Here is a 71,259-nt window from a genome sequence, read left to right as displayed (position 1 = left end):
TAAAGGTATCTAAAAGCTTGCGTGGTTGAAAATTTCAGAAATCATTGAAGAACGACAATAAAGGTTGAGATGTTGTACGATAGGAATATCAAAGTTTGAATGTGGAATTCTTTAAAACTCACTCGGAACTTTTACTGTAAGTCAAAATTTAGAAATATTAGTCGGAGTCTTTACAAGCTGACGATAATTTTGCCTCTGTTATAACAGATAAATCTTTAATACGATAGAGATAAAAGATAAAAGTAAGAGCAATAGAGACTTTTGTCGAAGTTTGACGCTGACAGTAAGTTATTTCCCCGGGAGGGGGGGTTCTTAGGCAAATGGAGGGTACAGTATGTGCTGCCCTTAAGGGTACCTTTTTTGAATTTCCAAAGTCCCGCCAATAAGGGTCGGAAAAATCAGAAATCAAATTTCAGTCCCACCAAGGGTCGGAAAAATAGGAAAATTTCAACTTTTCACCCCCTGAAAGATCGAGACTTGGTCAAAATTGGTCAAATTTGTCCCGCTAAGGGTTGTAAAATTCCCAAAATTTCCTTTGTTTTCTCATATTTGGTCCCGGTAAGGGTCCAAAGTTCGAAAGTCGGGCGGCACTCCCCGTCAGCTCGCAACCCTAGTACCCCCCGGGGTTATTTCCAGGAGGTATATCATTAAAATTTATTGTTTCATTATATTATTTTAACGTGGTGGCAATGAAGCTAGCACTTACCCTGAGTAACAGAGGTTAAGTTTTCAAAGAATATATTAACCTCTGAAGACCAATAATAGAGATTTTATCGTGCATGTGTCAATCTAATCACTGTAGAAAGAATCAAAGATGAAGAGCAAATATTACCTTATTAATGTCTAGCAGACTGTATCAGTATGCAGTTTACTATCTACGAATTCCCCAGAAACCTCCAAGTGTAATCGAAGTGAGTTTCTTTCGAAAGAAATCTTTTACATGATCATCCCCAAATGTATAACAGTAATTACTAAACTATTAATTATGGAAATGTCACTTTTAATTGAATCGAAATAATGGACAGACTTTATGTTATGATTCTCTATCACTGACTCTTTTGAAAAAGCATTGATGATATTTTTTTGTTGTGTTTTCAACGACGGGAATAAAAATATCAACTTTGAACTTCATCCAAGATCTTGGATGGTCGTCATGGTTACTTTTGTCTTCGTTGATTGCACGATGAATAGAATCTCGATTCGTCGGCACAGCGTCAATATATGATTTTGACGTGTGCTTTTCACGGTAGCTAGCACTGGTTTCAAAAAAATTTAGCGCCCACGCTCTAGGCGGGCGGCCTAGATTCGCTTTCGTTTTGTATAATTTTATAATGACGTATAAGGTAGTGTAATTCATGCAAAAATAATATGATAATCTTCTTGTTTTTATTTTCAGGTATGCCGCCAAACATTGACGTCATCGTGTATGGATTTAGCATGAACAATAGAACCAACAGACTCGACAAAAGGAACAAACAATAAGACGACCTGAGAATCTTACGATGAGGGCGTTTTGTCTTCGCCTGATATCACGCCCACAGAAGACGCTGTTTAAAAAGCGGGGGTAAAAATAGTAAGTAATAGCTTTTGTAAGTGTTTATTTTGCGAAATATATAACCATTTTCTAATATGGTCTACAAACTAGCATTTCTAGAATTTTGATAATGGAAACTTAAATATATAATGAAGTAAAAAAACAAACCATTTCAATTTTATTTATACGTTTGACCCCCGGAAAAATTATGTATTACATATTACGTAACTTTACATTTTCCGACTCGCTAACTCCCAGAGGAATTCTGATTGTAAACCCAATTGGTTAATTTCGGAACATCTTCATAAGGGCAGATAATTTAGAAGTGTCTAGTGGGAAGGTCGTGTGAATTTTTTCATGTCAATTAATTTTGTTGGTTGATGGCTTGTTGAATCTGGCAAGAAAAAAGTAAACAGGTATAGCTTTTTCTAACCAAGGATCTGAGGGATTCGAGCAACACTGCCATAACTCACTGACCTCCTAGGACGAAGTCCACTTAACAATAACTCATCAGAAGCATTTTAAAGAAGAAGAAATTGAAGAAGAAGTAATTGTTTTTTTTAATTTATGGTTGTGGTTACTTTTCCTGTCAAGAACTCAAAAGAAGAGGAGGACATCAAGAAGGGCACTAAAGCAACACAGAATTGTTCTTTACAGAGGACTGGAGTTCGGTGAAGAAGGAGTGGCACGGGAAACTCTGGTGTGGTTTCATTGAATACTGGGACCTGGTTTCTGTTCTGTGAAAACGTTTGACCCGTCTGTTGATAAACCGAGTCTCTGTCCTGTCTGGCTCTTAACGTCTGACCATAACCATTTGAAGCGTTTGACCTGATCCGGACGGAGCTATCCGACCGCTATTTGGCCTGGCTTCCGCTTCTGACCAGCTTGAATAACATCGTAACGTCTGACCGTTTGAACTGTCTGACCTGAACCGCACGGAGCTAACCGACCGCTATTTGGCCTGGTTTCCACCTCTGATAAGTTTGAATAATTGTCTTAAACCACCCTCCCGCCCGCTGCAAACGCCGTCCTCATTCACACCCGCTCCTCCTATTCCGCAAATACTCCAACTATTGTCGCCCGCCACCCACATACACCCCTGCATGTGCATCACCGCCCAGGGGCCTTAACAAACATCGACATACTAAAAATCACACCTGATCGCAGATCACACCAATACACTTGATACAACGTTTACCTATCAAACATACGCATGGGTTGCACAGATCCCCTATCAAATCATACTGAACACATCCAAACTGTTACCGAGAAATATTAGAATATCGTCAAGAATATCCTCATATCTACCATTATGGCGTCTAGTATCGAGCGTCAAATCTCCCAAGCGAAACGCAAGAGAAACGGGAAAAATATTCCATCGGGAAAATGATTCAAGAAATATAAACCCATGTCGCGTCGCGCGGAAGTCGAACAAAGCTGCGATTTCTGAAAGACACCTTGCAGCAAGAGAAACTGACCGCTATCGAAAGACATGAGGACTTCATGCTACTCTTGACCGAAGGACACCCGGAATTTAATGACCGATGGATAAATGACCTATCCATAAGGGTGAACGACTCTTTGGCGAACATTGAGCAATACTTCGTAGACAGAGAAAATGATACTCCTTATTCATCACTATGTTCTGCTGAAACTCAAAAGGCGAGAATCGAATCTTGGAGACAAAGTATTCAATTTTATGAGGATGCAGAAAAGCCCGAAGGATCAGAAGCAGACAACAATAGTGTCATTGAAGCATTCTCGAAATTATATATTGATCCGGCCCACTCCAATAACACTGAAAACCGATCCCGGAACCTGGAAAGGGAATTTTACTTGAAGTGAACCTAACACGACTTCAAAATACCGAAACTAAACTTCATGTATCCGGAGAACACGAAGTAACAAATCCGGACGATACGTCCAAAAGATTAGTCGTAGCCGAAGCAGCAGACGTGTCTGAAGGAACAAGATATCAACCATATGACAGGACGAGGAGGCAAATCCGTTATCTTGAGTCAACATCAAGAGAAGTAAAGTTCAAAAGGAGCCCTCAGGAATGGAAGGACCCCCTTCCTAATCGTTTCCTACAAAGTACTTATATTATTGATAAGTACCCTCCCAAGGATAGACTCAACCCAGATGCTACTCCTTTCCCAGCCACAATCAATAAGTCCAATCGATCTCGGGTCAACCAAACCAACGAAAGACATCGAGATGAGCGTTGTCAGACGAACGATAATCGGGGATCAGTTCGGCAATCACTTATCCAAGAAGGGAAGAGATCCATCGATTCATGGATAGATGGGCTGAACCTCGAGAACTTGAGCGTCCAACCATTGTCCCAAAGCTGTGATATCCAGATACAAATGTTAATACAACAAAGACTGCCTACTCAGATCATACCACAGTTTGATGGCAGTGCAGACCAGTGGGTGACCTTCATCTCGAGTTTCTACGACATGGTGCATCGTCAACCCTACCTTGACAGCTTTCAGAAGAGAACTTACCTTGTACAACATCTCACTGGGGAACTCTCAGGGCGGTAGGAGGTTACCCTAACGATTCACAAGGGTACATCGACTCACTCCAAAGACTCAAATATACTCGGGTGAGTTAGGGCGTGTCTAGATTTTTAAAAATCACAAATCCCGAATCCGCGACCAATAGCACCCATTCTCAGGGATTTACTTATGGATATTTAGATGACCTATACCATAAGGTTTCAGGACCTGGTTGTTACGTAATTTTTAAATATCAACCTAAAAATTAATTATTAAAGAAAGTGTGAATTGTGACGTCATCAAATTATGACGTCATAAATCGTAAATTAGCTCTAACTCTTTAAGTACATGTCGAATTTTTGTCAAATGTGGACCAAAGATGCATCTTAATGGTGCCGAACTTTTCAATGAAAAATTTTTGGAAAATTTTGATGACGTCAGCAAAAAATGCAAAAAATCGAAAAATACAATCTTTTCAAATTATTTTTTCAAAAAGTTACATTTCAGTTAGATGCATCTTTGGTTCAAATTTGGGAAAGATTAGAGATGTATTTTTAATATTACACAGTCAGGAACTATTGCAAATTAGGCTATGTTCACCGATTCTGGCCTAACCTGGATACGATGGCTTAATTAAGCCAGAAATTGTAGCCTAATTATCTAATTATGCTGGAAGGAACAAAATTCTAATTTTTTACTTGGATTTCAAAATCCGCTTCAATATTTAGCTTAAAATGTCAAATTCTTATTTATTTGAATAAGTTCCGAATGTTTTTTGCGTAAAATTTGAGCGGACTGAGAAAATATTCAGTTTTTAAATATTATGCTGTTTCAGCAAAATTATGTTTACATATATACAGCAGTGCAGTCGAAATTATTTCAAGGTTAATGTAAACAAACGTAATCCGAACTTTGCTTTAGAAACATGTTTTATCTATCTATTTGTTATCTTCATAATAAACTTGTTTTGCACACTTTTAGATTTTATAAACAACCTTGTCAGCTATAATATATAAAAAAACGTAAAAAAGACCTTCCTCAATTTAAATATTTAATCAATCTATCAAGTGTAAACTTAATATCTTAATAAAATATCTTTAAGATCAGCAAAACAAAAAAACTATACTTAAAGCCCACGATAACAACAATATATTATGATACTAAGATTTTTCATTTTTTCAGACAAAAAATGGCGCGCTGCATGTAGAACTTAAATCGGCTTAATTTGGCTATCATGGCCAAATTAGATTAATTTTAATAAGATAATCACATCTTTTCACTCCGCTCTAAAAAGAGAAAAGTTTTTCGCTTTAAATACTCTTCTTAGTACAAGTAACAAGTCCATGTAGTAAGATTGACGCGGATTTTACTTGTTCTCAAGATATTTAGGTTTGAATATTTCATATATCCAAATTAAGCCATTAATATCCTAACTAGGATATAAATTCTGGCCTAATTAGGCGAACATCCTAGTTTGGTCATCATAACCTAATTTGCAATAGTTCCTGACTGTTCAATATTATAGCGTTTATACGATTCATGACGTCACAAAATTCCATCAAAATATGATGTCATGATTACAATTCCTTTAATTATAGATTTTTGGGGTGATATTTAATTACGTAACAACCTGGTTCATAAACTTCAAGGTATAGAGGTACTTTAGAGCCCTAAGTGGATCTCTGAATCTGGCTGCTATTGGTAGCGAAAACTTAGGGTAAACTGTTAGGTTTTTGAGACTTGCCCTAAGTCACTCGAGTATGTTTGGCAATCCCTCCATAGTTGCACAAGCAACCATCAAGAAGGTGACAAACGGTTCCCAACTATCTGACGACACAGAGACTATGAGCGACTTTTACTATTCGCTGTCAGAATGTGTCAATACACTGAAGAAGATGAGCTACATTGCAGACATCCACAGTACTTTGGTGTTACGTCAAACGCTCCGGCGCCTTCCTGGTCGTTACTTGCTTAAATGGGCGAAGCATTCTTTCAGGATAAGAAAGAAGGAGGAGCCAAATCTATGTCATGTCGAAAAATGGCTTCAAGACAGAATCATGGCAGCCAAAGACCCATACTTGCCTTCACCTAAGAAGTCAAAGTTCAATGGCCATGTTGGAGGGAACAATAGAGATGATGAGAGGAAAATTGTCTGATCGCCCTGTGGCGAGAACCACAAGATATACCAATGTGAGGAATTCAAAAGGAAATCGCCGTAAGGGAAACTCGAGACAGTCAAGTCGAAACTCTTGTGCTTCAACTGTCTACAGAAAGGACATGGTGTTAGGGATTGCATGGTAAGAAGGAATTGTTCTGCGCCCGATTGCGACAGAAGACATCACACTTGGCTCCACAAAGCCTTGTCCAAGAACTCAGACCAAGTTCCGAAGAGAGGGAATGGAGAACAAACGCAGTCTCAGGTTCACACAGACCCAGACCAAGCTTCAAAGGAAGAAGTCAGAGAGCAGGGGCAGCCTCCGGACTCCCATTCAGAGGGGAAACTTTTTCTCCAGATCGTTCCTGTGATGATACTGAACAAGCATCGACAATGGGTCACCACATATGCTCTCTTAGATAGTGGCAACCAGTGTACGCTGATCAAAAAGAGTCTTTGTAACAAGTTGGGGCTCAGGAGACGTATGGAGACGATCAAGATCAGTACTATAAAGGATCACGAAGGCATCAGGGTCAAGACTCTGAGTATATCAATATCTTCGGAGGACAAAGGGTTCAGAGCAGAAGTGGAGAGCGTCCATTCCATCGAAGATTCGAAGTTCCGCATGCCAAGCCAAGCAATACCAAATGACATAGCAGAGAGCAGAAAATGGCAGTATATCAAAGGACTGAACATAGCAAATGTGACGTCAGGCCAAGTGGAGATGTTGATCGGAGCTGATGTTCCAAAGGCTCTAATATCATCTGAAGTGAAGTTTGGAGGTCACGGTTTGCCACTCAAAGACAAGCGACGACAAGGGAGGAGCCAAAACCAAAAGGGTTTTGACAGCACATCTTCAAATAGATGTGGAAGATTCACTCGACAGACTTGTGAGAGACTTCTGGGAAGCAGAATCTTTCGGCACCAAGATACAAGAAACTAGACCATTGTCGATCCAAGACCGTCAAGCCATAGAGAGATTGGATGAAGAGACTGTTGTAAAGGATGGTCATTACGTAGTTCCAATGTTATGGAAGAGATCGGTCACACTTCCGAACAGCTATGTACAAGCTTAACGACACCTCAATAGTTTGTCCAAACGCCTGAGAAATGACTCTGATTTCTTCAGAATGTACCAGAACAACATCACAAGTTACCTAGAGAAGGCTATGCCCGAAGATTCGACGTTTCCGAAGTAGAGGAACACACGGACAGAACATGGTATCTCCCACATCATGGCGTTATTGAAACTCATAAACCGGGAAAGATACGAACCGTCTTTAATGCTGCGGCAGAAGTTGCGGGTACCAGCCTCAATAAGAGTCTGTTCACAGGTCCGGACCTCCTAAACCGTTTGATAGGTATTCTTTTGCGATTCCGAAGATATAAGGTCGCTTTCACGGCTGACATCGAAGCCATGTTCCACAGAGTCTACTTAAACGAGGAAGATACAGATGATGTTCGCTTCCTTTGGAGGGATGATCCTAGCTCAAAATCACCACCTGAACACTACAAGATGTTAGTTTATATCTTTGGAGCAACTGATTCCACTTGCTGCTCCGCCTATGCCTTGAGAAGAGCCGCTCTCGATCAACAACAAGATTTCTCAGATAGAGTGATAGAGACGGTGCTTAAATCGTTTTACGTCGACGATCTATTGAAGTCAGTACAAACAACAGAAGAGACAAACAAAACATTTCTCCCCTGATCCGGCTTCTAGACAATAGAGGCTTCAGAGTTACGAAGTTCAATAGCAACTCAGTCGAGTTCCTGAAGAATATCCCTGAAGAAAGAAGGGCAAAGGAAAACATCACCTCGCTTAAGATCGACGATAAGCCAGCGGTCTCACGTGCTCTTGGCGTCCGCTGGAACCTGACCAAAGATTGTTTCTACTTCCATTCGGTCGAACCTTCTGCTAATAACACCAAAAGAGGGATACTAAAGACAACCTCAACCGTCTACGACCCTTTGGGCCTACTAACGCCATTCACCTTGAAGGCAAGATTGATACTACAAGAACTCTGGAGAGCAAAGTAATCCTGGGATGATCCAATCGATGATAATCTCGCAAAGGAGTGGAATCGATGGCTCGAGGAACTGCGGCAGATCGGTACTATCGAGGTAACTCGCTCTCTCGACATCAATGGTTACAAGCTTCGACTCCACACTTTCTGTCATGGTTCCGAAAAGGCTTTCTCGGCTTGACGTGAGAGTCAATCGAGGAGGAGGAGTGACGTGTAACTTACTGATGACGAAGTCTCGTGTTGCCCCACTTAAGAAGATTACCTTGCCAAGGCTTGAGCTCCAAGGTGCAGTGATGGCTGTACGTTTGCATCAAACAATCGTTGATGAAGCTGAGATGACTTTCAGTGCCATCCACTTTTGGACGGATTCCATCCTTAACCTCCAGTATATTTCAAATGTTTTCGTAAGCAACAGGGTCTTCGAAATAAGAGAGAAGTCAGAACCCGATCAGTGGCACCACATCCAAGGGAAGCAAAACCCATCTGACTTGGGAACAAGAGAAACAAATATTCACCGGTTGACATCAGATCCCATCTGGTTCAAGGGACCAGAGATCCTCTACAGGCCAGAAGAATCTTGGGGAGAGACAACGATCCCTGATATCGACCCAGATGATGAGGAAATCAGAAGGGAGACAATGAATCTAAACATCAAAACTCACACGATTTTCAAAGTGGACGAGGTTGACCAGGACAATTGCCTGGATAATTCGACTTCAACTCAAGAAGAAAGCACAAGGAGAAGCATCCCAAGACACATTGACCCCTGCAAAGGAGCTGGATAAGAAACCCCAGCAAGAGAGAAGCTTAACAACAGACGAAGAGAGACGAGGACGGAACGAAGTTATGAAACTAATCCAGCAAGAGATATTTCAAGAAAACTACAAGGTAGCTTCTTCAACCACAACAACAACAGAGTCGAAGGAAGTGCTCGACGAAGTCTGCCACCCAGCCTCACCAAAAACAGCAGAGATGAAGGAAGCACCCAAGGAAGGCTGTCATGCAGCTTCCCCAACACCAACAAAGACGAAGGATGAACTCCAAGAAGCATCCGTAACAAAAACAAGCCACTTTGCAAAGAATAAAAGGGGTCCACTTGTGAGGCTCGACCCTTTCCTAGATAATGAAGGTATTCTCAGGGTCGGTGGAAGATTGAAGAATAGCACACTCCCGTTTGCATCGAAACATCAAATCATCCTTCCTGGGATAAATCCAGCTGTGAAGCTTCCCGTGCGTCACTATCACGAAATCAATCAGCACCCAGGGAAACAGTACCTCCTATCCCTCTTGAGGCAGGAATTCTGGATAACTAAAGGAAAATCAATCGTCAATGCTGTGACTCGTCAGTGCGTTACTTGTCAACGACACAAATCATAACAAATGGAAGTTAAGATGGCTGACCTACCAATCGATAGAATCAAGACGTCAACGCCACCATTTTTCCAGACGGGGGTCGACTTTTTTGGTCCAATTGAAGTCAAGATCCTGGGAAGTCGCATCAAACGATGGGGATGTATCTTCACCTGCTTGACGACAAGGGCAGTTCACCTTGAAGTTGCACCGTCATTGAGCACGGACGATTTCATCAATGTACTTGAAAGGTTCATAAATCGTAGATGCAACCCAGATTTCATTCTTTCCGATTGCGGGACAAACTTTCAAGGCACCACCAACGAGCTCAAACGAGAGCTTGAGCGAATGGATCAAATGAAGATTGATCAGTCAATGAGGAGGAGGTCAATCACCTGGAAGTTCAATCCTCCAAACGCACCCTACATGGGTGGAGCGTGGGAAAGATTAGTTCGGAGTGTGAAGACGAGCCTTAAAGTGATACTTGCGGACCAATCGGTAAGCGATTTTACTCCGATTACTGTATTCACCGAAGTCGAAGCTCTTGCTACCAGTCGTCGTCTTACAAACCTTAGTGACGATGTTAACGATCTTGAACCTCTTACACAAAGTCATTTTCTGATTGGACGAGCGAGCAACAACCTTCAACCTTGTGTCATTTACGAAAAGGAGATGACATTCAGGAAACGTTGAAGACAAGTACAAGCGATCACAAACCAATTCTGGGGACGTTGGCAGAGGGAGTACCTAACAACACTTACGACGAGGAACAAATGGACTACGGACGTACATGACAAGCTGAAGATGGGGCAGCTTGTGCTTTATTCGGACGAGCAACTAATGACGAGAGGCACGTGGCAGTCAGCGAGGATCGAACTACTTGTGACGAGCGACGACGGTAGAACCAGAACGGTCGAGATTCGCACCAAGGACGGGACGTATGTTCGGCCAATACGAAAGCTGGCTCCGTTGGAACTCTCCGATTGATAAACGTTTATGCACTTTGAGGGTAATGGTGAACCTTGTGTTAACGTAGAACTGACACTTTAAACATGGATTGTTTGGCTGAGGTTGCTTGATTGGATGCCATATTGTTGAAAGATATGTCCTTTCAAGGAGGGGAGTGTTACGCAACTCAGCTCCCAATAAATTCTTAATTGGTTTATTTCATTGATCAACTTGGGGAATGACGTAATTCCCGTGAAATTATAATTGTAGCTTTTCTATTGTTACGCAGTTTTATACATAATGACCCTAGAGAATATCATTTGCTATATATTCGTAGATTTTTTAGAGATCATTCTGCTTGTCAGGATGAGTTTTGATTTACATTAATAGAGAGAGGACATGTATGTAAAGGAAAGGAGTTGACTTTGAGCTGACTTATGAGATGTCACCTTATACAAAGTAAATACTTATCTTACTATACTAAATGAGTTTATGAAAAATGTCTGTAACGCTAGCCCAGTAACATATGTTAAGGTTTCTAAAATTTGAACGCCGCGGCTGGAAAACCTATCCACCTTCGATACAAAAAGTCTCGCGCTAAGTTTGACAAGCGTAGAAAACTCGGATTAGAGAAGACTCTACACTGCTATTTGTAAATTTTTTTTTATTATTTGTAAATTTTATAGAATAAAGCTATTTGTAAACCAAGAGATAAACATTAGAATAAATATAAATATTATAAGACTAAATTAGTTAAAAACGAATAATAAGAGGCAAACAAATCAAGTATCACAAATCCACATCATAAGGATAGTGGCATAACCTTGCGGTCACGCCGGGCGGTTAACGAGAATGCAAAAGTCTTAAAAAAAAAAAAAATCTCAAAATCGACGAATAATAAGAGAGATTGACTAAAAATTTCTCCTAGTAGATTCATGAATTTCAATCTCATTCATATCAATGTTCAATTTCCTAACAGTTCTCGATCCACGTAAGCATAGGATAGCTGATCGTAGCAAGCAATATGAGAGCTTAGTTCTCAACCAATTCAACATGATACCAAATTCAATGTCTTTTTTGTCTGAGAGCTTCTTTGCAAGGGTCGTGATGATCATTTCCGTTTCTCTTCCTTGTCCTCCGTACGGAGACATAACGAACGGGCTGAACGAACCATGCTCGACTGTGATGATTCGGTTGTTGTACTTCCGCTTTTTCTCTTGTTCGTTCGATCGGAATGTGTTTTGAAGTTTCTGGTTAAGGTGACTTTTTGCGAATGGATTTGTGATCCTTACGTCAAAGAATGCAAGTTGTCCCCTTTGCCAAAAACTTCTGGCTGACACGTCAAGTCGGGCTTCGTCTGTTTTGTTGGAGCTGTTTGGTAGTGATTCTCCAGTTAGAGGTTGTAGGTGAGGTTCGATGGAGACGTCAGTGTGTACTTGTGAAAGGAGGTTGGCCAAGAGGTTTCTCATCTCGTCATGGCGTTGGTGGATGAAACCTCCTTTCGGACACGAAAGGGCATGGTCGACATCGAATCGAAGGCCACATGCACAATTGATCGGAAGGTATTTCGGTGTCCATCTGTACCTCAAGCAAAGGGCATCAACATATTCTCTTTTGTTCAGACAGAAACCTTCGCTTTCAACCGGTATGATCGTCAACCAGCTTGAAGCACCTTTGCAAGAAGCGAGTTCGTTTGCTTTTCGCTGCTCAACGCTCATCCTCTCCCTAAGTACATTCAACGTATCGTTTTCTCGATCTTCCTTCGACTTGGTGATTTCTCTCTTGACTTTAGCGTCGTCAGGTATGTCGACGTTGCTTGCGTTTTGGTTCTTTATTCGGCTGGACAGGTTGGAAGTTACTTTCTGTGAGCTGGAGAATTCTGTTATTGACCACGTGGTAAAGATAGGGATTGAAAAACCGCCTTTTCTTGGTGGCAGTGATAGTAAAAGGCGCTCATCGGCGGAGCAATGGTGACCATCGGTGATAGCTGGAATGAATATCGTGTCGAGGATAAGGTCGAAAGGTGCAAGGTATTGGTGCATATCAGGGATTGTTCGGATGTGGTATGTGAGTTTGTGCTTGAAGCCAGCGATGAAAGCTACGTGGGCGGATTGCGGTTCGGACTTGGCAATATCACACAGTACTTTTAGCTGAGAGCACCACTGTTGGACAAGCCCGTTCACGTATTCATCTTTTCCTTCTGCTCTTCCAATGAAGCCACCAAGGTATTTTCGTCCAGAGGTTGTCAGTTTGATGTCGGTACCTTCAAAAGTTTCACGGGCCTTCTCAAGCTTGCTTTCTTTGACGATGAGCCACGATTTCGAAGGCTCCGGGTAGTAGCCAAAGGATGGACCAAAAGAAACGACTTTTTCCCACCAATCTCGGACGCGATCGAGTTTACCTGCACCACCCAAATCGTCAGCAAAGGCTACCTGCTGCACCGACTCGTTGTTGTTGATAGCATCCATAAGTGGTAATATACCAATGGCGTACGATGGCATTGACATTGGGTCGCCTTGCGTGGTTCCTTCAGTTGATGAGATTTCTAGTCCTCCCTGTACAAATAAGCGCGAAGGAGCTTTGTAACAGTTCGAAACATATGTTGCCAAGACGGGACAAAGATACGGTATATTGTGAAGAAGGACCTTTCGATTGATTAAATTGAATGCATTCCTGGCGTCAACAAGAAGAAGTGCATCGGTCTCTTCTTCTTCGAAGATCTCCCTCATGGCGTTTGTAAACGAAAAAAGTTCTGACGTCAATTTCATAAAAAGTACTGCGACGTCACAAAGTTTCAAATAAAAACGTGTGGCATTTTTGTTACACTGTTTCGAATTATTTTATATCAACAAGCGCAACAAAATCCAATATTGTTGTTTGATGATTAAACTTCGTCTAACATTATTTAAAAAGGTTTCAATGTTGGTTGCATTGCATATGCGCCGGTTTTGAGCTGTCTGCATGTGAAGCCAACAAACGGGAAAACCTTCAGTGCTCAATCGCAAAGCGCGAGCCTCTCATTCACAACTAAGGCTTTTTCGTTCCTAAAAGCAACCCTCTCACCACCTCAGACACCTTTGGGCGTCTGCAACGACGGGTACCCTCGATAATTTTGACAGGGTCACTATGGAATTTCATTGAACACAAACTTCCGTTATCTTAAAAAGTCATACCATCGAGGCTTACAGACACAAAATTTTGACTAATGTAGAAAGTCTAGAAGTATAATTTTTATTATTATATTCGGCATTTTAAGCCAAAACGATGTCAGGCATTAACCCACATTATAGTATTTTAAAGGCTTTGGATGTGCAAGCAAAACCGTTAACCGGCGTTTGCGACGACGGGAACCGTCTAGTATAAATACTGAATTGATTGATACTTTACAGAGCTACTTTACAGAGATACTTTACTACCAATTATATTCACCTATGAGATTATGAATTGTTACTAATTTATCGACTGCATAGAGAAGATATTATACAATAAAGATAGCTATTAATATTGTCCATAACTCACTGACCTCCTAGGACGAGGTCCACTTAACAAAGCTTATTTCCTCGTTTTTCGAAATTTGGAGTTCGGGCGAGAAATTCGGCTTTGGACGATGTCTTAAATTTAATCGAATATTTCAATTTGACTCGGGTTTATAGATTTCCAGGCTATATTATGAGCCTTATTGAACCATTTTTGAACTTTTTGATCCTCAGATCCTAAGGTCCTAAAGTTTTAAGTATTATGTGAAAACTCAGAGTTAAAACTCTACCTTCCAACCTTCTCAAATATTACGACCATGATGTACATAAGATCTTAAGGAGCTGCATACGATATCTTCAATATTCGTCTTTGAGAAGAAACTGGTGAAACCTTGAAGAAGAAAGTATACATGGTCGGCTGGCTGTCACAAAGATACCTTTTGTGCCACACACCCATGATTTTCTTTCAAAGTTTCCTCTTCAGAATGGAAGTGATATTTGACTTTTTTCAGGGATAAAAAGCTAAAGGATGTTGCACCATATCAACACCAGTGAGAACGGATGCTTCGTGCAGTGTTTGTTTGTTTGCGATTTCTATAAAGGCTCGTTTCAATGAAAAAGGTAAAATCAGCAAGACACTCCAACATTGAAATGTACAAATCACCATGAGTACAGAATGTAAAGAGGGAAAGTTTACACAAGACTAATTAGTTATTTTAATGATGCTATTACCTTGTTAATTGAATGTTTGCTGACAATCGGATTATCCTTTCTATTGTGTTTGAGGTAGTTTACGACTATAGGGGGTCCTACTGGGGCAGGATTAATGATTTTGTTTGTTTGTTTTAAGCAAATGATCCCGATAATTCGGATTTATAAACAAAGAAGTTAAGTTGATCATCCATATACTTAGAGCTAATCTCAGCCCCTTTAAGTGAGAAAATTTAAACTAAGGAATTTGAGTATCTTTAGCATGGGTATGTACTTAAAGAAAATGATCCTTTCTCAAAGAAGTTTATTTAATGTTTGATGATTTGAGCTTAATAGTCTTTTGGTAAGGTCAATTTTATTTCATACATTAATCTCATTTGATTCGTTATTCAAATTCTCGTCTCCGTATCACTGCAGGAGGCCTCTGTACAATGTCAAACTCGTCGCTCATCGCGATACCCATTTATCTCAGAAATAGTAGGATTGTTTATGATTCTAATGCCACTTCCTAGCAAGAACAAAGATCAAGGCTCTGGCTTGCTTCAGAAACCCAATTTTCTTACTCAGCATAAGTTAAACGGTTTTTTATAAGAGTAAACTTTACAAAAATATTCACGATGAAGATGGCTAAAAAATGAATGTGCCAAGAATACCACCATCATTGAAATTTGCAGCTGAATCTTAAAATGCCATTTTCAGAGCATTTTACCTGTTAATTGCAAAATTATCTCCCAGCAAATCTAAAAAAGTTTCATATACCTTATTACACGAATATTAATTACTAGGCAAGTACTCAACGGCCTTGAAATTAACACTCCAAAGGTTAACACGAATTTACTTGCTTTTTCAAGGACACCATGGCTGGTTTTTACTAGCACGAAATTTTTCAATTCGTGTTAATAAAATGACTAGTAATATTCGTGTAGTAAGGTAAATGTGGTATGAGGTATGCTAGATTTGGATCCTGACCTAAGAATACCGTAAGAAAATGCTAGGTTAATTTTTCGCAAAAATTTAAGAATATTCCGTTGCAAATATCACGACAATTTTCTCAATTTCCTTTCCATAGGTTCTGACTTATGTCCCGGGGGAGGAGTTACTTAGGTAAAAATGGGCGATTGGGATGTACGGACGATAAGGGTCGATTTTTCACCTTCCAAGTCTCGCTAAGGGTTAGAAAAACCAGAAAATGTAAAAATAATCCCTCTAAGGAACGGAAATTCAAGTTCGTTCAAAAATTGTAAAAAATTCTTTTGTAGGGGCATTTTTCCTTAAAAATTTGGTCTCTCTCTAAGGGTCAATCCGCACATACCCCTCATCCGCAAACTCTAGTACCCCCAGGCTTTGTTGAGAACAGTCACTTATATTCTTTAGATCTAAAAATTCAGTTGGATTTGCAAAATTATATGCTGCTCTTCCATGGGACACCCCTCCTCGATTAATAGTTTTGGAAAAAAATTTTTGCAAGTAGGAAAAATTTGAAGAAAAAAATGTACATTAACAAGCTTTCCTCAAAAAATGGATCACATCAAAAATGATATCAATTAATTATTTCGTAATGTAATAATCCTTCTAATGGACTCGAACATCGCATTAATTTCATATGGAATCCCGCTATGCATTTGGTTTGTTTCCTACTGTTCGATGCTCACTTATATCCAATTACCATTTAAATGAACTCTTAGTATCTATATCCCAGTGTTAGCATAAACAGATTAACAAGGCAATACCTTTAAAATAATGCCATTTTTAAATCTGTGCAAACGTCAGTCAAATATATCTCTTACTGACGTTAGCTTTAAATGAAGTACCCCACTTTACTGTTTGGTATAATTACCCGGGGCACTCAATTTCTAAATGACGGCAAGTGCCGCCAAAAAAAATTGGCTTACAAATGCAGCTCTTCAGCAGTAAAAAGGTACCCTTACAGTGCATTTTACCAAATGTTTCTCACCCTTACATTGTAGTTTGATTGCATATCTTACTTTGCTGAAGCCACCTGAAAATTAGCCTGAGATGTCAGCATAATGTGCAAAACAAATCAATATGGGTGCGAGTCAAAACTATAAAGATACATCAGATTTTTACTGTCAGACTTGTGATTCAACAGTCCCCAAGCACACCCTTACAGTGTATCCAGCAAAAAGAAGACCCTTCACAGTGCACTCTATCAAAATTACACCCTTACAGCTCATTTTGAAGGTCTCGAAAAACTTACCTTTAAGGTCGACACATGTCGTGGGTTGGATAATATGAGTGCCCTCCCCATGGGTATAGCATAGGGTATAGCTAGTAAAGAAGAAATAAGAACCTACAGAATCATTCTTTATCACACAATTACAACCAATTAGTCTGTCTGTGAAGCTTAGGAAACCAATTGGATTGCTATTCTTGGATAGGAGATATACCTTCCTAAAAAAGATGGAAATGGTACCTTTCTTTTTGTCCGTCAAAAACTATTTCATGCATGATTGCACAAAAAAAGAAAATAGGGAAATTATTTCCTCACAGATTGTCCTTTTGGGAACGAATTGGTGAAATTTTGAAACTTTGTATACGACGATTTTGGGATTTCAAATTTTCTATATTTTTTTATATGTTTTTATATAATAAAGTTGTTTCTTCTTTTACCTTGAATTTTTAAAATTGTGAATTTCAAACTCCAATGAAACACCCCTGTCAATCCACAAAATTAAACCATTTGCCAATATGTACACGTTTGCTTTTTGTAAGAACAAACTACATAAGACTTCGGTGGCTAAAATCTTAAGAGCAAGTTAAGAACATTTTAAGGTTTTGCGGTAGTGTGGGCTTTTCTAAAACACTTGTTATCTTAGGAAAATTGACAAAAAGACTCGAAAAATGCTGAAAAAAAGAACATGTTAAGAACATTTTTAGGCTTTGAAACTAGAAAAGTTATTAAGAACATTTAAAGGCTTCAAAATTTTTGAATATTCTTATAAAAAAACGTGTATTGAAGCTGGTAAAGAAACATTGGATAAACCACAGTTACAAAAATGTTATCTTTAAGAGTTATAGCAATATCATCATCACTAAGACATTTGAATTTGATTAACAACTATAAGAAAAATTATTACTTAATCCGAACCAGATGGGTCAATGGTTAAGCGTGACAACTAAATTTTCCCATGGTTGCAAATATTATTAATTTGAAAAGTATACAAATGGTTTTGTTGTTTCCATAGAAAACCAAGTTACATGATTGCCTTTAACTATTTATTTGCTTAGAATTTGAATTGTAATTTTGCAATTTGTTTATTTATTCATCACAGAAGATTTGGGTGAAAACTTAACTTCTCTCCAAAACTTGCATCGACTTTGAAGGAAATGCTTTGAGATTTCAACAGACCTCGTCAACCGTAAATTACAGTCTAAATCTTTGGAAGCACACAACTCGCGATGTCAATTACAAGTTTTAATGGTCATTCTTTCAGATTTTGCTATAATGATTATTTGCAACTGCACCCCAAATTCTGCCACGTGAACCATGAGTGGCTGAGTTATTTTAAGCGAGTGGAAAATTGAAGATAGAAATATCATGCATTTACTGTCTAATTAACATCACACTTTTCAAATTAATCAACTCAAAAAAATGAGCCCTCAGTGGTTTGCGTGAATCCGTGAAAATCGAAAAGAATTTCCCGTGGATACACGGATTTAAACGGTTGCCTGAAAATGAAATCCCCCAAAACTCTCAATTCAATCACATGAACGCATGAATCTTCCCTTTAAGAAAAGTGTGTGTAGATTTTTACAAGTTTACCCGATTTTCATTTAAAAGTTTGGTTTGCGTGAGTTTCAAAAGTGACGATGCATGAATACGTTGAAAATTATGGACACTGGGACCTCTTTATAAGTGGTTTGATGACTAACACGACTCCTGGCTTTCACAGCTTCATAGGAAGATTACCCGAAAATAAATTGTTTAACAGGACCTTTTTAGAAACCAAATATTTTGGTTCCAAATAGGAATTATTTTTTGATAGTTTCAACAGATTTTAATCAAATGACAAACCTTAGTAAAGAAAATTAATTCAGAAACTTTGTATTTACCTAATAAAAATACCAAAAGAAAAGTTCAAATAGAAAACTTGATTTTTGTTTTCGTTTTTCATTTTTTCTAAGCCCATTCTAAGACCCCTTTGACGGTATATTGATTTTTAAGTCCTAATATTCTAAGTTGTTGTCATAAGTTTTCTTTTGTTCAAATCATTTTGAGTTTTATCAGCTCTGTATACTATTGACATTCATAAACCAGCGAATCTTCAACTTTTATTAAAACCTGCGTAAATTTTGTTAGCTAATTCTACAAAAATCAAGCAATTAGTTTATGAAAAACTAAAATTATGCTATAAGTTTTTACCTTTTCGGTAACAAATATTGGCTTAAAAGTGGTTCATTTACGTTTGAAATTGTGTCAAATTACTTTACTTTATCAATGAACGCCCCTTAGGTAGTTGTTTTAAAAGTCTAAATAAAACTACGTGAAATTTATTCTTGTATATTGAAGGTGTGAATCTACCCCCGTTGTCGCTTTAAATATGGTCATTAAATTTCAACACACAAGAACAGGCACACATGTGACCCACCTATTTTTTCATTCACTGAAATTTGTTTAAAGAAAACTTGGCTGGACCGAAAAGCTGCAAAAGTTTGTCAATTATTAGTCATTTAGTCATTTGGTCATTAGTTATTTTTTCAAGTTAGTCATTTTAAAAATTCAAGCAAAAAAATTGATAATAAACCAAAACCAAAATCAGGTCAACGTGGTGTAGATTCAGTACTCTTACATTTTGATAAAGAAATCTATATCTGTCCTGACGATTTAACTTTAACTTAATTTCAAAAATGGAGCAGATTGAACCTTAGTGGAAAATATTTCACCCAGTGAGACAGGGGTATACAGATGTCTCTCTGATGCCAAAACAGGTCATCCACCCACTCTGCTCTAAAAGGAACGTAGCAAATGTGATGATCTGACTTGGATGTTCGGTCAAAATATTCAAAACCATTGGCTTTTGCTTAAGAATGAAAGCGAAAAAGACTTGGTTGTAATGTTTTTGTCATATGAAAAAAGTTATGTTCTCATGCAATTGTTTTGATTTAGCAAATCAATCACAAATCTGGATGAAAATGATCAAAGCGATCCGCCAACCTGACTAATTCTCTTCAACGGACCATGCCATCTCGGAGTAATCACAATCTTTTTGGAGATTTAATGTAATTCCCAACCTCGTTCCCTGCGTATTATCAGCTTTTTGATGCTTATCGATAGCGTCAGATAATATCTGGCGTTCATCAGTAACGTAAATAAAGCCTGGTATACATAGGGATGGGTTGTGTAATTGAGAAATGTTCTTGTTTTTAACCTAACCTTTCAGCTTAATTTCCGAGGTTAACATGGCCTCGTCTTTATCAGACAATCAATGAAAATGCTGACTGAATGTAATTTAAAATAACAAATTTTCAAAAAGGAGCGCAAATTCTTTTTAGATTAATCGCACCTTTATAAAGATTAAGTAGAACGACAACTCTTCAAGAAAGCTTTGATAGAGTAAAACCACCAGGCTTATTAAAAATAACCTTTAATTTGGATCGAACTGAAAAGTTCCCACGATAGCATGTCATTTGTAAGCAAAATATTATTTTAAGTAATTTCCTTTCGATACTAAGCTTATTACGGAATCGCGACCCGTTGCTTTTTAGTTTCTGCCGCGACGGGTTTTATGATATGTAACTATTTCCTTTACTTTCACAAACAGGACCATCTGTACGTAAATAGAAGCCAATAGGGTCCACTAAAATTTATGAGATGTTAAGAAAATATTTTGAATCTAATACAAAGTCTCTGAAAACACCCAAAGGTCACTTGATAGATGACTTGCTACAAGGGAATCACCAATTCAATAAGACATATTAAAATCCTCTTTAATTTCTTTTTATATTTTGGACAAGCACCTTAATTCGCAAAAGCCTAAAGGTCTTAAGATCTTAAAAGAACCTAGAAAGGTAAGAATTTTTCAAATGTAGAAAATTGACCTAAAAACTAATGGGTATCGAAGTTTAAGCCTAATTTTTTCAGCGAAACCGTTAGTCAAAATCTTTCTTTAGAAAAGGGAGAGAATTTCTCTACCTAGAAAATAATATAAAAAGTGCAATATGCAACCTAAAATACACCCCCTTCTCACAGACCCACTGAGACCCCTTCCCACTGGAAAAATTAGCCAAAATATCGTCTCCGGTGGAAGATTATCCTCCAATTTTGCCCCCACTGAGAATAAATAAATAAACCAATCCCCACTGCAAAATATTATGCTATTTTCCCATCACCATTGAACTGTGTGACTTGAAAACAAAAAAAATCAAATCTATAGAAAATATGGGAATATCAATCCCCATCGAGTTTCAGTTCGTTATTTTTATCCCCACTGACTGAAAAAATCTAGGGTCACTAGATAAAAATCTAGGGTCGGCTAATGCTCGATATAATCCACCTGAGAGGACTCCCTCTTTGAAATGAAGGTCAAAGTGACAAATCTTCTAATCACCCCCTATTCAATGAAACATAAAAAATTCGTTAGCTTGAAAAGCTATCAGCCAGGGGGTGTAGATTAAGAGAACCTATTGTTAGACAAATTTCTATTGTTCTTAAAGAAAGAAAAAAAACTCCCCTTTTGTCCATACACTCAAAATTTTGTTTTTAAGAAAGAAATGATGAACGGGGTTAAAAGTAAACCAGACTTTAAACGAATTACGTTGTATAATGCTTAACAAAAGTAGATCAATATTAACCCCCTGACGTGATGTAGATAAATAGAGCCTAATGTATACATACATCGTATTAATAACGGAATATTTTTTCATGCTTTGTTTTAACAAACTGGTTTAAAAGAATGTCGCTTGTTCCCATTGAACCGTAAGACCTTCATTTGCAAGGAAAAGGTGGACAAGAGAAGAGCTCAATAAGTCAATGAGTCTTAGCAACGGATATTCTAGCCGAGCACCGTTCTACTCTAAGCAACGTGTAAATTTTCATAGAGTTATCTTTAATGGGGTTTTTAAAGAAAATCTTCGTGAATAAGTAACCGTTGGATTAATTCAATCTAGTTTTGGTACTGGAACATCCCATAGTTACCGAATTGTATAGAAAAAATCGAAATATTGCAGAACTTTGGTTAAAATTTATGTAATTCAATTCAAATGAATTTATAAATAAACTTTGTGGATGAAATTACACTCACAAATTATTCATTTGATTTTTTCTAAATATTGACTATTGTAAAAATTGGGAGTATTTGAACACTCCTTGTGGGTTAAATTGATTAGACTTTAAACTAACTTGATCGACGACGGACACGCTCAGAGTATATATCATGATGACGACCGGTACAGATATTGGACTTTCAGCTCATGGTCTAGAGGCAGGAGACAAAACACTTCTCGATGATGCTGACGATTTATATGATGATGAAGAAGTAATGACGCATTTGCCTGCAGATCCCAAATTATCACTTGAATCAAACAGTAAGAACTTAAAAGCGGTCAAACCACCGTATAGTTATATCGCTTTAATTACAATGGCAGTTCTTCACTCTCCACACAAGAAACTGACTTTAAGCGGTATTTGTGAGTTCATAATGCAGAAATTCCCATACTACCGCGAACGTTTTCCAGCCTGGCAAAACTCTATCAGGCACAATTTATCTTTGAATGACTGTTTCGTTAAAATTCCACGCGAGCCAGGAAACCCTGGCAAAGGACATTACTGGACACTCGATCCTGCTTCATCAGATATGTTTGACCACGGAAGTTTTCTTCGTCGCAGAAAACGCTTCAAGAGAAATGGAACATACGGTAATTCACAAGGGTCCGTGGACTCACGCCGAACTCATTATTCAAGTCACTCAATTTATGAAAACCGTAGATGCATGCCTCCAATGAATCTCCAATATTACCAACAAGTGTCTAGATCTCCATATCATCGTCATCAACAACAACATCACCACTCACACCCAGACAAATACCTTTCTATGTATCTCTCACAAAAGAAACCATCTTCAAGTCCATCATTAAGTGATTCAACATCTAAAGACCAAGATTCGATCTGCAAAATCCAAAGAACAGACTTCTCAATCAGTAATTTAATTGGTCAACAAAAATCAACTGACATTCTGAAAATGCAACATTCAGGTAAAACTCAAAAGACGAATGATTTATCAGAATACAAAGACATTTACCGTAATAATTCACCATCTCCTCGAAGACCACCAGAGTTGGTTTGCTCGCCAATCAAAGGCTATAGCAAGTTCCCTTATCTCACAACAACGTCCAGTGGTAGCAGACCTTATTCACCAATTATAGCACCAACACCACGGATTTTGAGTGCTCCGTATATGACTCCTTCGTCATATTATGGTGGTCAGCACTCACATCGAATCTGTAGTTGCAGTGGATGCCGTTAATTACCAAAAGAACTAGTAACTCATGTTCTTTAAAAATCGAAAATTCTGTCGCTTTTCTCGTAAATTGCAAGTTGAAAATTTACCTCTCTATCTTTTTTAGTTTCTTTGGGTTTCGGAAGTATTATAAAAGGTTGGCTTGTAAAATATGACCCATTTTAAACAAAACGTCTTTAACTCTGGGCATACTTACTAAGATCAAAATCTGGCCACCTGCTTGAGTTTAAGCATAGAGATTCTAAAGCTTGAACCCGTTTAGTTGAGTCATTTTACTTCATCCGATCTTATTAGCATCATTAGAGTTAGACCTTGTTTGAAGCTAACAGATCTTTTCCTTTTTAAAATTATCTAATTAACAAGATAATTAGCTTGAAAAAACGAAGCATCAACTTTGGGATTAGCCTAATAAAGGGTGCTTATTAGAGACAATTTACTGAATTTTAGCATTGGTTTCTAGATTTAGACTATTAGATTTTTCTATTCTAAAATTTACTGACGATGTCTTTTTAAACTTGAGACTTTATGTAGAACTACACACTTTTTTTATAAGAATAGTGAATTTTGGCTGAGGGTGAGCATTATTCTTATTTTTCTATTTTTTCTAAACAATAGGTCCATTGGAACTCTGAAATCTCACCCTGCTATTCTTATAGAAGTTATTCTTATAAAAAAAGCGTGTATATATTGAATGATTATTTTTTCAAATGTAAATTTTTGTTCAAAACTGACTTTCTTTTTGTTACATATATGTAAATATATCTTTTGTAAATTTTATCTCCATGACAATATTTGTAACAAGAGAATAAAAGAATTAAGAAATGTTATTAATGATATTTAAATTTTCTGGATTTTAAAATCTATACAACCTTTTGAAATTCTAAAAATAATAGCCTATATTCAAATTCGAAAAGTGCTAATGTCATATTTTACTGTAAAAAAAACTCCCCTCTGTTTCACAGGAGTTGGAGTTTCTTCTCACAACGGAGACTAACATTTTTACACCCCCTTCTCACAGACCCGGTAGGATTTTCAGCCGTGGGGGTAAAACGAACTGAAACTCGATGGGGATTGATATTTCCATATTTTTGATGGCTTTTGTTTTCCCTAGTCTGAAAATTTAGTGGGAATGGGAAAAATATCAAAACTATTTGCAGTGAAGATTGGTTTATTTAATTATTTTCAATAAAAATTGGCGTATAATTTTCCACTACTCTAAGGTCCCGAATAGACGTCCCCCTCCCGCTTATTAATTTTCGAAAATATTTCGGACCCCCCCCCCGTTCTTATTAGGACCCCCCCCCCCCCCCGTTTATTAGTTTTTAAGAATATTTTCAGCAGTCAAAGAGAAGGACCGTTATTTTGCTCTAAATAGCCTGATTTTAGCCTTTATTTACTTAAGGGCTCTGACCATAGTGAATTTTTCATAATTGCCGTGTTTAAAATGTGTTTTCTGATTGATGTAACCAACAAAACTATGGCATGTTATACATTTTCTGTTAGACAAACTATTCCTGAATCTGAAAATTCAAAAATTGCATTGAAAAAATTTGATGAAGAAGAAAATGAAGACTTTTGCGAGGAAGAGTATTTCAACTTTGAAGAGCTTAGTTTCGGCGAAGAAAAAACATTTTGAAAATTTTTTCGCAGTAGATGGTGTATCTTTTACCGAACAATAAAAATTTTTGCGGAAAATTTTTGTAAATGCTTCTTTGTCTCGAAATCTTCAAAATAGTGGTTTTTCATCAACTTTTCATCTGGATTTTGCTTAAAAAAACAGTCATAACTTTTGACACATCTTTTTAGAAAAATTTTCCGCAAAATTTAAAATAGTTCAATTCTTTGCGGACAGTGTAAAGAAATTTTGAAACAAAAAAGTTAATTACCCATTAAAACTAAGCACTTTTTGTAAAAGAGGCTGATGCAACATATTATTAACATCTTTTTAAAGTTCATAACGTCGTTTTTGTAATTAAATTCTTAATTACTCTTAAGGGATTCGATTTAAAAACAATTTATAAAGGCAATACTTTGTTAAAAGTGTTAAGGAACCTGAAATATAACTTTTATGTTCAAATACCAAAATCAATTTTTGGACTATGGTCAGAGCCCTTAAATATTTTCAGACTTTCCCGTTTATTCAGACCCCCCCCCCCCGTTTATTATATTTTGCGAAAATTTCGGATCCCACCCTTTTATTCAGACCCCCCTACTATTCGGGACCTTAGAGTAGGGATGATATTCGGTCAATTTTCCACTTGGGAGGGATCCCGGTGGGTCTCTGAGAAAGGGGTGTATTTTCATAAAAATCCAGATCGGATTAAAATTCTAATGTTCGCAGGTCAGAAATCCAGTTGGGATGGTTTTGGGGTGCAATTTGTCCATTAAATTTCAATTTTGGATAAAAACAGAGTGAATTTTCCAATTTTCAGCCGATTTTCCAGAAAGGCGGAAGTCCTACTGGGTTTGTGACACAAGGGTGTAAAAATCAATTGAGAACCTTTCTACCAAATTGCTATGCTGTCAAATTTCGATCAAATCAAAGAAAGAGTTTACCAAATGTTTGATTCTTTGAACCTGATGCTCTCTTTAAAAAAAGTCCCATCGGGACATGGGAAAAGGGTGATTCTAAGAGTGATTCTTTAAAAATATATGAGTCGTAAGTGATATAAAATGGAAACTTTTGGCTATTAGCATTTCTTGCTGGACAAAGCAGCATCGGGGTAAATGATTTCAATGCAGGTCCTCTAAGAAGTAATGTTTGAATGGTAAAAATGACACACGTGGTAGAAAATCACTTATCCGGATTTATTTTATCTTTGTAAAAAGCTTCCCTTACAAATAAGATTCAATAACTTCGATAATAGGTTTTGACAAGAAAATGATTGACTCCTTTATTTTTTCATTCACATATCACATCAACTAATATCTAAACCACATCATTTAGAGAAGGAATCTTGATTAGCTAAATGGATATTATACTTGATAATGTTGCCACATTGTAAGATCTACACTCGGAATCAATTACAATACGCCCATCAGCCCCATAAATTTGTAAAGCCTGAAGGGCTAGATGTAATGCTTTGGCTGAAAAGTGTGCCGATGTTAGGTAGGAAATCCTACCTAGGTCACGTGACATTACAATAGAATTTCAACGCTTGACCAATCAGAAGCTTCGCGAGTTTTCAAAAACAATAGCAGCGCAATATCTTTTGCGATATTCACTTTTTTTGCTTGGAAGAGCTTAAAGCACGCCATCTAGCCCTTCGTGCTTTATAAATCTATGATCAGACCTGAACGTTTGAGGAGACTGCGTTCAAGTTTACCAGAAAGAAATGACTTCACCCCTGTCTCACAGACCCGGTAAAACCTTCTGTTCCCGTAGTGGAAGATGAAAATTTCTATCGAAATCCCAACGGGGGATGATGAAAACAAAGTGGATTTTTCAGTGGGGCTTGAATTGTAGGGTATATTTTCCACCAGGGAGTGGCCAAGTTTTCTAGTGGAGCAGGAACCATGCTGGTCTGTGACACAGAGGTGTTCAAAACCCAGCATGGCACACAACGTTGTTTCAACGTTCATCTAACGTTATATGGACGTTGTGAACGTTAAATAAACGTTGAAACAACGTTGTATGCCGGCTGAGAACGCGTCAAAGTCTGAAGTCCTTGCATTAATTCACTTGATTTCACAGCCAAAAGTTATTCATGGGTAATTAGTACCACCAAACTCTTATAAAGACTTTCTGCTGGTCTAAAATTTTTGTTTCATCTAACCAGACGAGAGGCTGTTACTGGGCTACTATTTGTAGTCATCTAAATATCTGCAAAGTATTTTTACGACACAAGGTTTAAATAACGTAGTGTCAATGGGCTAAGTATAACCCAAAATTTTAAGGGTAGCCTTTTTATCTTAGGCTAATAGAAGCTTCTGGAAAATCAGAGTTACACAACGAGGGGTCGCTTCTGTTGTCAACTCAGTATCAACAAACGATTTTGATTGTGTTTTTAAAACCCGGGAGACTCGAGTTGACCGTACGTGCGGCCCAAAATTAGGCCTTTGAAATCGGACCCTTACAGTACAAAGTAAATTCTGTCGAATTACCGTGAACTTTTTCTTGAAAATGTTTGACCATTTTAAGGCAAAATATGGTCAGATTTACAAATTATACAACCTTTTGAGTACAATTTTTTTCACCGTTGCTTATTTCGACCTTACAGTGCATTTTGCAAGCTTGACCCTTAAGGACTAAACGTGCGGTCGGTCGTTTACCTTGAATGCCCCCCCCCCGGTTTTTAAAACAATAAAACTCACACTGATTGGTTAATATTTGAATTTGAAAATCTTCCAATCATTGAAATTTTTATAGAAAAAAAAACGGCTTGTTGGTACAAGAGTCTGTTATATTAGGAAGTCATCGTAGAATCAGCTGATCCTAAGCCGCAAGAACAGCAGTTGGACTACATTATCAATGATAAGAATACTTATGGTATAACCTCTTCAGAATGAAGCACCTTAAAATCTCTTAAAATTGAATTTCAATAAATTTTAATCCGTAATAAATATACAGGACTTGTTCAAGATTTAAAACTAAATTTCAATACTTTTGATATATGAAAATATCAAATCTTATAGTCAAAAGATTTTTAAGAAATCTTATTAAAATTGGATTGGTTCTAGATTAGGAATTAATTTCAAGAAGAGATCTTGACTTCAACCACAGGCTAAATACATGATCTTGTTAGATATTTAAATTTTAATAGGAAGCGCTGTCTTAGCCTGAGTGAACAGTTGTTCACCTAAATCCACCTTCGTTTTTAAAATAATCCTGTACTTCATAAATTCAATAGTATTTACTAATCTTGTCCTTGATAGTTCAAGAGCTCTCTATTATAAATCTATAAATCATTTATATGAAATAATATTTTGGGAGTGGATTAAAAACTTTCTTATATTTATTGTATTGATAAATTAAAAAGTGATAGATTTTTCGTTTAAATATGTTACTTTTTCCTATATACTTTATTGAAGAAAAACTTCGGATCGGATTTCGGGTCAAGGACGCGTGACAAGGGTAAACTTGTGTTCTAACTGACTACTCTTTTCGCTTCCTTTGATGCAGATATTTTCGTTATTCTTTTTTGTAACCGAAAATCAAGAAACGGTAAAAAGAAACTTGGCTCTATTATCAACCGGCTCATCAGCTATCTATGGATCTATGAACTTTAGAATGAGTGGGGATTCGCACCACAAATGAGTTGTTGAAGCCTTGGATGTTTTTATGTAATTTGCTACGATTAAGTTCAAGTTCATCCCTGAAGCAATTGCAAAGACCCAGATTGAAACTTGAGCACCATCCCCGTTTTAGACCAAATAGGAACCCATCGCTCCCTCCTCCCAACTCACTGGAAAAATTCGACCAAAAATTAATCCTCGCAAAAAACATACCCCAAAAACACTAAATTTGAAATGACATTAACCCGACTTTAAAAACACGCTAAAGCTCGGAAATATTTCAACATCTGGGTTCCATCACGGAATTTTACGTCACGGATTTCGAAATGAGAGAACTGAACCTGAGCCCTTATTAGTGGAATAAATATTTTCAGGCTTCAGTACGACATGGTTGAGCCTCTGACCCGGGATATATGGCACAATTAAAGTCGTCTATCCTCTCTGATAGTAAATTGATTCACTCTTTTGGAGCTTTTAGCGTGGCTGGCCACAAACCCCGGATCGAAATATAAGATTAAGAGGTTTCATGAATCCCGTGGATTGCGAACTCGAATTCAATCCCTTAGTTCGCTTTTTTCATTCTGATGGTGCTCTACTCGAGAAAGTTTGTATAATGTCCATCAGTAAAATGAAAAGTTGGTGGCTTTTGGTACGAGATCGGTGGATATATATGATGGAGATCAGAGATATGACTTCAAGGAGAGCAAGTGTGTTGAAAATAAAGATGAAACATAAAAAGGGACTAATATTTTTATAATTTGTACGTTTTTTTTCTGTTTTTTTTTTATCTTTGAATTTTTCTAAATATATAAATCAAACCAATGAAACATTCTGTCAAGAAATTGATAGTACCAGAAAATTGATAGTACCACCTCAGTTTTGACCTTGATTACCGCTTCTTGGCTTCAGTATTTTTTTCGGGGGTTCGAAACTTGTAATCTTACTATATGGCACTTTTTCTAAGATTAATTTAAAATAATTATTTTCAGAGGGCGTGCGCCGACAAATTTATTCAGCAAAATTTTGACAAAAGATTATTTCTCAATTTAAAAAAAGAGTCTCTCAAACATCTATAAACCAAAATATTTAGATAAATTTTTCATTCTTCAAACATTGAAAATCAGGATTATCGTAATAGAGAAAAAATTAAAACGCGACAGAAAAAAATAAAACAAACTATTACTAGTGTCTTACTTAATCGTATTAAGGACTAAAATATGTTTCTCTTGACATACTAAAGTTGTTATTTATGTAAACTGTCTACTCCAGAGAACATTGAAATACTAAATCGTGAGGTCATAGCCGACGATTACTGTTTAGACTTCATGTCCCTATAAATCGCTTTTACTTTTCTCGGTGGATAAATTTTGTCTCCAATATAGCTACAGTTGGAACTCAATAACTCGAACACGCTCAGCGAACAAAACATTGTTCGGCGGGCAAAAGAAGCACCCCGTGTCGTAGACTCGCCAGCCGTATTGGAAACATTGGCCTAATTTTTGTCCCCGGTGGGAAAATACCCTACAACTTCAGCCCCACTGATAAAGTGACTTTGATTTCATTTCCATTTGAAATTCAGTGTAAAAAGATTTTTGAACTTGAAATGATAAAATTTCTATTCCCATTGAGATTTCGATATAAATTTTCATCTTTGCTGTTGGAAAAGATTCCACCGGGGTCGTGAGACAGTGGTGTAAGGAAGTTTCGAGTTCGTGGTTTATAAGGCATTATTAACTAAAGGGACCATAAAACTTGTTCGATTTATGGTTTTTCGAGTTATAAGAGGCTCTATTGAATGTCATCAAAACAGCCCTTACTCCAAGTAGCGTTTTGATTTAAAGGTATAGAAATCGTAATTTCATAGGAATAGACTTCGGTTCCTTTTCATTTTTGGCAACCTCTACAAAAAGCTGCTTGGGGAATACAGTGTTTCTTTGCTCATTGCACTCCTCCTATCTTATCCTGTATTCTGCAGTGACCCTGCACCTCTCCCCTGACCAAGATTTATTGAGCAAAAACTGAGATTTATCGAGAAAAATTAGATTGAAAAAGCCTTTGCCTTTTACTTCTCTACTTAATTTCTAAAAAAAGTTAGTTCTAAAATTAAAAAATTTTGAAAATAAGTTAAAATTAGAAAATTTTTGTGAACATATTCTATTCGACCAAGAAAAGACAAGAAGACTAGAGTTTCTCCTGAATTGGTCCCGGATTTTTTAGGCTAAGCATGAAAAAACAAGAGAAAGAACAAGACTGACCTTCTGTCTATGTAAGCAATATAGATCATAATTGGATTAACTTCATGTAAGCTTACCACCAAATTAAGATTTTCCGAAGCATGAATAAATAAAAAAATATTTAAGTAGTAGACCTTACGCTGTCCATTCAAGTCTATGAGTTGGATTTTGGTCACAAACTCGAGACAACGGGTAAAATTATTTTTGTACATGTTTTTTTATTAGAACACCAAATACTCAAGAACCTTTTGAACGCTTTTGATTTTTTAGTTTCTCTTTAGTTTTAATCCTCAAAATGTTCACTATTTTCTGAGTATACTGCGTGTAGTTCTCTTACACAACGGATGTTTTAGAATCCAAAGTTCTTAAGTTGTTCTCAATTTTTTGACCATTGAAGCCTAATATGTTCTTATATAGTTCTTTATAATAAGAAAATTGCTTAGAATTCTGTCTGCAATGACGACAGACAATATTTTATTGATGCCTCATAGCTTTTTTTCGATTCTCGCATCAGGTTGATGTTTTCGTCGCTAGGGATAATTATTTTAGAATCTAAATTAATTTTAGTCAACTTTAAGGAATTGGTAGAGGGAGGTTTACTTTTATGATGTGACGGGATTGACCCTTTCTTAGTACAGTATTTTTCAACTTTCAAGATTCCGGGGTTCAGCCAAAACTTTGACGAGAAAACGGTATTTGGAACCCCTACAAACCCCTAAAAATGACACAATTTGACTAATTTGATCAATAAAAGATATGTCCGAGTCCTCGAACTTCTTTCCTTGCTATAGTGAGAAATGTCAATAAACCCTTTGCCTAATGAATCCCTCATTTCGATAGGAAGCCTTTATTTGAAAGAATCTTATTTATGCACTGTAGGATAAAATGTATAAAAAATCTAATTCTTCTTTCTGGTAGAATTCTTTGCTAAGTAACACTTTCTCACTGCAATGAATGAGCTCGTGATTTAAGGCAAAAGGAGGATAAACTTATTAAAGACGACTGTCTCGCAGCCCTGGTGGAACTTCTCCCCCTCCCCACAGTGGGGATGATAAATCCAAATGAGGATAGAACTATTAGTTTTTCACATCAAGAAATCCAAAATTGGGTCAATTTTCCAGTTTGACAGAAATTGTAGGGTATTTTTCAGGAACGAAATTCTCCAATAGTGCGGGGGTTCCAGCGGCATTTTGACACAGGGGTGTACAGGGATTATTTTTTCAAATTCAAGTTGCTAAAAAGTTCTAGATGGTTGCTTCTTGACTAAAATTTTTAAGTTCAAATTTAGACACCCTTCTTCTTAAGCCCACTATCGATTAAAGTTGCCCTATCTAAAACAAGATAGAAAAACGCAAATACTGAACCTAAGGTATTTTGACTTATGTCTTAGGTGAGCGTCAAAACAAATTAGACTAATATCTAGGCTTCATAAATATTTTTTTGAGTAGTACAAACGCGGCTTGTCAAGTTTTTAAAGCTAGTTATGATTGGCACCTTTTATAGACAACGTCTTGAGACTCGTTGAGACTCTTTTTGTCTGAGACGTGTTAAAATTCAAAACATAGGGTTCATTAGAAAACCAACGGGATTCTTTGAACTTGATGCTACCAATAGGAGGCCCCGTCTTCACATGAACGTAAATTCAGTATAACATATATAAAAATTTTGAAATATTTCCTAAAATAATGTTAAACATTTATAATCACAAAATTTCCTAAACTTGAACAAACATCTATAGATTAGCGCCTTAATTTGTATGCAAAATACCCAAACGTTTCTTGTTTCTCACAAGTATCCCACTGTAGCGTGGTGGCAGGGGAGTCACGGGGCATCTACCTAACCCCCCCCCCAAAAAAAAAATGCAGATTAATTTTTTGGGGAGTATCCGAAAGACAAGAGTCGCAAAGAGTTGCCTTTGATTACTAATTTTGGTACCCTTTTTGCTATTTTACACCTTAGAATTAGCAGTTTTCAGCAAAAAAGAGAAAAATACTCAAAGGTTTCCGTAACTTCTTTGTAACTTATACAAATATATTCTATTTAAAAAGGGGACCGAAAACTGCCTCTTTAGTTTTGGTCGATCCACCACGCTACCGGTATCCCAACTATGGCCCTCAAGACTATATACTATCTTTTATAAAAATTATAAGGCTTGGCTATTTAATAATATATAATGATTCTTAACATTGATTGTTGTTTTAAATTGTTCTTACATAGGAAAAAAGTATAATTTTGATATAATAACCTGCAGGTTGCATTCTTTAGTTTTGTTAATAAGCTGGTGGAGCGTATTGAGGAGGCATAACTTTTTGTTCTTCTTGTCTTGGTTGTTGCTGATAATCATTACCATATGTGACTTGACCACCACTAGATGTTGGCATTGGTGCTTTACTGTATTGTTGTGGCTGAGCAGTGTAAGGTTGTGGTTGAGAAAAAGCTTGGTGTTGTGAGAAGGCTTGGTGTTGAGAGTATGTTTGGTTACTGGATACCATAACAGGGCCACCGTAAGCTGCTTGGGAAGCAGCCAACATATAAGAATCTGAATGAAATATATATGAAATATATGACTTAAGCTAAAATATCCGGGGGATTTCAAAGAAATTTTCAGTAGCGTACACAGGAGTGGCGCAAAATTTGTGTAAGAGAGTAGATTTTTATGACACTCTAATTATCTATTCAGAATATAAAAAGATAATTACTTTATCATTATAAAAATCTGCTCTCCAACACAAATTTTGCGCACCTCCTGTCTACGCTACTGACAAAGCAGCTTAATGGGTAAATTTCGAAAAAACTGGACCATTTCAAATTTTTACCTTAAAATGAACAATCATTATAAAGAATTAAGACTTAATTATGCATGGACAATGACAAATATACGGAAGCCGAGAAGGGACATCCAAACTTTCTTTTTTGTTGACTTTTTTTCTTTTTTTGCCGACTTTTTTTCTTTTTTTGCTGACTTTTTTTCTTTTTTATCGACTTTTTTTCTTTTTTTTGCTGACTTTTTTTCTTTTTTTGCCGACTTTTTTTCTTTTTTTGATTTGAGGACTTTTTTCTTTTTTTGTCGACTTTTTTTCTTTTTTTGAAAACTTTTTTTCTTTTTTTGCCGGACTTTTTTTCTTTCTTTAAATTAAAGCAACTTTTTTTCTTTTTTTGAAAACTATTTTTCTTTTTTTGAAAACTATTTTTCTTTTTTTCGCGGACTTTTTTTCTTTTTTTCAAAAAACCCCCAGGTTTAAAAATGGTATGGTTTGTTGTGTTTTAGAATTAGTGCCTAAATCTCGAGATAATTCATATCTATGTAAGGTGTATATATACTGAAAAAATGCTGACTCAGCTGAAAATATCGATAATTTTCAATACTTAAACCAAAATATCTGTCGAGATCTAGACATCGAAAGTCAAAAACAAACAATACCAATTATGGATACTAATAAATTAGAGCTATCCAGCCGCCTGCTGTGAGGAAGATTTTTCCTAAAAAAAATTCTCCCAGCAAAATGCTGACGTCATCGAAAAACGCCAAAAACTTCCATTTCCGTTAGTAGCCTCAGATATTTGATTTTAAGACCTCGAAAAAAACATTAGTTAAGGGGGGACTCTTGATAAGTTCTATTGATTAACTAAAGATTGATTCTCTCAAAAACTGCAGGCAGGAGATTCGAAGGGCAATTTTTTCTTGTCAATTCTTTTTTGTCAATATTCTACACTTTATTAGGAGCATAATATCAAAAATTTGCCCTCATCAACTAAAAGAAAGCAGTCTCGAAAAGAGAAAAGTTAAATTAAAAAAAAAATTTTTTTGAAAAAAAGAAAAAGGTCCGCAAAAAAAGAAAAAAAAGTTTTCAGAAAAAGAAAAAAAGTTGACAAAAAAAGAAAAAAAGTTGACAAAAAAAGAAAAAAAGTCACCAAAAAAAGATAAAAAGTCGGCAAAAAAAGAAAAAAAGTCCATAAAAAAGAAAAAAAGTCCACAAAAAAGAAAAAAAATATTTCTTAATTCTAATCTTAATTGCTGAGCATCAAGCTGATGAGTGAAAACATATACCCTAGTTTTTCATTTGACCCAAACGGGGATTGAACTAAAGACTTTGCGCAACATAGCTGGATGCTCTACCGATTCAAAGGTAAATTAAAGTTTGTCTCAAAAGTATGTGGAAACTGAGTTGGCTATGTTATTACTTTCTACAGGTAACCCAATGTTGTAGAATTTTCTAACGCCCATAAACACCCCCACCACAATTTCAACCCGAAAATTCTTCCAAACCGCAGAAAGGCTATCGTAATACTTTTGCTAACCGTTTACACGTTTTTTATAAGAACATCCAAAAATTTTTGAAGCATTCAGATGTTCTTAATTTTTTGAGTTTTAAGTTTAGAAATATTTTCAAAAATCATTCTGACAGCTGGATAGCCCTGATTTAGTGGTATCCAAAATTGGTATTGTTCTTTAACTTTCGTAGATCTCGAAATATTTTGTTTGTTAAATATTGAAAATTATCGTTATTTTTTGCTCAGTCAGCAGTCTTTCAGCATGTTTACCACCTTAGATATGAATTATCTTGAAATCTAGACACTAAAACATAACAAACCGTACCATTTCTAAACCCAAGGTTTTTTTGGTTTTTTTGAAGAAAAAAAATAGAAAAAGTTCGCCAAAAAAGAAAAAAAGTTCGCAAAAAAAGAAAAAAGTCGGTAAGAAAAAGAAGAAAAAAAATCGGCAAAAAAAAGGTTTCGATGTCCCTTCTTGGCCTCCGTTCTATGTCTCGCTGTATTTGTGTTTTTCAATAATTAACGAGAGATATCATTTAAAGAAGAAACATACCCAAACCCGAGGAACATTATAGCACCAGAGCTGAATGTGGCAAGCATTCCAATAATATTCATCACCAGTGCACCAATTCGTAAGCAAGTATTGTTTTCATTGGCACCAGCACCAATACAAAGTGATCCAGCGATGATCGCAAAGATCTCTGAGGAAAGGAATAAGATATTAACTCTATCTTCACACCTTGTGTCACAAACCATATTGGACACCCCAGCCCCACTGGAAAGTTTGATAAAAATATCATCCCCGGTCGAAAATTACCCTGAAACTTTATCCCCACTGTAAAATTGATTTTATCTGTATCCCCATTCGAAAGGTCAACCGGGGCTATGAGACAGGAGTGTTTCTTCATAATTCCTCCATTTACACCAATTTTTGCCATTAAATCTTTTATTACTGCTCAGTTTCAATAAATAACGATTTTTACAGCTGCCAAAAATTTTGATTGCGTATTTTATTCAAAAAAGTTGCCCTAAAAAGGTAGATTATAAGAAAGCTTTCCAACGAGCTCAAACATGATCTACTTTGATTTAACCAAAGCCGAGAAAATTGCAGCATTTGAAGTTGACGTGACGTGGGTTTAGAAAAATCCTTAAATTTCAGTTTCCCACAGTATTAAAGGATTTAAAATATATTCACTTTAAGTGTACACCCTTTCTCCCACTATATGGAAACCATGTCCTCATAATTAGATTATGTTTTCACATAGAAAAAAAGAAAAAAAGAGTGCACACTAAAAGCAAAATGGACTTTATTAGAGGAAGAAAAGGAAAAAAAGGTAATTTTTAACGTTGATACTTTACTAATGATCTTTTGAACCGAATGAATAGCGACCTCGGAATACCGTATATAGCAAACGGCAAGTATGACTAATGATCTTTTCTGCACCGACCTTTATAATAATATAATAATATACCCTGGACCGAGTTTCTCAATCCCGCCCATAAAAAATCTTTGATCGGAGTTTTTTGAAAAGTGGAACCCTAATGGCGGCACTACTCAATCGCGGTATAAATGCATCGAGACCATTAGATCTACTTTTCCTTGAAAACTATTGATGATATAGCACCGTTAGACGTTATATTTTAACAATGCAACGGCTTCTTTACAGGTACCAATTCAACAAAAACTTCAATCAAAGATATGGTGGATATAGCTTGGTCTAGAAAGCACCTCTCCCTTTGATAAAAATAGGCTTAAGGTCTGCGGTCAATCGGGAAAGTTTTTCATCAAACACACGTTTTTTCTTTTATAAAGAACCTTAACTTGGCTCCCAGCCTGGAGTTACTTATTTTGCCAAAGTTTTTCAGGCTAAAAAGTTCCTTATCAAGTTCCCTATTTACTTATCTGCTAAGTTTGGACTGATTTGATGCTGTGTTAAACAAACAATTGACTACAAGACAAAGGAAAGACGTCTATTGAGTGTTGTTCCATCAATATTTTGATAATATTTTGAATTTTTTGCGTAGGTTTTTGTGAACCGGTGCAAGTTCAAGTTTAACTCTTACTGCTCCTTAACCCTATTCGGACTAGGGGGGGGGGGCTTTTTCTGTTCGGAGGTCAAACTATTGGTAATAGTTCATGAAATAATAGAGCATTTGCCGTGAAATTTTCTGTAAATTCTTAACTTTTATTTAGCTTCAAAAAAAAAAAAATTGACACCTAAATATTTTCACACCTGAGCCGAGGGGTTAAATCACTTCGAAAAAAGCGTACATTTTGAATTTTTCTGATTTTTGATTTTTTTTGATTTTTTGATTTTTTGTGTTATTTTTTTCTTGATTTTTTTTGTCTGTTTTTTTGATTTTTTTGTTTTTTTGTTTTTTTGTTTTTTTTTTTTTTTTTTTTTGTGATTTTTTTGATTTTTTTTGATTTTTTTGTTTTTTTTGTGTTTTTTTGTGTTTTTTTGATTTTTTTTTTTTTTTTTTTTTTTGATTTTTTTTTTTTTGTGATGTTGTTTTTTGATTTTTATTTTTTTTTTGTTTTTTCCTTTTTTTTTTTGCTTTTTTTTGTGATTTTTTTTGATTTTTTGATTTTTTTTGTGTGATTTTTGATTTTTTTCGTGATTTTTTTGTGATTTTTCTAAGAAGTGTACGAGATTTTTTCGAGTAATTTACCCCTCGCCTTGAGCATGATGACATTTCTGACAGTAAGGTGTCACAAAAATTGACACTTTTCTAATACAAATTTATTTTAGATGTCAAATATATCATTTAAACCGTAAAATATTGAATATTTAGGATAAAATAAGCATTTTAAACTCAGACAATTTTTTTCTAAAGCCTTTGTTAGAATACAATAGCTTTTATAAGAACAAAGAAAATTTTCGGTTTTTGCTCACTTTGGGCATTATGAGTGACGTCATCAAAAAGATTTTTTGTCAAAATTTACCTTACGTGACAAGAATCTTGTGTGCCAAATTTCATCCAAAAAGACCCACTAGATCAAAAGTTAAGGGGTGGTACAGGAAAAGCCCCCCCCCCCTAGTTCTGAACCGCCCCTAAAAGCCTAGTTTGAATAGGGTTAACTTGTTACCTTATTCTCAGCCTAATTAACAATTCCTTATTTTTCGGACGATTATCAGCCTCAAGTTCTTCATAAATGTGTTCCTTATAAAAACACGTGTAGAAACATCTGAAAACAGAAACCCGCGAAAAGTTTCACGTTGATAAAAAAGTTGCTACAGTATATGGCCCCCAAAACGGAGACGGCCCCCAAAACGGAGGTTTTCATTAAAATGAAGATTCTGACTTGTAGATTTATCAGAATTAAACGATTTTTGTTTATTTTGAAAGAATGATGGTTATACTTAAAAACGAGCATGTTTTTGCTGGTTTGAGACAGATTCAAAATAACATATTTGCGTCTAAAGGAAATATTTTAACACCAAAATTAGATAAAAATTGCATATAACTCACTCTAGCTCTTTGGATATTGAAAATAAGTTATGAAAACGGGTTAGGAAAATTTACACCTAATGCCGTTCAGAAATGCAAATACATCGTGACTTTAGAGGCTGGGTAAAAGATAAAGCATCTTGAAGGTCAACCAGTATTTGGAGCCCTAGAATCAGCATGACAAAACCGAAATTCTAATATGAGAAAAAGCAAAAAATCTTTGAATTCTTTCTATCACCTTGAGTTGATAGTTTATAACAAAAAATTAACATTATATATAAAATTTTCGCTGATCAGCAAAACAGCAAATTCTGTCATTTTTTTGCAAAATTATGAGAAAAAATATCTTTAAAGCTTAATATTTTCAGTTTCAGTTAAGCTTTTTTTCTAAAATTTCACAGTTATTCCATACATAATGGAACTTTTCAAAAGAGATTTGTTTTCAAAAACTTGATTAAGACGTGTTAAATCAAAATTGTCATTTTGAAAATTTCTAAATTTTCATTTGGACTTTGCAATATCGAAAATCTTGAAATATTTCATAAAAATCATAAAATTTTACATCCATCGGCTCGTAAATTTAAGGGAAAACACAAATATGTTCATAGTTTTTCCTTCTATTACACTGGGCTTAATAATTTGGATTTTAACTACACCTCCGTTTTGGGGGCCCCAAACTGCATTTTGACAACCAGGGGTATACTGTAAAAATTTTATCAAATAAATCTATGCCCAAAACCCGCTAAATCATATTTCAAAACTATGGTCAAAATTTTGTATTCATATCTTAAACATATCTCGAGAAATCGCTAAAATTTCAAACCTCCGTTTTGGGGGCCACTAGAAAAAAGCTACCTATCTTTAAGCGATTGAAAAATATTGTTGAAATTGAAAATTTTGAAAAAGAACTTCCAGGAAATAAAGAAGAGATGCTAAAGGTTTTCATGCAGTAAAAATTTTTGTAAAATCTCTTTTCCTCTAGATTTGAGAGAAATTTCAAATTTGATCGCCGTTTTGGGGGCCACATACTGTAGTGGTTCCACTTCAAAAGATTAATAGAAATCGTAAACAAATCGATTTCTGAAACAAAAAATGTTTTGAAAAATCATCGACATTTTCTAGTTAATTAAACTGCAGTTTGTTTTTGTTTCAGTTTGATGAAAAATGTTTCAAGTCGTTCTAGACCTTTAGAAATGGTTTGGGAAAAGTTCACTTATCCGTTTTCATCAAAAAACTATAATTGCCACCGCAACGAAAGAGTGAGGAGGCACACATAGATATTGGGCAGTAATCTCAATCTGTTGCGTTTGTTTGTAATTTGTGGGGAGGTACTAAGGTTGTGAGCTGACGGGGGGTGCCGCCCGACTTTGGAACTTTGGACTCGTACCGGGATTAAAAAGGAGAAAACAAAGGTCAATTTTGAGAATTTTACGACCCTTAGCGGGACAAATTTGACCAATTTTGACTAAATTTCGATCTTTCAGTTGGTAAAAAGTTGAAATTTTGCTATTTTTTCGACCCTTAGTGGGACTGAAATTTAACTTTCTGATTTTTCCAACCCTTAGCGGGACTTTGGAAATCCAAAAAAAGGTTCCCTTAAGGGCGGCACATACCATACCCTCCATTTGCCTAAGTACGCTCCCCCCCGGGTAATTTGCTTTCCGGTCTCAAATTAGTGTCCGCGATGTTTGTTATCCGTGAAGCGATGGCGCTTATAGCTTGACAGTAGCTTTTCCCTTTTGGCATGCGCGGTAGACGGTTTTTTTGTTTTCCTTTTCGGAGTTTTTTGTCGAACATTGATTTGTGGATGAATTTGTCAAACAGACGTAAGGTCTTTTTCATGAAAAGAAGCTGTCGTGAAAGCTGCATTAACCTTTTTGAAAAAAAATTGAAATGTAAGCACTAAATTTGCTGACAGGACAGTCAAATTATACAATCGGTCTCCTGTGCCTTAGACATTCAGATTGACATTATGGTCTGATTGCAAACATGAGTATGGGGACGTGCCACTGGTTAAGGGTCCCTTTGTTTGGCTCTGAAGATATCTGACACGGTCCCAAATATTTATTTTATGTCAGCTTTTTATCCTGTACAAACCAGGGCACAATAACCGTTGTGAAATATAAGTTAAAGGCGCTTAAAAATATTATTAACTCGTTGTCACGATTTATTTAAGAACGTCTGCTTAGTCGCACTGACAATTAATTTCAATAATTTTCAAAGAATAGTATATGGCTAAAAAATAAAACACTACTTACTACATATTTCAATTTCTATTTACTATTTACCCAGCCTAGGTTTACAAACCTCTTGCCCAATTTGATGTCTGCCAGTTGGTAAGAAGGGGAAGGCTCTCGTGGATGAAGAATAGAAAAAAACAAATTCTTGTCTTTCTCTGATCGGGGTATTAGTAGAGGGCATTTTGTAAAATCGCTCAAATGTTTTGATCAAAGCACTTGTTATACATTTTTGGAAAGCTAAGGGGTAAGGGAATCGAAATTACGATGTTTCCAATTTTTTTTCGGACACTTTGGTGTGATTTTCGGACAAATATGACGGTCTCAGGCAAAAATCATAGGGTTAAAAATTAATGAAAATTTTAGTTCGAGAAAACGGAGACCTGTTGTAAATTTTTGGAACGCTCTCAAAAAATGAAGATTAGAGATATATTGCAAGTATAGGTGATTTCAGTACCTAACTCGAGATATTGAGCTTCAAAAAGCGCAAAAACTGGACAAAATAGCTGTTTCTGGCTAAAAAACACGGTTTCCATTCATCGAATTGTGGTTAGTTTCTTGAATATGCTGGAGGTACATCTTGAGGAGGCATAAATTTTTGTTCTTCTTGTCTTGGTTGTTGCTGATAATCATTACCATATGTGACTTGACCACCACTAGCTGATGGCATTGCTGCTTGACTGTATTGCTGTGGCTGACCAGTGTGAGATTGCGGTTGCGAGTATGCTTGGTGTGAGTAGGCTTGATTGCTGGAAACCACGACTGGGCCACCATAAGACTGTTGGGTAGGAGCCATTACGATGTTACCTGTATATAAATTTATTCCATTGATCATTAACTTACAATAACAAACTCCTATACTAGATAGTAGGGTTGAGGGACCACTTTTTTAGAAATCTTAGTGTGAAGAATCTAAAACATTTTGGAACTTGTTATATGACATCGAAAGATTCAGAAAAGTTTTAGTGTAAAAGTATAATGATAATCAAGCAAAGAAAATCTCTTAGCTTTTTGCTATGTCAATAATCGCTCAAAATAGCCACATTCTATATTATTCCAAGACCATACATTAGTTTTGTCAACCTAAAGAGCAGATCGATTTCGGTATAAGGGGATAACGCACATTTAAAAAAGCCTTGTTTTATCTCTGTCCCTGACATTAAAATTTGATATGAATTTTAAATGCTGCTGCATTTATCGTTCACGATTAAAAACTTTTAATTATCAAAAGGGTCTGTAAAACATTGGTGAATGACGATTTAAAAAAATGAGAAACATTGTTTTCATTGTAAAGTTATGAGAAGTTTCTTCTCTAAGATTATAAATAGTACTTTTTCATTTGAAATACCGCGCTACACCGCGGGGTGTCTCACTTTCTAACTGATATTTTCAGATAGCAAGTCCGTATGTCTGATTATGGAAAAAATTCCAAGTCAATCGAAACAATATTTGTCAAAATATTTACATCCGAAATTTTTAAAGAGAAATCATGAAAGCTTCTCAAATTCATAACACACGCTGATAAAAATAGATTTCATTTAAAAGGAAAGCTTTTGGGGTATCTTCTACAAATATTATTTTGATGAAAAGCGGGAACATCATAGCAAAATATGTGCAAACGTACTGCATGAATACTTTGTCTGCTTCATTTTTCTTATAAAAACAGAACACTCAAGGGGACAGAGATGGATTTCTATTATCAACAGTTTACAATAGAAAATACAAAGAAGCAATCCGCTAAAGGAATTCTCGTCCTTCATCCAGCTCCGCTATAACATATCCCTGGTAGAAAGGTGGTTGCTGAAAAAATTTTGTACCAAGAGTCACCCCTTTTTGAGTTTACCGATGGCTTTTGGCGCTATCAGAACCATTAAAAAGCTAAGGGACGTGGTTCGAGTTTGTTTGGTGAAGTTCCCATCGACAAAATAATAATAAAACACGGTACCTTGGGATTGCGTTGAGTTACCATTACGGCGACAACAGCAACCACAGCCAGCATAAACAGAAGCAATCAACATCAATACAAAAACAATAACATTTAAGAGAGCTACAGCAAGTGAGATGTAACTGCCTTCTTTAGTGTCGTCAAAATGGCGGCCGCAACTACTTCTGCTGCAAACCCATCGTCCATCATAATTTGTGTAACATCGTCTACGATCGCATCCCATTCCCAGTCTAAGAGGACAAATCTTACAAATAACTTTCGAAATGTAATAGTAGATTCATGTTAGCAATATCTATAATTGCACATTCTCATATCGGTGATGACGTCAATGCTGCCCTAATTATACCCAAATTTTTGTATTTCCTCCTGCATTGTAGCTTCTATTGACCTAAATCTAGTAAAGATGTTTGAGCCATGTTTCTCTCAAAATTTCATTTAAATTGAACCAGACGGGTCCTGTTTATTTGCATACTTTGCCCTCTTCGAAATACATAAAACCTGCGGACGTAATATGTAGGATATTTATTTGCAAAGGTAGGTAGTCTGAAGTAGTCTTTGCGTTTCTTAATAAGAAAATTTCTTAATAAAAATAAAAACCTTACCCGAATCCGACAAACATCAAAAGACAAGAACTTAGGGTAGCGAGCATTCCAATGATATTCATCACCAGTGCACCAATTCGTAAGCAAGTATTGTTTTCATTGGCACCAGCACCAATACAAAGTGATCCAGCGATGATCACAAATACTCCTAAGGAAAAAACATCGATGATAAAGACAAACCCAAAGTTCCTATGCAGTCCTATCTTATTTACAATTCCTTTTTCTCAACCTTATCCTAATTTTAAAGACCCAAAAGACATCCTTGAGAATGTCATGTAACCTTGCCATTCATTTGCCCTGGATACCCCTTCTGGGGATAATAGAGACCCAACGCGATCACATAAATTGCTAAAATTGGTTTCTCACTCAAAAAATATCGATGATCACGCCATCATATAAAATTTGGAATCACGCCATCACCGTATCACGTAAACCATCGCGCAGAATTGACGTTATAATTTTTGACATGAAACAAATCCCCAGGGTTTTGGCGTAGATTTTGACGTCAAAAAATTAGAAGTTGCAAATTTCTTAGTTTTTCCCTCCCCTTGTTTATTACACTGCTTCCTGTGTATAACGTTTTAAGACATAAATTTGATATTTTTGAATCACTGAATCTGTCCTCTTTTAAGAAATACCAAACTTGCTTAGATTTGTAAGTTTGTAAAAAAGTTTGAAGCGATAATGTAAAGGTTACTTTTTTATATGTTTTTGATAATTTGACAAACTTTAAGAGAGCAGGAACGATACAAAATTAATACCTTTCAACTTCCCACCCCTCTAGAAAGAAAGTCCAGCCCTTTTTTCCATCGACTTTTTTGTCCTAAAGATAGGCACTGTCACTCTGACGAAAAAAAAAAAGGCTGATAAATTCTGACGTTAATAGTGAGGCCTGTTAGCATATAAGAACGTAAAAATACTTCAGATGGTAATTAAAGCATGAAATTTGGCACAGGTGATCCTTAGAGGGTCTAAAACTTAGTTTTAAACAGTAACACCGAATTTTCCTACCTGGCCACCTGCCAGATGACGTCATCAGGTGGCTGGACAAAAAATTATTCTTTTGAAAATATTCAAAATTTGATGGTTTCCCCTATTATTATCAGGCTTTCGGATTTTGTATTCTCAAGGTGGGGGTGTTTTCCCCGCCTTGCATACTTTTGATCTAGAAAGGTATGGGACTTTTTGAATTTGCACAAAGGCCTCCTAAAAAAGGAGTTCATAGAAAAAAAACGTGATGCGTCACATAAAGGTTTCCCGTATCGCGGACCACTGAAAAGTCCTATTCAATAAAATAGCAATTAAGTTGACGAATGGGATTTTCAATCTGTTTTGATTTCTAAAAGCCAAAAAGAATATCTTTAACATATTTGCCGTTTTTAATATACTAATAAAATCGAGGCTCTAAATCAAGCAGAAATGCAGTAAATCTTTTTCAAGAAAAAAGAACGTATTTCTGATGACGTCAAGCAAGTTTTTGCAAAATTTTATTAAAAATTTTCAAAATCTATCCATTGATACCTAAACCCTGTCATAGTTTGCAAGTCATATTGATTGCCTAGATCTAAAAGTTATGCAAACCAGTTAAATTTGGGTTTTACAGGGTTTTTTTTAGCTGATTTTATGATTAGGCCCTCACAAAAAAGTCATAAAACCTGCTCTGGTCGGTTGTATAACTTGTAACATTGGTATACATGCTGCTATCTAGGATTATATTACAAGTCAAAACTTTCAGAGTGTTAAAAAAAAAAAAAAAATTTTCAGTGGCTTCTTAGCAAACGAGTCCAGCCCTGGTTGGAAAACACCCCCCCCCTGATAACATATGGTCAGCAGACGGAGCATGAACTGATGATAAAAATGAGGTATAAAACATGCCTTGAAATTTCCTATCACAAGTTATGAGGTGAAGTTTTTTGATGACGTAATCACAGCCTTTCAAGGCAAACTTTAATAAAAAACCTCGTAATTTTGGAACAAAATTGACCAAATTTTGTTTTCAAATGAATTCATATCAAACTCATTTCTTTTCTGATTCTTGATTTTTCAAATGACGAGAAGCTTTACATTCTACAGCGTATAGTATGATAATAAACTTGGATTTGACAGCAATCAAGGCAGCTCCTTCCCTTTCGGACACCAGTGTACAACAAGCTAATTTTTTTGGATGATGTTTTAAGCCCTTCTTATGTCGTTTTAGCCCGATATTTCGTTCTCCCCCAAGCATCAGAGGAACTTCATTTTGACATGGATTCATGTATTATAAAACTCCAATTGGTTTTAATAGTTTCCGTTCTTACGGATTTTAGTTTGCTGGAAAGGCTTGTGATGATGACGTCATCACAAAACTTCCAACCTTCGTAACTTTTGATAGGAAGATTTTCAAGGCATGTTTTATACCTCAATTTTCATCAGTATTTCATGTTCTTTCCGCTGAAATCATCAGATTTTGAATATTTTCAAAAAATTATTTTTTGCCCAGCCACCTGATGACGTCATCTGGCAGGTGGCCAGGTGGGAAAATTTGTTACTGTTTAAAATTAAGTTTTAGACCCTCTAAGGATCATCTGTGCCAAATTTCATGCTTTTGTCACCATCTGAAGTATTTTTGTGCTAACAGACCTCACTATAATGACAAAAATGATGACAGAGATTTAAGTATATTTAGACAACTTTCCCACCCATCGCAAGTGAAAGAGGATACAAAATGCTAAAAAATGATATATAAAAAAGTACAGGTTGTAATCCAATTTTAATAGATTTTTTTGCCTTGAAGTTATATCTTTTTTCAAACGTCAATGTCACGTTTCAATGGAAGCGCAATTTCGACACATATCTACTCATTCTCTTTAGCATTTTTTACCTCCAAAACAAATAAAACTTACTGGTTATCATTGGGAGTTTTTGATGTCCAAAAATGAATCACCATTAATAAAAACAAAGTTTAGATAAATAAAGGCTCCCATCGAAAACTGAATTTCGAAGGGAGGAAAGTGAGGAAAGTCTGTAGTGAAAACTGAAGCAAACAAAGCATTCCATTTCTTTCCATACATACATACCCCTTACAACCTCAATGTAATAAATTTTATAACTTTCTGTTTCTCAAAGTCTTTTCAAAATATGAATAAGATCACAATATTTTAGGTTTAAGTTTTAGAAAATGTTTTCTTCTCAAAACCAAACTCACAAATGAATTCAATGTTTTGATTGCAACATTTTCGAATCTTTCGAATGCGTGACACAATTTGACTGGCAGAAAATAGAACTCGCGCGAAAAACAATGCAACGACTTCATTTTTGAGATGACAAAAAGTGCAACATCAATTCTGCCCGTAAAAGGGACCTCGTACAATTCAACAAAACTCACTGATTTCAATATCAAGTTGTTGACAAAAATTTTTTGAGAGCTATTGTTTAACGTACCTGACCATAGGCCACTAGCAGTGTACGAAGTCCAATAATCAATTGCCGATATCATGGCAATGCCAAAAATGAAAGTAACAATTCCATTCATTAGAATCCATATTCCTACGAAAAATAATTACGAGTTTTTGCGAAATATCAATATCCAAGTACCTACAAGTTTTTTAATGACCCTAAAATGAGCTGCCAGTAAGTCAGTTAATGCTTAATTTTTGTGAAATATCAATTTGAATAAAAGGGTAACGTCAGAAAAAAAGATAAATCCCAGGACATTTACATACCAAAACTACGAGTTAAACGTATAATACATAAGTCAACTTTTTCAAGTCATTAACCAGATAAAAGCAAAAAGATCTACGATATTACGAAAAAAGCAAACAACAGGGTGTTCTCTATGGCGTCCGTCAGTAACGTAAATAAAGCCTAGGATACACTAGGATCAGGTTGATAAATACCTAGTTTCTTAGTTGCCGGAGCTTTGGCAGCAAAACGATTGTAAGGTTGTTGTGCAACAATGATAGGGACTGGTTGTGCTCCTCCAGCAGCAACGACCATTGTTGTGTTTTGATGTTGTACTCCATGGTGCATGGGAACACTTTGTGTTTCACTAGTGTCAAATCTATGGTAGGACATGGCTTTTTTCTAACACTTAAAGAAAATCAGAATTCTACATACTTCTCAAGATAAATCAACAGCATTGCGGGTCTCGTTTTCAAATGAATAGTAATTACTTTCAATGACATTTACACATGAATATGTTTTTCAGTTTTTAATTTTAATATTGAACCCTAAACACTTGCAAACATTAATTAGCAACTGCTATATATTCTTGATTACAATTTCAAAGACAGACAAAAGCTCATTTATAGGTTTTTGGAAGTTTTCACTACAGTGAAAATGTTTTCTCATTGATATTAAACTGAAGTACCTTATGATCTAGTAATCTAAACCCGAAAAACATATTTTTTATCAGTTAATCTTTTTCAATTATCTTCCAAATAAAATCTTCCTACAAAATCCTCCAAAATGCGCAAACGAACCAAAAATAAAATTTATCTCGTCTATGCAACCTTGAACCATTCCAATTACATTTACAGTAAGCTGTCTGAATTAATGTGAAAAGGGAAAAAATGTTGACTCTGGTGTCCAATTACTATAAACAAACCACTTAAGAAAAGCGTAGCCGTTAACAAAAGAACCATAACTCGTTACTAGTCCTTTACTAAGCTATTTTGTATCATTCTGATAGGGCATGCATCGGTAACTTAAGTAAAAAGTATAAGTTGAATTAGCTTGATATTGAGAAAAAATATTTTTATTTAATTTGAAACTTTTCCATAAATTTTCACGTTTTTGCCTTGTACAGATGAAAAAATATCGTCGATTTTAAATTTTGGGTTAATCCTTGACAAGAGCTAATAATAATTTTTTTCAACCCAGAAGACATTTTCTAAAGAAAATCTTTTCTTTTCTAGTTTATGTGAAAGATGAAACAAATTTTTACAATCGTTGCATCCCTAATTTATAAATGTTAAACATAAAATAGAATATCTTAAATTTCAAGCACTTAATCAAGTACAAACCCCCTTCTCGCATTCCCAGTGGGACCCCCTCTCACTGGGGGGGATTGAATAAAATATCGTTCCAAGTAAAAATGTACTCCATTTTTTGTTCCCGCTGAAGGTAATCAAATAAACAAATCCTCACAGCAAAATGCTATGCTATTTTTTAATCATTACTGAATTTGCTGAAATAAACAATAGAATTCAAATTGCCAGCTTTAAAAATATGGGAATAACAATCTCCATCGGGTTTCAATCCATTATTTTTAACCCCTACTGGCTGAAAAGTTCCTACCTTGTCTGTGGGAAGTAGGTGTGTATTACAATCATGGTCGTAATAATTGAGAAAAAAGTGAAATTCCTACGAAATCTTATAACCACAAACGATTTGGAAGCGCTCTAAATTAGGTTGGAAGGGTAGAGTTTTACCTTTGAGTTTTATCGCTAGACTTAAGACTTATTACCTTAAGATCTGAGGAACTAAAAGTCCAAAAATGGTGCAATAGGGCTCAGAATATAGCATAGAAGTCTATAAACCCCTTCCGAATTGAAATACTCGAATAAATTTTTCAATTAGCCCAAAAGTGAACTCCAAATTTCGAAAAAAGAGGTAATAAGCTAAATTCTCAATATATTTTTACCGTGATTGTAGATTTACATACATTATTATATTAGGTCATTATTCATTCTAATAATCATTTTTCTGATTTTTAAATATGGCTTCTACAACAAAATAATAGAAGCGACTAAACCCCGAGAAGACACAAGTATCACGCGCAGGGCGCGCATGGCCTATATAGAGCACGGAGGCTGCCCAACCTGGTAAACAAAAGTGACCCCCATACCTGGTCGGTGGTTTACCCTCCAAGGATGAGTGGGGCTCATTTGGAGGATTTGCGATCATAACAGTTAGACTAACTCGTGAGGTCTGGTTACCCATTATATACTACATATGTCACTTTATGAATTTGCTCAAGTTAAGGAAATGTTCAGCGTCTTGGCAACCTTGTGGTTAGTGTGTTGGGTTGTATCACTGATAAGCTTACTTTGCTGGTTCGAACCGGGGTTAGGTCGAGATTTTCAGAAAATAATCTAAGTCCATTGCGTCTTCTCGGGATTTAGCTGCAATTCAAAATAATTTCTTTCGTAAAAGTACTACAAAGAAAGACTTCAAATGACCCATGGACGGAATAACATTCGTTAGTTTCTTGAATATTCTGGTGGGGCTTCTTGAGGAGGCATAACTTTTTGTTCATCTTGTCTTGGTTGTTGCTGATAATCATTACCATATTTGACTTGACCACCACTAGCTGTTGGCATCGCTGCTTGGCTGTATTGCTGTGACTGAGCAGTGTAAGGTTGCGGTTGAGAAAATGCTTGGTGTTGTGAGAACGCTTGCTGTTGGGAGTACGTTTGGTTGCTGGATACCACAACTGGGCCACCATAAGCTTGTTGAGTAGGGGCCATCATAACAGCACCTGTATAAAAATAGTTGATGCATAATTCAAGTCAAAAACCTTAAAACTATGTTTTTATCTCATAAAAGAGCGTTTTATGGTGTTACAAGGTATAAAAAGCGCAAAATTTTCTTCATCGCTTAGCTATGGCAGTCGAAAAATTTCCCCCAATTTCTTCCCCTCACTTCAACGGAACACGCCGGGACCTATATTAGCGTTGCATCACCGCTGCAGAAGAGTTTGAAATTCTATGCGGTGGAATTTTGCTTGTTGTAAGGCTTTTTGGATATCGGAATATGATGTGGCAAACACCAGCATTGGTGTGTGAATACAAGTTCAAATTTCATAATGGGGTAACCCGGGCTTCTTCCATTTTAAGAAAAGTATTTTTGTTAAAATTTTAACATATGATAAAAATTTCAATTCGTTTCTAGAAAAGAGGTTTCTGATAAGATCCAACACCCTACCTTGATATGGATACGGGTTGCCTTGGCAACAACAACCACACCCAGTGTAAACCGATGCAACCAACATCAGTATGAAAGCGATCGAATTCATAACGGCTACTGCAAGTGAGAGGTAGCTAGCATTTTTAGCATCTCCCCAAAAACAATCGTTGTAGCAAACCCATCTGCCATCATATCCTGTGTAACATCGTGTATGATCACAGTTGATACCAACTCTGGAGTACAAATTATAATCGAATCACGAAAAGTTGATTAAGCCTTTCGATTTTATCTCAGACAATGTCATGTCTTTGCGGAGAGATGGCCGAGTGGTCTAAGGCGTCATTGCCATTACTCAGGGGCTCTAGGTTCGAATCCTCTCCCCTTCCCAAGTTCTGTTCAGTTCATAGATAGCCAAGCCAACAGGCAGTGGACCCCGTGAAAACAATCGTAAGACTGTCTAGATGTCCAAGATTACTGAGCTATGCGTAAAATATCGACAATATAATATTAGATAGCGAGTTTATGAATGTGTACTTTTAAGGAAGGCCGAGTGATCGAAGAGATTTGGATTAACTCGCATTTTTGACCCGCCAAATCGAGGACGCTAAAAGTACTTATTTACCGTCGTCCTCTGCCATTCAGGATGTAGTCAAATCAGAAGCTAACTGTCTCCGTCGCAGAAAAACACACATCCATAAACTCGCTGATGTTAAAATTAACGGTCTTGGATTTTTTTTTCTCGGGATTAATTGACGAAAAAGACACGGACTTCTTAACCCTTTGAGTGCCAGGGTCCTTTTTTCTAAGTTTTTTTTAAAAAATCGCTAGTTCAAACTTTAAGGGCTTATATCTCCTGATCTAAAAGGAATTAGAAGCTCGTATATAGCTCGTTGGATAGCTTAGAGTCTCTTCTTTCTTTTGGGCGCCTTCGGCGCCGCTTGATTTAGGAAGGGCGTGGTGGGCGGCGGCCAAGGGGGGGGGGTAGGTTAGGGAATTAAAGCAGTCAGGCCCGCTGCGCGGACCTGACTGAACTGATGAAAAGGTGCCCAGTGGTAAAATTTCAAATCAATTCACTAGAAGACAGAATAAAGTAAAACAGGGCCAAATTTGGAGGTTCTTGGATCACTCGTTGACCAAAAATAGTCAAAAAACGGTCAGAATCTCAAAAAAGTGAATTTTTGTCAATTTTTTGCATTTTTTTGACTTTTTTGCTTAAAATTTCGCTGGAAAGACTCACTTTTGAATTTTTTTTTGCTTGACCATAAAGGACAATCTAATTCCTACGAGTTCGACCAAAAATAACGATTTCTAACTCAAACTGGGCATTACAGGAGGGCTTCGCCCTCCTATATAGCCCATGTCGTATATATACGACATCGGCACTTAAAGGGTTAAAAAAAAGCAGTTTATCTTGATTTCTTCTGGTTGCAAGACCACCGATATTAAAAAGACTTACGCGAACCCAATGAACATCATCACACCAGAGCTGAATGTGGCAAGCATTCCAATAATATTCATCACCAGTGCACCAACTCTTAAACAAGTATTGTTTTCATTGGCACCAGCACCAATACAAAGTGTTCCAGCGATGATCACAAATACTCCTGAGGAAGGAAAATACTGAATATGTCTTGTTTTCCCTTTATTATAATACACATATGCACGTATCAATCGAATTGGCAGGGGGCACTGACCCTGATGCCCGACGGGGACGTGCCACTGGAATTTGAAAAGTTGACCCTGTCAGATATGAATGTTTGGTAAATTAGGGACCCTTTCGGAAGGAAAAGCGAAAAGAAATTCTCATTTTCACCTTGAAAAGTAGCAAAAATGACGAAATGCTGAGAAATTGTTGAAAAACTTGCCTTGCCAATTTCCACCCTGAAAATTGTCCAAACTAACCAAAAGACGACCCTGTCAAGTACAAATGTTGAGAATCATTAAATTTAGGATTTTATTCGGCCTGGTGTAGTAGGAGTCCCTTCCCCCAGTGCTTGGTATGATGGCATAATGGATGGTTTTACGTGGCATGATGGCGTGAATTTCCGAACAATATGGCATGACATCTGAAAAGAAATTTGCATGATTGCGTGAATTTTGAATCCCTTTGGGGGGATTCGTCTAGCATACCTGTCCATATACCACTAGCAATGAAGGAAGTCCAATAATCAAGTGTTGCTGCTATCATGACAACTCCAAGAACAAGAGTGATCATGCCATTCAATAGAATCCAATAACCTTGGAATATAATAGAATATAATGTTCATTAAAAGAAAAAAACAACAAAGTCTTATTTTAATTGAGCAAAAGCTTTTGGAATAAAAATCATCTTCAGTGCTCTATATACGCAAGTCTTGTATAGAAAAATGTAAGTTAGTTTAAAAGCTTCACATTTTTACTGCACATTTTGGAGTGCAATTTATACCCATTGAATTTGAAATGACCATTCGCTCCGTAACTTTTAAGTTTTCAAATATTCTTTTGATTCTAAATTCTAAATCTTGACTCTTGCAGCGCTCCTAGATCCTGACCGGTCGGTAGATAATCAAAAAAGATGAGTGGTCTCAAAATGCTATGAGTGGCACTTAATGGGTAACAGGCTCGGTGGAACAACCGTAAAAGTGGGGAGCTTGAGATAAGATTTGCTAGGAATTTGAGAAGAAAAAATCTCATTTGATCAAAATTAGGGAGGCTGAAGTCTTCCCGGCTTCCCCGCTTCCGCCGGGCCTGGGTTATCAACTGAAAAGAAAATTTATCCAGATACATATATAAAGTGGGGATCTTTTATTCCTTATGAAAGTCCAAGAGTGCTGAAAGACTAAAATCTCAGATAATTGTGGCATAGTGGTTTTCTATCAGTTAAACACTCCGTCAATCTGACCTTCTGATAAATAATTTTCCTTACCCAGGAGTTTTGTCTTGTTTTTGATAGGCTTGCTGGAAAATTCTAGATTCTAGACCGGCTATTTCATAGTAAGCCCAGTATTGATTAGCATTGATATAGGCGTCGAACCAAATCTTTCTACCAGCAAATCGTAATTTTTTTGTGTCTTATTACATGGCCCCCGTCACCATGCGCCCCCCCCCTCAACATTTTGCTAAGTAATTTTCTTTACTTTAAAAAATCTTATATCTACCGTTTAGAGGGGTGAAATAAGGGTGAAAAGTCGAAAATTTTCTTCGTCACCCAATCATGGTGGGCGACAGATTCAATTGGCCTCCTCAATTCGATTCGCACGCCGGAGGCCATGTATTATTTCGTTTGCCGGGCCTAGATAAGACCACGAGAAAATTAATTAAAAAAAAATAAATTTCGTGTATATTATAGACATTGAATATATAAAATCATACCTATTTTTCTAGTTGCAGGAGCTTTGGCAGCAAAACGATTGTAAGGTTGTTGTGCAACAATTATAGGAGCTGGTTGTGCTCCTCCAGCAGCAACGACCATTGTTGTGTTTTGATGTTGAAAACCTTGTTGCATGTTTGAGTTTTGTGTTTCACTGTCAAATCTCTCATATGACATTATTTTCTATTTTAACTTTTTTATTTTAATCGTATCTAAAAAGAAAGAGATAATTATTGAGTAACATTTAAAATTATACCCTAAACAGTGGAATATATTCTAAAACCCTATCAAAGTTTACGAAACTATAATAAAAATACGAAAATACCTCCAAAATTTGAAAAAATGGTCATTGGTCATGGTTCTATTTGTTTTTCTCCTAAAAGGGACTATATCTAGTGTAGACTAGTAAACTAGTTGTTGAAAACAGACCCATTTACAAAAAATTCAAGCTCCAAAAAAAAAAGAATCAAAGATGTGAGGTTGTGTGTCTTTTCTGAATTTCAACGACTAGAAGCTTCTTCCCTCAAAAAACGTTGTTTAATTTTACAACCTTTTTTAGGTTTTTGAGAATCCATCCAACTTTTTTGACATTAGACATGGGAACATATAAATAAATGAGTAATTCCAAAAACACAATAAACAGAAAGAAAAATAAATGCAATCCCGCAAGGGTCAGATATACAGAAATCTGTATGTCTCTCCTTACGATTTTAGGTGAAGAAAAAAAGGCCTTGGAAGTAGCTTCTAAAGTCTGTCCAGATATAATTGGCAGTGGAAACAAGAATGCCTGTAACTTTTGACAGTCAAATATAATTATGGAAATTTTTTTTGCTTGTTTTAGAGAATCAAGAGCGCTATATTTCAATGTATTTTTGGTTGAAAAATTCGCGATTTTTAGCGGTTAAATTTGCGATTGCAAAAATTGAGCTTTTTTTCTACTTATGCTATAACGTTCATTTTTACACCAGTAGTAGTTCAACCTTAGGTTAAGAAGTTTGTTAAATTTCAAGGCAAACAGAAAAGTCCTTCGGAAGATATGGGACCCGAAATACCCCTTGGTAGCACTTTTCTGTGAAATATCAAATCTCCAACTTATTACTAAAAACGGGGGTAGTGATATGATTGATAAAACAGTTTTTTGATCATAAAACATTTTACGATCTCTTTAATGACCTCATAGCCAAACTGTGTTTAGTGTTTTGGGAATTAGCAAAGTTCTTTAATGACTTAAAAATAACAAAGGCAATATAAGTTCATGCTTATCTTTTCAATAAAAACAATTATACTGTGACTTCGTTGCGAAATAATCAATAATACCAATAATCGTCAGCCGTGCAAAATTACTCGAATCTGATTGGTTTAGAGGAGTGCAATTAATCGTTAATTGCACTATTACCACTTTTTGCACTCTTCGGCGGGGGGACACTTTTGTCCCCTTATTCTTTTCTCTCCCAAGTCCTGTGTCAGAGACTTTTTTTTACTATATAATAAAAAACAAAGAAATTTTACGTTACAATAGCTTCTTTTAATTGAAAACAAAGAAAAATTACACTGCAATGTTTTCTTTTTAAACAAAAGAAAAAAAGGAGGTTTTCGAATGTTTACAAAAATATAAAAGTTAGAAAAAGATTCTTTTTCAAAACTATTTACTGTCGATTACCTCGGAATCGTATGTTTTGTCGTGCAATTAACGATTAATCACTCGTAACAAAGGAGAAAATACCGTAATTTGCACTCGTCCTTCGGACTCGTGCAAATTACTATTTTCTCCTTTGTTACTCGTGATTAATCGTTAATTGCACTCCAAACCATACGATTACTAGTACTAATACCAATGCACCAACACTTAACATTTTCCAACTTTTAATTGCACTGTTAAAAAAAGATAACACAACCCCCGTTTTTAGTAATAAGTTGGAGATTTGATATTTCACATAAAAGTGCTACCAAGGGTATTTCGGGTCCCATATCTTCCGAAGGACTTTTCTGTTTGCCTTGAAATTTTACAAACTTCTTAACCTAAGGTTGAACTACCACTGGTGTAAAAATGCAGGCTATAGCATAAGTAGAAAAAATGCTCAATTTTTGCAATCGCAAATTTAACCGTTAAGAATCGCGAATTTTTCAACAAAAAATACATTGAAATATAGCGCTCTTGATTCTCTAAAACAAGCAAAAAAAATTTCCATAATTATATTTGACTGTCAAAAGTTACAGGCATTCTTGTTTCCACTGCCAATTATATCTGGACAGACTTTAGTGTTTACATTATTTGATTGACAGTTTTATTATAAGGTTATAAGTAATAACCGACTAGTTTACTAGTCTATATCTAGTGGCATGCTATGCTACCACCTCAAGCAAAGCACTTATCAGTGGCCCCCGGGTTACTAAGGTCCAGGCCTGGTTCAAATCTAAAGTTTCAGTTTAAAGTTTTATTGGCTCATAAAAGTTTGTTAAAGTAGGTATCGTTTTTATTCAATGAAATGAGTTATCGAAATCATAAGAGTATCCAAAATTACCATATATAACAAATCTAAAAATATATATAGTACCTAATAATGCAAGTGATTTATAAATATACGGAAGGAATTTGATATTATTTTGATTATAATGCTAATTAATCATTTGTTGTCGATTTTGTCTTTTATTTTATGGTGCTTAAGAATTTCTTCAAGAATAAGCTGGTGGTGCGTCTTGAGGAGGCATAACTTTTTGTTCTTGTTGTCTTGGTTGTTGCTGATAATCATTACCATATGTGACTTGACCACCACTAGATGTTGGCATTGCTGCTTGACTGTATTGCTGTGGTGGATAATATTGTGGTTGGTTTGGATTGTATGCTGGTTGTTGAGAGTAGGGTGCCGAAGTTTGAGGGTAGGAAGCTGATGTAGGTGGTGGGTAGGGGTGCACTTGCTGGTAGTTACTTGATGCTACCCCGACACCTCCATATCCGGGTTGAGCTGGTGAATTGACTAGTATTCCTGTTTATGAAAATGATAGAAAAATAAACCGGTAAGAACCGATCTTTTACTAACTGTATTCGCCTTCGCCCTTCACCAAGTAGTTTCTTTTGACGATTTTGAATAAATATATATTCTTGAATCTATTACAAATATTTAAACCTCGAAAATTTCCTCTTTTCACTTCTTTTCTCGTCTAGAATATTTTTGTCGTCTTTTTAGTTTTTTTTCCTGTTGCACTTTTTTGTCAAATCATTTGTCTTACAATTTCTTCACCATAGTTCATCTTTTATGTATACAAGCATTTCTCTTCTCTAATATTTAGAATACTCCTTATTCATCGCTTTGAGTTTCATATTTCACTTCTAAACTATTGTATTATGATCCGTTTTGGAAAGAGCAGGGGAGACGGTTTCCATGAAAAATCAGAAATCAAAAACTAAATAAGCACTTTTTTATAAGAACAATTTTATACTTTGCACATTCGTTTGTTATAGCTAATACCCTGTAAAAGTGTCTCTACTTTTGCATACTGTATTCATGATATGCACCATTGCAATGTCTTCTGACATTACATCACAGACCCAACAGCTGATTGGTTGTAAGTGACATAATATCGGTTAATACGGAATGCAATGGTGCATATTATTATAGTCATTATATAATTGGATAATGTTGAATGAGATCGGCAAGCATGCTAGCGCCCCCTTCTAACAGACCCGGTGGGATTTTTTCAGCCAGTGGGAGTAAAAATAACGGACTGAAACTCGATGGGGATTGATATTCCCGTATATTTTAAGACTGGGGAATTAAATTTCATTTTTTTCAATTCAGAAAATTCAACGGGGATAGGAAAAAAGTATAATATTTAGCAGTGAAGATTGGTTTATTTGATTATTTTTCAAGGGGGGCGTACGGGGTATGAATCCGAAAAAGGGGGATAAAAACTTTATAATACCAAAATTTCGAAGCAAAATTTCATGGATTTCCGATACCGAAACAATTTCAGAATTCCAAAATACCAAAGGAATTTTGCCCGATTTCCGAAATTCCGAAGAAAAAAGGGTCGATTTCCGCAATTCCAAAATACCGTACGCCCACTTTTCAGCGGGGACAAAAATTGAAGTAAAATTTTCTACCGGAGACGATATTTTGGCCAATTTTCCCCGTGGAAAGGATCCCAGCGGGTCTGTGAGAAGGGGGTATGTTGTATCCATTTCTATATGTTAAATATACACCTGTCTCGCTCGCAGCTCTGGCGGTGGAAGTTTTTTCCACATCAGGGATAGAAATTTATATCGATTCCCCCAAATAGGAATAGAAATTTTATTATTCCAAGCTAAAGAAATCCAGTAGGGAAAGTTTTGAATAAAAGTCAATTTCCCAGTGTGGTTGAAATCGTGCGATATTTTTCCAGTAGAGGGCTGAGTTTTGGCAAAACTTCCAGTTGGGTGAGAGTCTCAACAAAGTCTGTGTCTTAATATACTAATGCTAAGTTGAGTTTACAACTGATCAATCTGCGGTGGCGAAGTCCTCGTGCAAAATAACATGAAACAGCAAACGTTGGTTTTCACAAGATACTGAATTTCTATTAGAGAGCAATCACTATCATAAAAGGAATAAAAATAAAAGAAACGATCGCATTCGTCATTGACGAGTACCTTCTAAAGTCTCTGTTAGTTTGGGCTTGTACCCGGTCAAAATTGATTGGCGGGTTGGGCGTAAACGCCACCGAAAACTGAGACAAATATGTTTAGATAAACTTTACCTTGACTTTCTTGCGGGTTACAACAACCACCTCTGCCCAATTTAAATGCCGCCAACAAAGACAAAATAAATGCTTTGATGTTGAGTATAGAAACAGCAAGGGAAAGAATGGAACCAAGTCTTCGGTCGTATGAATTGCAATCATCATAACAAATATAATTGTTAAAGTAATCCCAGTAACAATGTTGATTGTAGCTGATACCAGTACTAAAAATTCAAAGAGATAGCGATTGTAGCGTTGGTCCATGAATCCCTAGCAATGGGACTTTATCCCCTTTTAAAAAAGCACTTAAAATTAACAGGTCGAACTAAATTTGATTATTTATAGTCTCGAATGCAGGACGACTTATAATATAAAAGAGATAGAAAATAAAAAATATTGATAACCCCGAATAAACGCTTTGGGCATTTAGGCGTTTGGGCGTTTTTTATTCTTTTGGTTTTTACGAGAGGCATTTTTTTGAAGGGGGCGCTTAAAATAAGGGGGTATTTATTCGAAGTAATACGGTATATATTTTGGTCAAATTTTCTAGTGGGGAGTTGGTCCCAACGGGTCTGTGACACAAGGTGTTCTTTTTCAAATTCCAAACTAGTTTTTCTTGGCATTTCGGATAATCGAAGATGAGTTTTTATAAGGTTCTTTAATAGTTGGTCATTTGAAATAATAAAAATCACGCGTTCTTCAGAAAAAGTGACAAAATTGCTTTATTACTGGTTAACGACCATCCAAATCAAATAAGAGCTTTTAAAAACTCCATCTCGTCTCGATAATCCAAGGGCCGGTGTGCTTCCACTTAAAAAAAACACACTTGAAAACATCACTCATCTCATTTTTACAACCCAGCTCAATGTTACATTAAACGCACACCGTTTTCGACTATAATGGCTTATCTTTTACTTGATATTCATGATATGCACCATTGCAATGTCTTCAACGGGCCCAACAGCTGATTGGTTGTATGTGACGTATTGACTGATTTTACATCACATCACTTACAACCAATCAGCTGTTGGGTCCGTTATGTAATGTCAGAAGACATTGTAATGGTGCATATCATGAATAGACCTTATCAGGATTTTTGATTTTTCTAAAAAATCGATGCATTGTGGGATTGTTTCGAGTGTATTACAGTAGAATTCCCTCAAGGAATTCCTATGAGATTTCTATTGTAATACACTCAAAACAATCCCACAATGTATCGCTTTTTTAGAACTAGCCATAACTTTCATTAAGGTGATGCTGCAGCAAAACGAACACATAGAGTTGAATTTGCGTTCAAAAGGAATGATCTTAGCCCTACAGTAATTTTTGTTAAGAGTGACCTCTCATCTGAGACAAAATTCTTTCAAATGCTAAGAAATGTGTCAAGGGAGTGATTTACAGTCTACTTAGAGTGACATCCGTGCCTTGTCTTACATGTTTTTCAAAGAACAATTTCATAAAAATACGAGGCTGAAATTTGGCCAAAACCTAAGAACAAATTAAGAAGAATCTGAGCCTCAAATTTCAGAAATTACTGAGAAGTACAGGTTTTCATTTTCATTAATACTGACATTTAAGCCTGAAAAACTCAAATAAAATTAAGAGCAGCCCAGCCCGAATCATATGACTTACTGGTTTTTCCTACAAAAAGCGTATATCTGAAGATACTGCTCTTCATATGTTATTTTACTAATGTACACGTTTAGCAACATATCTGTTCGAATACTATGAGTAGAGTAATTTTTTTAACCTATGAAGAGCGTATAAAAAGGGAATTTCCCAGAAAAAGGAATTTCCTTAGATTCATTAACTCTCCAGGGATAAGAGAAAGACAAAATGAGATTTCAAAATGAGTAATCAGATCAAAATAACTCCGGAAAAGTCTTTTTGATGATAAAACAATAGAGAGACCGTAAGATAAGAATGCTACCGTTAAGCAGAACTAAAATACTGAAATACGTGCAAACGCAAACGCAAAATTATAAGATGTTTGTCCAACTTCCTTATGTGTGAAGCTATGAATGCCATCCTAGGTCGCTTTAGGCTCCCTGCGGTGGCAAAAATCAAAAACTCCGTTAAGGTCTTTTGAGAACTGACCTTCCCGATAAAAGAAACCAAATTGACTTACGCGAAACCAATGAAGCACATAATACAGCATGAAATGGTGAAAATGATAGCGAAAATACACATGACCAAAGCACCTGTCTTTAAACCTCTTGAATTCTCATCAGCTCCCGATCTCATACACAGCACTCCAGCAATGATCACGAAAATACCTGTAGAAAGTGAATTTATTGTTGGCTAATTATATTTCTGGTTCGTGTTATGAAGATTTTCTATCATCGCTTTGATTAAAGTCGAATCGCTTATGAAAAGTTTACTTTAATGTGGTTTAATGGGATAAACTTTTGCGGGGATTAAATTTCCCAGATCTCGCGGATTTAGGTATGTCATCCGCGAAAATAAATCCCATTGGAAATTTTGAAGAGCCTCATCCGCGAAATATTTCTAAACAAAACTCAGAATATGTCAAATAAATACTATTTGAATGGTTACTTGCATCAAATAAGCACAAATGGACTTTCGTGATATTATCATGATAGCGCTATCAGAATCATATAAAATGAAAACTAAGAGAATAGGTTCAAGCTTGAAGGAAGTTATCATAGAAACCAGTAAAGTTGAAAATGAGGACCTACCTGACCATATGCCAGCACCGGAGATAGAAGTCCAATACTCTGGAGCTGCAGCTGCCATTACAATGCCAATAATAATGGTGATCAAACCATTGACCAATAAAATGTTTCCTGGAACAAGAAGACAAACATTTTGAAGTTTTTGCCCAAAACCTTTGGAAACATTTTCCATGTATAAAGCAATTTTTAGTTCTTCGTGAGCCGTTAGAACTATTGAGAACAATTGACTAATATTCAAGCTTCTTCTTGTCTTATGGCCGGTATCCACTTTTGCACAAAATAGGCGACAGTTTTTATCACAACCTTTTTTGCCTAAAGAAAAGATTACGTCATAAAAAAGTTTCGCACGAACAAAAAAAAGTTGAAGGAAGTTCAACTTTTTTCAACCGTTCAACAATTTTGACCAATGGAATTGCTTCATTTTTCAACCAACCAATGACCTTACAAAAACGTTAAAAGTTTTTGCTCTTCTCGCGTGAAAGTGGAGACCGGCCTTTACCAAAATCTGTTAGTTGGAGAAGTTATAGCATGTGTAAGTATCAAAATCGGGATAAATTTCGACGTTTAGGTTATAGGTTGAAATAGTATGAATTAAGTACTTAGTTCATTGGAACAAATTGAAAATTGTTTCTGGGGACTTACATTTCAAAAAAGATACTTTAACGCTAAAGGATTTTAAATGCTCTATTAAATGAACCTTTAGGAGGCGAAAGACGTATATATACGTTTTGAAAAGGTCATTTTACCGATACACAGTCTTTTGTTCATAACTCCTGACCACTTGAGATTCAGAGAAAAAAAATCTGCTATTTTTTGTAGCTGAGAGAAAGAGCTTTCCAACGATACCAAAGTTGATACCTGAATCGTTTGTCCTGGTCGAGAAATTGCCTTTGAAAGAATAAATTTCCAGAAAAAAATGATGAACTTTTTGGCCTTTTTCAAAAAAGTTATAGCGGCTTTGAAAGGTTAAGATGCTTAGAAACTGGAATTTTAAGATAAAAAAATTCCTACCGTATTTTCTGACGATAATTGCTGGCGATGAGTACATTTGATAAGGCAAAACGTAGGAAGCAGGCGTGGCCTGTGGTGGCGGAAGGGCGCCGCTAACTTGTGCTGGTTGTTCAGGAAGGTACATTGTTCCCTGTGCCTTTTGGTTTTGCTGAGCCATTTATGTGTATTTGTGTTTTTTATCTTTTTAGTTATTATATGTGATTTTCTCTGTAAAAGAATAGGAAATCTCATACATTTAATTGCAAAAAGTTATCGATTTCATGATTAATCATAATATTTTCACCCTTTAATTGTCAAGCTTTTTAAAAAAGGTTTGGCGCTTATTTGCCAGTTTTTGGAGCAATTTAACTTAATTTCACGAAAAAAAAACATGTATCAACCAAAAATTTCCATTTTGATTCGAAGATAGAATAATGATTATTCTCAGTTTCAAAAAGTTTTGACTATTATTATGTTTTCATTTCAATAATTTCATTAGAAATCTTGGGAAAAGTTATAAATTTTCTGCAAAGAAATCGAAAAAGAAACATAAACAAGTAAGCAGACAGAAAACCAGACAAAAAAAACTGACGGATAGAATTTGGAAATCTATGCTTTTTATGTCACATTCCGGTGTCACAAGCCTGGTGGGACTCCCTACCCACTTTAAGAAATTGGCCAAAATTACGGTCCAATGGGTGAGAAAAGTACCAGACCAACTGGGAATTTGACTTTTATTTCATTTTCAATATAATGTACACCGAAACCATCCCCACTGGATCTTGTGAGGTGAAAACAACAGATTTTTCTATATCCCGTTTGGATTAAAATAGAAATGTTTATCGAAACTGTGAGAAAAGATTCCACCTGGGCTGCGAGAAAAGGATGTTGTTAGTGTTAGCGTGAAGGCGTTTTGGATACATATAAAAATTACATTTCAATAAAAATTTAAGAGTAAGATTAAGCCATTGTCAATTTTCAGGTATTAAGAATATTTGTCAAAACCACCGATTAAACGAATTGGGAATTAAGTTGAACGTTCCCGGCCAATCATTGAAGTTGAGTATTCCTCGATTAGAAAACAACAGATTTGATTCCAAGATAGTTTAGAAGATATGGTGTCGCTTCATTGTGACTCATTGGTCAATTTAATTCATTAAATTCCTCTTTCATTCAAGCATGTCTTGAATATGCTGGTGGTGCGTCTTGAGGAGGTATAACTTTTTGTTCTTCTTGTCTTGGTTGTTGCTGATAATCATTACCATACGTGACTTGACCACCACTAGCTGTTGGCATTGCTGCTTGACTGTATTGCTGTGGTGGATAATATTGTGGCTGGTTTGGATTGTACGCTGGTTGTTGTGAGGGTGCTGATCCTTGAGGGTATGGAGCTGATGTAGGTGGCTGATACCCTGAATTCGGTGGATAACCTGATGGCTGTTGCTGGTAGTTACTGGTTGCCACTACGGTGCCACCGTACCCTGGATATCGAGGGCCGGCAACGACAATACCTTGAAAGGCCATAAAGAGAGGATTAACTTTTTGATAAATTCAAAAAAATATACAAAGATGAAAGGCGTTTTGAAAGGCGTTTCTCTTTATAGAATCGTTTTTGCGAATTGTGCTAAACAAAGACGTTAATAGGAATGCACCTAAAATCACGAGTTATGCTCTTTCATTGTTCTTTGCATATTGCACTAAAGTAAATATAGTCAACCGTTGCAAAACCAAAGGAGACTCACAACCGCCATTCGTCATTTGCTCTACCATTAAGCTGTAGGCCTACATAAAACTCCTCATAAAACTAGGTTTATTCAAATCGAGAATACACAGGTTGCAAAATTATATCGGTGCAGTCAGAACATGTGATTACTCGAAAAAGTTCACGTGAGTTTATTCCCATGTTACTTATGCTTTCCAACCAACAGTTGATAACTTTGTTAGTGTCTATAGATTCGAACCAATCAGAAATAAATGTCACGTAACACATAACACATAAAAATTTTGATTAAAAGCGTGATTTGTCTTCAGACTTTAATTTTGCAAACTGTTTATTAAAATTACATACCTTGCGTTTCTCTATTACCATGGCAGCATACACCACGTCCGCAATAAATTGCTGCAACCAGAGACAGAATGAAGGTGATGAAATTCAACAAAGATACAACCATGGAGAGAATTGCACCAACGGTAGAATCGTCTTGTAAACAGTAGTTATCACATACCCAATTTCCATTATAATCATAGTAGCAATTACTATAATCATCACAAGAAATGCCAACACTGAAATGAAAATTTCAAACAGGTGAATAATATACACGCTTTTTTTAATCAAGGTTAGACGAAGTGATGATGTCAGAGTGCTCGATGGATATAACCAGAGCTATATAATTATCAAGAAAAGTTATCATTCGATTCATCAAACAAAATTACAAATTTTTTTTCTAAATGACTACAACAAGAAATAAATTTTTTTATACGAAACATAACCTAAATTTAACATGTAATATACATCTCAAGCAAAAATATAGTGTTTTTGTGAAAGTCATGATCATTATCCAGGATAATTGGCCATTCACAGGTAAAATACTCTTAAAATGCCTTAAAATTGGCTTTCTTAGGTTCGGTTGAAAAGTCTTTGATGAAAAATATGATTAAAAACGCTTACATAAATGCTGTATTTGATATTGTACCGTAAAATTATAAGACCACGTTCAAAAAAGGGATCTGCGGTAAGCAATTCTCCATTTATCAATATGTAATATTATGGTTTTCATTGTAGACAAACATATGGACCAAGAAACTTACATAAATCCAATCAGATTCATGATGCCAGAAGCGAAAGTGAAAATCATTGCAAAAATCAACATAATCAGAGCACCGATTCTCATTCCACGTGCTTCTGCATTTCCACCAGCGCTCATGGTAAGTGATGCAGCAATGATAACAAAGATAGCGGACCATATGCCACCGCCGGATACTGAGGTCCAGAATCTCGATGCCACCGCAACCATGACAATACCTTGGAGAAGAGTGATGATCCCAACAATAAGAAGGGCAATACCTGGTGAAAAAATCAAAATTGTATGTTAATGCATTTGTCTCGAAAATGTCAGAAAGATTCGACGAAAAAGTGCAGAATTTGCAGCTCGACCTCGCGCTGAACCACTGGCGCTTTGCAAAGTCAGGGCTGCATTTAAAATAGTTAAAACACATGCGTAACTTGAATTTTGACCGACCACAAAGCTTAAAATTATCTGTCAGCGCTGTCTAGTGTTTTGTTTTAGTTAAAATGTTGAAGTCTTGTACTAGATTTAGTTCTACTAGTAAAGGAGTTCAAATGTCAAAATGATTAAGATTATCCTTTGACAAATCATTTTCCTCGTATCAAATTTGCCGTCAAGCTGACCCTCATAGAACAATTATCAGGGGTTCCTAAGTAAAAGTAAGTTTGCGACCGCAGTCAAGGGCGACCCAAAGGCTCCCTTTTCGTATGGCTGTCTACCCGAAGGTAAGGGGAGGGCGCCACTCCACTCCAATTCACCACTTACCCTTGATCCGTCTCTTTACTTGCTGAGCATCAAGCAGAGAGGCATCAAGTACCATTTTGGGAATCTTTGGTATGACCCGGCTGAAGATCGAACCCACAACCTTGCGCACCGTAGCTGGATGCTCTACCTTCATGCTACGGTCGCTTCATGCTACGGTCGCTAGGGGTTCCTAACTTACCAAGTTTTCTCACTGCCGTTGCTTTAGGTGCGAAATGGTTATGAGGAGGGGCGATGGTGGATGTGGGTTGTGGACCCGCTACAATTGTTGTTGTGTTGTTATGTTGTTGGTATCCACCTTGGGGTGGTGGTGGCTGCTGGTGCACATGCGGCCCACTCGGAACTTGTTGGTAAGACATTTTCTGAATTATCTATAAAAAAAGGTTATCGTTCTACACATGCAATTTGTGCTTTACTAAGCTATTACTTGATGTCAATCGATACTTCGATTATCAGTCGGATTGAGAGAGAGTAATACTGGTTGGTATTGTGATGGTTTCGATCACAGACTTGTACCGCAATGGACTGTATTAGAATCCCAAGAGCTTCTTTATTTTTACTCATATAAAAGAAAAATGCTTAAATCAGGTAATTTATTTGCCGTTCGATAAGGACATGCCGTCGAGGCTCGAAACATTGACCAAACGGGGACTCTTCTTTGAAACCCAAAGCCAAATTTGTGCAAAAGGGACGCTGAAAGCACCCCTCTAGGGCGATTTAATACACGCAGCATAAAAAAGAGCATCAATGAAACTCCTCCATCAAATATATCCACCGAAGGAAAGCCGGAAAGCGCCGCCTTATTAATTTCGCTTAGCGAAAGTATTACGATAGCCTTTCTGCGGCGGCGGGGGAGAATTTTTTTGGGGCGAAGATTATGGCGTTGGCGTTTGACCCGGGCGTTCTCTGGTTAGTTGGTTCGGTATACTATGAAGATAATCATAAGTCGCGTTTTTTTTTGCTCGAATATTAATTCCACAAATTTAAGCATATAACTGTTTGTTTTTTTATTTATTTTCTTATAAGCATATACTTTATAAGAATCAAATCAATAACTCTGATAGAAGGTGATATACCTTTCGGTAATTAGTCTTACAAAGTAACAAAGGATGGCGAAAATATGGAGCATATTTATTTTTCTATAACATATACTTATAAAGAATCACTCCATAACTCTTGATAGACGGTGATATACCTTTCGGTAATTAGTTCTTAACAAAGTAAACAACGGGACAGCAAACAATATGAGCATATTTATTTTTTTATAGCATATACTTTATAAGAATCAAATCAATAACTCTTGATAGAAGGTGATATACCTTTCGGTAATTAGTTCTTACAAAGTAAACAAAGGATGGCGAACAATATGAGCATATTTATTTTTCTTATAAGCATATACTTTATACGAAGAATCAACCAATAACTCTTGATAGACGGTGATATACCTTTCGGTAATTAGTTCTTACAAAGTAAACAAGGGACAGCAAACAATATGAGCATATTTATTTTTCTTATAAGCATATACTTTATAAGAATCAACTCAATAACTCTTGATAGACGGTGATATACCTTTCGGTAATTAGTTCTTACAAAGTAAACAAGGGACAGCAAACAATATGAGCATATTTAATTTTTCTTATAAGCATAACTTATAAGAATCAACTCAATAACTCATGATAGACGGGGATATATCTTTCGGTAATTACTTCTTACAAAGTGGAAACAAGGATGGCGACCAATATGAGCATATTTATTTTTCTTATAAGCATATACTTTATAAGAATCAACTCAATAACTCTTGATAGACGGTGATATATCTTTCGGTAATTACTTCTTACAAAGTAAACAAAGGATGGCGAACAATATGAGCATATTTATTTTTCTTATAAGCATATACTTTATAAGAATCAACTCAATAACTCTTGATAGACGGTGATATACCTTTCGGTAATTAGTTCTTACAAAGTAAACAAGGGACAGTAAACAATATGAGCATTTTTACTTTTCTTGTAAGCATATACTTTATAAGAATCAAATAAATAACTATTGATAGACGGTGAGATACCTTTCGGTAATTAGTTCTTACAAAGTAAACAAGGGACGGCGCACAATGTGAGCATATTTATTTTTTATAAGCATATACTTTGTAAGAGTTCTTAAAAATTAAACGGCAATTGTTCTTAAATTGGTCTTATTTTTTTAGTGTGATTTTAAGTCTCCTTGTTCTTGTAAAATTGTTTCATCAAGGCTCGATGTAAAGTAGATTTCAGATTAGCTTTAATCTCTACTTCTTCTTTTTCCCATGCAGTTCAAATTCTAGGCGAAATTTTCGACTTCAAGTCGTCTTGTTGCTATTATGAAAGTTTTAAAAAGGAGTAGGTACGACACACCGGGTATAGCAATACGGAGACCGCCGTACTAATTAATTCAAAACATCCTCAAAATTCTTAATAATTTATCGGTAAAACTGCTTCGTTGTATATCCTTGAAAATAAGCCAGCACAACAGATTTATCTTACAACCTTAGACATCATGAAATGACAACAAACTCTCAGCACAAACTTTCAGCAGGGAATTTTTTAATTGACCAAACCATGTCATGTCAAATTATAATCGATTCGATCTTACTACTTAATTGAATACACGGAAACCATTTACTATCTATCTAGCTATGTAAAGCTCTTAATTACAACATAATAAATCAAACACAAGCTTTAGATGTGATCTTTCTGGCAAATTCAAAAATGCGGTGAAGGAGGAAACTGCGAGCGTTAGAAAAATGAAACCTCAGGCCCGGCGAAAGCGGGAAGACGGGGGAGACTTCAGCCTCCTCAATTTTTGAGCAAATGAGAGTTTTTTCTCCAATTCCTGGTGAGTTTTATCTAATTTTGAGTCTACAGCTCGGTTATTCCACCGGTCCTGAACCTTTATGCTAACTTTTCCAGTGGACAGCCCCCCCCCCATGTAGCATATTTCAGGCTCCTAAAAACAAGTCATCAGTAAAGACAACGATTGATAGAAATTAGAAATAAAGAAAGAAATATGAAATATAAAATTGAAAGATGACAGAAAATGGCCAAAGCAAAGCCACGAAAAAAGGTTCCAGTTTGCAGGTATATATATTTCCAGTTTGCAGGGGTATATATATTCTCCATACAACTTAAACATGTGAGCTATCGACAAAATTCAAAAAATTCCTCATTCAAACATCCACATTATAGCGTTCAATAAAACAAATGAAGGCTGCTACTGATTTATAATATCTAGACAACGAGCAATATGAAAAACATGCTTTCCTAAGCAAATTTATTTCAAAACAAAATCCAAGATTATAATAAACTAGAGAGAGAGAAAGAGGAGAAAGTTCAATATAAATGCACAGTCCTCTACTACTAAGATGAAAGTTATTTTGTTTAGCTAAGCAAAAAAAACTAAAAAATTGTAAAAACAACATTACTATTTCGTAATAGCAAACATTGCATCGGAGATCACATGCTTCTTTGGTGGTATCGTATTACAAGGTCTGCGTGCAAAAATGTAATACGGGAATGTAACATCAATAATGCATGTTATGAGATAATATTGAGCAAAACTTCATAATTTCCAAGAAAATGACTTCCATTAGTTGTTCTTTTTTCACTTCTCTTTTCTAGTGATAAAGGTTTATATGTTTATATCAATACTGGTTTTCACCATTTTTCTATGAATAGTTTATTCAAACCTCGTGATATTTTATCAATTCATATTATCATTTTATAGAGGGAATGATGTTATGCTTAACTAAGCAAGGGAAATCTAAAAACGCTTACAGCATAGGAATATCGCGTGCAAAAGAAAATTTGGGATTTCCAATATATATATAACATATTTCGCAACAGGTCAGGATTACAAGTTTTTTTATAAGAACAAATAACGTAAGAGAATAAGGTTCCAATTGCAAAAAGATTAAGAACAAGTGAAGAAAATTTTAAGGCTTTACACGTTTTTTTTATTAGAACTCAGTTTATAAGAACATTGAGGCTGAAATTCGTCGAAAAATTAAGAACATCGTAAGAATATGCCCAGCCTCAGTTTGGAAAAAAATGACAAGAAACTTTTTTCAAGCAGTTTTAACCGAACTTAGGGATGGATCTTCCAATATCGAGAGTCAAATATTGTCCAAATTTTACCAGTCTTAAGTGCTCTTTATTTTGCATAATACTGTCGATTTAGAGAAGTCTGGAAAATGTAAGAACGTATTTAAGAACATTTTAGGCTGAAAATTTCTTAAAAAAATAAGCACATCCAGGCTCAGCCAAATTTTAGGTGTTCTAATATAAAAAGCGTGTATGGACCAATGAAGTATAAGCCCGAAAGGCTAGAATCGAATCTCCTTGGTGAGATTTGAAGCCAACAAATCCTACCAAAGTTGCGCGGCCTTGAGCGGCTCGCCTGGTTTTTACACAAATGACAGATTGAAACTATAATTTAACGCTAAATTTCGAAAAAAATATCAATTGCTAGATTCAATCTGTCGTCAAAAATACGGCGCATTTTTTAAGGCTTCACTTTTACTTGCCTGAGAAAGGTCAGAGATTACTCTAGCCCTTCGGGCTTTAAACTCAATGGTATAGAGTCTAAAATACCCAATTGCCTAGTGAGTTACACAAAATTACTCACAAAATGGTAAAATTAAGAATATTTTAAGGCCATGCTTAGGCTCGAAGACTTCAAGAAATTTGTATGTTCCAATAAAAAACTTCAAGTCAAATTCATCGTTGTCGTCATAGAGGTTACCTGAGGGCCTGAGGTAGAAGAATGTCGCGTGTGTCTCGGCGTGTGTGTCGACTGGACTCTTAAAAAGGTCGAAAAAGACTAGTAGTAAAAGAGTAACCCTTTAGTGATCCAGAATTGGGTAAAAAAGGGATGGTTTGGGTTAGAAATAAGATTTCTGACTTGAGTTCTGAGTATCAGAGTCTGATGAGATTCCCTCTCCATTGGGAGGTTCGATCAGAAAACCGTTCTTGATTAAAAAAATATCCTGAAACATGACAACTGAACCCGCATCGTCATTGAAAATTCAGAATTTTCACCTGTAGATAAGGGTCTTTCATCAGTAGATATATTTAAATATGCGGAAAAGTAGGAAAGCATGAGAGCTTGCAATATTTTTTAAATCTTGAGTGTCCGCATTTTGAAAACTTTTTTATGAGGACTAGACTAGGAAATGGCCGGGGAAAATATTGTCCGCTAATGAGAGGTGTTCGCCTTTTAGAGAATCAATTAGAGAAGATTTTACTGTAACCATGGTCAATAGTAGGGGCTTTAGGCTCTCAAGAGGAAGAGAAAACGATGGGAAAAGAGAAGAAAACAACAAAATTTAGTTTCTAAATTTGTTTCCTCTTTTGTGTGGAACGGTAAATTTCGCTCCGATAAATTTTGGGATTGAAATTTTCATTTATTCCACAATAAGTATGTAAGGAAGTGTATTCATCTAGGGGCTGTCAACGGTGCCCGGAGCGAGGGAGTCTTTCCTCTTTTCTATTTGCGCTAGACCTGGACGGTTGAATAACGAGGTAAAGCAGCACACTTACTCTCAGCTCTCAGAAACTTACCGCCCAGATCGGATTTCATTCCACAATAGAAAGTTATAATAGTCAGTATAACAAATATGTCAAGTTATCCCGCCACGCCGAAACATTAAGTGTGTGTGCTCATTTTAAAGAACCGCCCTCCAGAATGATGAAATCCTACTTGTGACGTTGAAGACAATTCGAGAAATTTGATCTGAACTAAAATCATGAGGCACCCTACAAGCCAATAGCAACGGAAAAATATTTCAAAATGGCTATTTCATCAGATTTTTCTTACATTTCGATCCAACAGTACACCCTTTTTTTTATAAGAATGTAAATCCTTTTCATCATGGATATTATTAA

General features: G+C 36.0%; 7 protein-coding genes across 8 annotated transcripts; 2 read left to right on the top strand and 5 right to left on the bottom strand.

Annotated features, from left to right (window-relative positions):
• Positions 1 to 9,609: 9,609 nt before the first annotated feature.
• Positions 9,610 to 10,260, top strand: LOC136804417 (uncharacterized). The gene has a single exon (XM_067061129.1). It carries the CDS (start codon positions 9,610 to 9,612, stop codon positions 10,258 to 10,260), a length of 651 nt encoding a protein of 216 aa, XP_066917230.1.
• Positions 10,261 to 11,426: 1,166 nt separating this feature from the next.
• Positions 11,427 to 13,244, bottom strand: LOC136804416 (uncharacterized). Its single transcript, XM_067061128.1, has one exon. It carries the CDS (start codon positions 13,242 to 13,244, stop codon positions 11,427 to 11,429), a length of 1,818 nt encoding a protein of 605 aa, XP_066917229.1.
• An 8,363-nt stretch (positions 13,245 to 21,607) lies between these two features.
• Positions 21,608 to 23,776, top strand: LOC136804353 (forkhead box protein D1-like). The gene has a single exon (XM_067061063.1). It carries the CDS (start codon positions 22,097 to 22,099, stop codon positions 23,183 to 23,185), a length of 1,089 nt encoding a protein of 362 aa, XP_066917164.1. The 5' UTR covers positions 21,608 to 22,096; the 3' UTR covers positions 23,186 to 23,776.
• Positions 23,777 to 40,517: 16,741 nt separating this feature from the next.
• LOC136804350 (uncharacterized) lies at positions 40,518 to 47,247 on the bottom strand. 2 transcript variants are annotated; one of them, XR_010846266.1, is made up of 6 exons: positions 47,033 to 47,247; positions 46,578 to 46,682; positions 43,158 to 43,305; positions 42,556 to 42,785; positions 41,014 to 41,417; positions 40,518 to 40,806 (listed from the first exon to the last, which is right to left on the bottom strand). XR_010846266.1 is itself a non-coding variant. In XM_067061060.1 (5 exons), the coding sequence occupies exons 1-5, from the start codon at positions 47,208 to 47,210 to the stop codon at positions 41,161 to 41,163; spliced, it is 918 nt and encodes a 305-aa protein (XP_066917161.1). In that variant the 5' UTR covers positions 47,211 to 47,247; the 3' UTR covers positions 40,518 to 41,160. The 2 variants fall into 2 exon arrangements, 1 of the variants encoding a protein (XP_066917161.1); XM_067061060.1 differs by having other exon boundaries at positions 40,518 to 41,417.
• Positions 47,248 to 48,035: 788 nt separating this feature from the next.
• Positions 48,036 to 53,605, bottom strand: LOC136804349 (uncharacterized). Its single transcript, XM_067061059.1, has 5 exons — positions 53,397 to 53,605; positions 52,176 to 52,283; positions 51,502 to 51,649; positions 50,064 to 50,278; positions 48,036 to 49,617 (listed from the first exon to the last, which is right to left on the bottom strand). The coding sequence occupies exons 1-5, from the start codon at positions 53,569 to 53,571 to the stop codon at positions 49,340 to 49,342; spliced, it is 924 nt and encodes a 307-aa protein (XP_066917160.1). The 5' UTR covers positions 53,572 to 53,605; the 3' UTR covers positions 48,036 to 49,339.
• A 2,241-nt stretch (positions 53,606 to 55,846) lies between these two features.
• On the bottom strand, positions 55,847 to 62,023 carry LOC136804346 (uncharacterized). Its single transcript, XM_067061055.1, has 5 exons — positions 61,815 to 62,023; positions 60,807 to 60,914; positions 60,236 to 60,383; positions 58,126 to 58,331; positions 55,847 to 56,378 (listed from the first exon to the last, which is right to left on the bottom strand). The coding sequence occupies exons 1-5, from the start codon at positions 61,969 to 61,971 to the stop codon at positions 56,068 to 56,070; spliced, it is 930 nt and encodes a 309-aa protein (XP_066917156.1). The 5' UTR covers positions 61,972 to 62,023; the 3' UTR covers positions 55,847 to 56,067.
• Positions 62,024 to 62,513: 490 nt separating this feature from the next.
• LOC136804345 (uncharacterized) lies at positions 62,514 to 65,712 on the bottom strand. The gene is made up of 4 exons (XM_067061054.1): positions 65,523 to 65,712; positions 64,602 to 64,857; positions 63,862 to 64,076; positions 62,514 to 63,304 (listed from the first exon to the last, which is right to left on the bottom strand). Exons 1-4 carry the CDS (start codon positions 65,698 to 65,700, stop codon positions 62,967 to 62,969), a joined length of 987 nt encoding a protein of 328 aa, XP_066917155.1. The 5' UTR covers positions 65,701 to 65,712; the 3' UTR covers positions 62,514 to 62,966.
• Positions 65,713 to 71,259: the final 5,547 nt, after the last annotated feature.

This window comes from Clytia hemisphaerica, unplaced genomic scaffold (assembly GCF_902728285.1).
Source record: "Clytia hemisphaerica strain Z4C2 unplaced genomic scaffold, Clytia hemisphaerica genome assembly, whole genome shotgun sequence".
Taxonomy (NCBI): domain Eukaryota; kingdom Metazoa; phylum Cnidaria; class Hydrozoa; order Leptothecata; family Clytiidae; genus Clytia; species Clytia hemisphaerica.
Note: the sequence above shows the minus strand (reverse complement) of the source record. Positions and strands in the feature narration are given on the sequence as shown.

Bases quoted from the DNA above. Each gene is read 5' to 3' on its own strand.
- LOC136804346 (XM_067061055.1), bottom strand. From the start codon at position 61,971: ATGGCTCAGCAAAACCAAAAGGCACAGGGAACAATGTACCTTCCTGAA. The intron at 60,915-61,814 runs GTAGGAATTTTT...TTCTTGTTCCAG, and splicing joins AATTATCGTCAGAAAATACG to GAAACATTTTATTGGTCAAT. The intron at 58,332-60,235 runs GTAAGTCAATTT...TTGAATTTTTAG, and splicing joins ATGTGCTTCATTGGTTTCGC to TACTGGTATCAGCTACAATC.
- LOC136804345 (XM_067061054.1), bottom strand. From the start codon at position 65,700: ATGTCTTACCAACAAGTTCCGAGTGGGCCGCATGTGCACCAGCAGCCA. The intron at 64,858-65,522 runs GTAAGTTAGGAA...TTTTTTCACCAG, and splicing joins AACGGCAGTGAGAAAACTTG to GTATTGCCCTTCTTATTGTT. The intron at 64,077-64,601 runs GTAAGTTTCTTG...TTTTCATTTCAG, and splicing joins ATGAATCTGATTGGATTTAT to TGTTGGCATTTCTTGTGATG.
- LOC136804416 (XM_067061128.1), bottom strand. From the start codon at position 13,244: ATGAGGGAGATCTTCGAAGAAGAAGAGACCGATGCACTTCTTCTTGTT.
- LOC136804417 (XM_067061129.1), top strand. From the start codon at position 9,610: ATGGCTGACCTACCAATCGATAGAATCAAGACGTCAACGCCACCATTT.
- LOC136804350 (XM_067061060.1), bottom strand. From the start codon at position 47,210: ATGTCCTACCATAGATTTGACACTAGTGAAACACAAAGTGTTCCCATG. The intron at 46,683-47,032 runs GTATTTATCAAC...TATTTTTCGTAG, and splicing joins TCCGGCAACTAAGAAACTAG to GAATATGGATTCTAATGAAT. The intron at 41,418-42,555 runs GTACCGTGTTTT...ATTTATATACAG, and splicing joins TAACTCAACGCAATCCCAAG to GTAACATCGTAATGGCTCCT.
- LOC136804349 (XM_067061059.1), bottom strand. From the start codon at position 53,571: ATGTCATATGAGAGATTTGACAGTGAAACACAAAACTCAAACATGCAA. The intron at 50,279-51,501 runs GTAAGTCTTTTT...TTTGTACTCCAG, and splicing joins ATGATGTTCATTGGGTTCGC to AGTTGGTATCAACTGTGATC. The intron at 49,618-50,063 runs GTAGGGTGTTGG...ATTTTTATACAG, and splicing joins CAACCCGTATCCATATCAAG to GTGCTGTTATGATGGCCCCT.
- LOC136804353 (XM_067061063.1), top strand. From the start codon at position 22,097: ATGATGACGACCGGTACAGATATTGGACTTTCAGCTCATGGTCTAGAG.